At 40.7% G+C, this 60948-nt stretch overlaps 1 long non-coding RNA gene across 1 annotated transcript; it reads right to left on the bottom strand.

Moving 5' to 3' along the window:
* Positions 1 to 759: 759 nt before the first annotated feature.
* On the bottom strand, positions 760 to 36632 carry LOC125451201 (uncharacterized). Its single transcript, XR_007247247.2, has 4 exons — positions 36473 to 36632; positions 36344 to 36390; positions 1660 to 1750; positions 760 to 1109 (listed from the first exon to the last, which is right to left on the bottom strand). It is a non-coding gene; the product is annotated as an uncharacterized LOC125451201 (long non-coding RNA).
* Positions 36633 to 60948: the final 24316 nt, after the last annotated feature.

Here is a 60948-nt window from a genome sequence, read left to right as displayed (position 1 = left end):
TCATTCTGTGTTGCGTTTAAATTCTGTTCTTCAGTGAAACATATTAGAACATTGAATATTTATTTTGCTAGATGTTACAAAGTGTGATTTTACAGAGATGCTTGCGATGATGACTCAACTTTTCTTGGTTGCAGCCTGCTGCCAAGATAAATGAATGGAAGAATGAATTTATATTCATAAAAGAAAATTACAGTCAAAAGTTAAGATCTCTTCAGGATTAGTTGAATAAAAAGGTATCAGATGGGAAATCAGTGAGCACATTTCCTCTTCAGTTTAAACCATTAAACCAAAACCATATTTAGATAATATTATGATCTATTTTCTCATTTTAAGTTGATTTGTAGTCATAAAATATCTTAAGTTTAAAATTTAAAGAGGAGTACAATTTAAATTCAGTATTAATTGATGTTTCATAGAAATTCCTTCACCATATATGTAGTCGTACCAAGAGTCCTCACGCAATCCAAATCAATTTTATATTATGTAGTCACAAGGTGTTCATAATTGACTTTAAATATTGTTGATTGCGATCGAACATAGAGTTTTAGTTAGAACAACTTGTCCCAGATAAGCAGGCATGCAAGTCAATGTACTTAAGTCATGCCATTCCTGACTTTCTTGTCATCCATTTCTGGTTGTACCATAACTAAGGCACAGATCACTCTTCCCATACAGCTTTATTCAAAACAGATAACTGCAGAGGTAAGTGGCATAAAATTAACTCTTTAACATGATATACAATGGAACATTGAACAAAATCATTGCACTGCATCATGGACTGACATTAATCAGTTACATAGTAGAATTGGCTGCTTTTGCAGTCTTTATAGATGGCTATATTTCACACTGCATTGCTATAATCAATGGTTTTTTACTATCGAAAGTATGCAGGATTGTTTCTCCTACATTCCATCCATTTTGACTGGGTTGTCTCAGAGTGCTCTCTTCCCCCTGCAAGAGGGGGAAGATAGATTGAAAAAAACAATTCACTGCTGCCATACACATTAGCACGTCCAGCGACTGTTTGCAGAGCAATACTCTTCAAACCCTGTGGGAACTGAATAACTGCCTGCCCTGTTGTTCAGATAATGATCCATGGCACAAGGGAACTAATGAGCAGGAGAAAAATGAATTGAAAATCAGAGAAGGCATTGTTTTCAAAATCATTCTTTAGCAATACATAATCATTCATTTCAAAATCCTCCTTATATGTTTGGAAGTGAGTACTTGAAATTATGTGGAAAGGTTACTTTTAACTAACTGCTATTTAATTATTGACTATTAACAACGCAAATCTAGTTGTAATAATTAAAAAAGAAGGCATAAAGAAATATACCACGCCTGGGGAAAATACAAGAGGGCATCTTAAAACTATCAAATATTATTTTACCAATGAAAGCAGTTAATTGGATACCCAGTAGAAATGAAATAGTCCCATTCATCAGACTGTCCCCATTAACCAATCTATCAGTCTTCTTCCTGAATTAATTGATAATCAATTATTGCCTGCGGAAACATCACTTCTAAAGGAACATTCTTATAAACCAAGATTTCATTAACAACCAATAATTGTATAACCAATCATAAAATAATTGTAAACCCTTTGCGTTCTCTTTGTAAATCACTTTACTTAATATTAATTAAACCATAAATAGTTACCTTTAAGTTGTGACTTTGAAGAGCATATATTGACATTATTTCTTTGCCCGCCCTGGCTTTTGTTTCACAAGAAAAACTATTCAGCACATTTCTAAAATAATAGTCAAACAAAGTATTAGTTTAGAAATTAAAGTGTTATAAATTTAAAAAGAAACTGAGTATAAGAAATGTTTACAAGTCAGATTGAAAGAATCATCATAAACAGCAAATCTGATAAACCAGCAATACCAAAGCCTACACCTGGCTGCCATTTAGTTTGTGATACTGTAGGAAAGTTGGGAGGAAGGGTGGACAAGGAATCTGGAAGCCAACTGCGTTGCCTTATTTAAGAGTCACATCTTACACTAGCGGCAGGGTAGGGCATGGTCAGGAATATCCAATAAAAGAGCGTCTTCCCTGTCGTTTTGACAGGAGCAGGGCATCCTTATCAAGCACCTTGTGGCTCATAGACCCACCCCCGCTCTCCACAATAACCCCTCTCTTCTCCCATGGCTACCTGACTAGCTCTGACAGGCACATCCTGTTCACCTCACTTCTTAAACAGACTTTGGCGCTGGTGCTCCAAGGCCTGCTGCAGATCCTGCAATGGCCACTTCTCCCAGCGGCAATGCTGGAACTGAAGAGCTCGTAACCATCTTCCTGATCGGCAATCCTGAGAAACAGGAACTTCACTTTTAAGTATGGATTTATACCTAGGCACTTGTATCTACAATGGGGCCATAAGGAGTGACATTGTAAAACTTTTCACTGTACTCCTTTAATTCGATACTTGAATATATATGACAATAAAGAATATTCTAATTCTAATTCTAATAAATGTAACTCCACTGCTGGAAGTTGGATTGGCATTTCCTTCTGGAGCATCCGAAAATGATCAATGGAGACAATCAGTGTGAAAATTTGATTCTGCCAGATTTGCACAATCTGAGTATAAAATGAAATGATTTTAATAACATTTCAAATGTAGATGTGCAATTAAGGTTTCACAAAGGTGATATAGTGTTCCTGAGTGAAACCTGTTTTTTCAGGAAGCACACATCTGCAAGAGGGCTGTGGTATGTAGCCCAAAGTCCCTGCCTTGAACCTCTTGTTTACACAGAAACCTTAGATTACCTCTTGTACAAACGAATGGGATCTTTTACTAAATTTGCCATTTGTCCTAAATTGCAATGATTTAAAGTGACAGAAGGTGGCACTGTTTTCAGTGCTTTTTGTCTGAAGATATTGAGAGTATGAAGAGTCCTGTGTTATGAAGTTACTGCATAACATTGTTGAAGTTAGAAACCATAACTCCACCTACGATGAGCAAGTTGTCATGGTGGGCAATGGAAGACAACATTCACAAGCAACTATTTGGATCTTGAAATAACCTACCTCATACTAATTGTGAGTAACTAAAAAGGTCACATGGCTGAATTAAATATGCGGAGCCATTGAGAGTAATGGCCGAAAATTCCAGACTGAAAGAGGCCAGGTTAATGCAAAAAAAAATGAACACTAGTTTGGAATGGGACAGATTTCAAGGAGAGAGGGAATTGAGGAATGAATTAGCTGAAAGAAGGTGGAAAATAGCAGTTTGCAAATATGACTGTAGAACATCAGTGTGACAGAGGATTGAACTCAGCCATGAAGACAGTTTAAAATTGACAGGCAAATGTGTCGGGACAGAGTATTGGTACTCAAAGTTGACAAGGCACCAGGACTGGATGGGATGCACCCAAGGATTTTTGAAGGAAGTGAGTGTGGGAGTTGTAGGGGCAGAAATCATAATCTTTCAGTTTTCCCTAAACCGGGGGAAATGTTAAAAAACTAGAAAATTGCAAATATTATGGCTATGATTGAGAAAGATTAGAAGGATAAACCCAAGAATTACAGACTAGTCAGTACATCATCAGTGGTGGGGAAGCTTTTGGAGACAGTTATTTGGCATAGAATAGTAATTACATGGAAAAAGATTGGTTGATCAGGAAGAATCATTTCTTCAGTAATCAGAAAGAAGGATTCCTAAATGGAAAATCATGTTGGAGCTTGGTGGAGCTTTTTGGAGAGATAACAGAAAGGCTTGATGATGGTAATGCTATTCATGTGATGTACATGAACCTTCTGATGGCATTTGATACAATGTGAGAGGAGGTGATGGCTTAGTGATATTATCAACAGACTATTAATCCAGAGACCCAAGTAATATTCTCAGGAACAGGGTTCAAATCCTGGCATGACAGATGGTGGAATTTGTATTTAATGAAAAATCTGGAATTCAGGTTCTAATGATGATCAGGAATTGTGGATTACTTGGGGAAAACCCCATATATTTCACTAGTGTGCTTTAGAGAAGGAAACTGCCTTACCTGGTCTAGTCTACATGTGACTCCACACCCAATCAAATGTAGCTGACTCTTAAGTGCCCTCTGGGCAATTAGGGATGGGCAATAAATGTTGGCCTAGCTCATATCCTATGAATGGTTAACAAAAAAAGCCACACAACAGACTTGTGAAGAAAGTCATGGGTCTTGAAAAAAAACGGTCAGTAGCAATAAAACTGGTTGAGTGATGGAAGGCAGAGAGTAATGGTTCATGGAATTTTTTGGAGCTAGAGAAATGTTTCTCATGGAATTCTCCAAGGGCTGTTATTAAGACCATTGTTTTTCCTGATCTTTGTGAATAATCTAGATCTCTGTGTGCAGGGGAGAATTTCAAAGTTTGAAGATCACACAAAGCTTGGAAGAATTGTCAACTTTCAGGACATTGTAGAACTCCAGAAGGGCATAGACAAGTTGTTAGACAGGGTAGAAAGGTTGTAGATGAGTTTCAACAGAGAGACATGTGATTCATTTTGGTAGGAATAACATTGAAATACATTACAAAATAGGGACTTGGAGTATATATTCACAGCCATTGCGAGTGGTAAGACAGATAGACAAAGCAGTCAGTAAAACATACAATATCTTCAGTTTTATGAACAGGGACATAGAGTATAAGAGCAAGGAGGTGAATGCTGAACTTGTATAAGACACTTATCAGACCTTAGTATCATGTATAGTTCTGGCCTATGTATTATAGAAAGGCTGTGGGCACATTGGAGAGAGTGTAGAAGCGATTTACAAGATTTGTTCCAGGGATGAGAAGCTTCAATTATGAGAATAAATTAAAGATTTTGGGACTGTTCTCTTAAGGGAGAAGGAGGCATAGAGGATATGTGATAGAGGTTTTTCGAAATCATGAGCTGACTGGATAAAGTAGATCATAAGAAACGGTTTCCCCTCATTGAAAAGATCAATAACAAGCAGGTATAGATTAAAAATGATCTGTGAAATAGTCAAGGGTGAAGTTTGGAAAAAGCTTTACCACTAAATGACTAGTTAAGATATGGAATGCACTGCAGGAGAGTGCACTTATGGAGGCAGGTTCAGTTGAGGGCATTGGATGATTATTTGGACAAAATTAATGTACAAGGGCACTGGGATAAAGCAGGATATTGGCACTAGCAAATGATATTCATTTGACAAACGGGTACAGGGGTAACGGGCTGAATGGCCTACTCCTGCACCACAACACTTCTGTGATGTTAAATAAAGCTAACATCGACAGAAGCTCACATGATGTCTATAGGTGTGATAAAAATGACAAATAATGAGGAAATTAGAAAAGGCATGGTGAGAGCTATAGAAAATAGGTGCACTATTTAAGTTAAATGGAAAAGACAATTGTTAGCTGTGAGATGGAACCTCGGAGATTAAAGAGAGGCATTGAAAATAAATGAAAATTGACAAGGACATTTCAAAAGTATTTTCTTTAGTGTTGACAAAAAGAACTGGTATATAATGGAGGTAAATCATAGATTGGATACAAGCTAGACGCAGAACATGACGGTAAATGAAAGGTATCAGAGAAATTGACTAAGCTAAAAGAGGGCAACATACCAAGCTGTCGTGGAAGCTATTTGTGGATCCGGGAGAAATAGCAAGAGGCTCACGGAAAGGTGTTTCAAGACTGTATTGAGATGGGAGTGTATGGCAGCGGACTAGAAAGTGGCCAATGCGATATACATTTGAGAAAAATGGACAGGGCTAATCAAATTAATTACAGGCTGTTTAGTTTTGAGTCAGTGGTTGGGAATTTCAACTGAAGATGCAATTATAAATATATCCAGATGAAGACAAAATAATTAGGAGCAATTTGGGATTCCAGAAGGAAATCATAATTGATATTTAAGGAGATGATCGATATGGTGGATTGATTGGGAAGGTAGTGGAGGGAGAGGGGGATGTGCAATTGTTGTTGTGAGTGGTGTATATATTAAAGAAACATATCTTAACCTGCTGTCCAATACTACTATCTAATACAGTGTGTGTGTTAGTCCCATACCTTGTATTCAATCTACAAGCAGCACTCATCAAGTTCAGATGTCCTAACATAGTTTCCCAGTTGACTCCATTTGTATATAATCTTATCTTCAAATAAAATGGCCACATTATTATATCATCAATTTCTGTTGTTTCTTGGATATGTTTATATTGAAAGAAAGAGCAGAAAGACAAGTGTTCATGGAAAGTCAAGAAACATCTGACATTGTGCCACTTTAGACAGAAGGTACATGGAATTAGGGAAAGACTAGAAAACTGGATATAAAAGTGATCAGAAGGGAGAAAACAGAGAGAGCCAGTTAAGGGATATTTGTTGAAGCGATGAAAAGAGGGCAAAGGCATCTACGTGCGGATGGTCTGCTTTCAGATTTGCTCACTGCCCTTGATTTAGAGCAGCATCCCAAGCTTTTTTTAACAGAATTATAATTATATTGAAATGAATGCTGAGCAAAGAGAAGATGGGATGACCAAAAGCTTGCTCCAAGGGCAATGCGAAAGGAGCAGCAGAAGATGGAGTGCTTTCGGGAATCAATGCCAGACTATGGAACCTTGGTGGCTGAAGGAGCAGTCCCATTGGTGGGATGCAACTAAAGGACAATCTTCAAGAGAAATACACATAAACATGAGGATGATTATTTTAATTTGGTGATATCCAGTAACACAGAACCAATATGTGTCAGAGATGACCAGATGGTAGGTTAACAGAGCTTGCTGTGGTATAGGATATGGCAGCAGAATTTTAGATGGCCTGGATAGCAAAACAGTCTATTTTATGCTATCTTTTCCCAGCATAAAAGTTATTTATTTTATGTTGATTTTGATCAGAATTGGGCTGTGACATATCATTATTTATTAGATAAAGCATAATTGCTTTATCACACAAATTCATGCACCAAACATTGTGGCATTCATGGTGGCTCAATGGTTAGAACTGCTGCCTCACAGCACCTGGGTCCCACCCTTGGACAACTGCCTGTGTGGAGGTTGCATATTCTCCCTGTGTCTATGTGGGTTTTCTCCCATAGCCCAAATATGTGCAGGTTAGGTGGATTGGCCATGCTAGAGTAGCCAGGAAGTATATTTTGTGTGGATTAGCCATGGGAAATGCAAGATTACAGGGAATAAGGTTTAGAGGGGGGATGTGTCTGGGTGGGACATGTTTCACAGGATCAGTGCAGATTTGATGGGGCCAAAGGCCTGTTTCTGCATTGAAGGGATTCTATGACTCACAGCAGATATACTTTTAAAGCTCTGTGAACTCTGATCTTCATTTTGCCCACTCTGAAATCAAGTTCCATCGCCAGGTCAGATTTCCAAATGATGTGGTTTTATTCATATTAAAATCTAAAATGCTGACCCACACCATTTCAAATCATGCACTGTTAAAATAACACAAAATGTGTTTCTTTCTATTTATGTAGTTTTGCAGACAGGTAGAATGTAAGTGAAATACAAGTTCAGATATTGTGTACTGATATAAATGCCTGATATAAGGTTATGAATAATTGGATTTTATCTCATATTTCTTCTCCAATTTCTGTGTCAGATTCTAGTCTGTTATTAATTTATCAAACATGAAGCACATAGAAAGAATGTGACAGTTGTAATGCTTAATGTAAATTATTAACTGTAAAGATATATAAAACAGTTTGATTTCTAACCCCAGGCGCATCCTCGTTTGATACATTTTGGAAAATATTTGATTGGAGTGATGTTACTTTTCATTCATAGAAATTACAAATGTGTTATTTCTTCCTACATTAATTTACCCTGCAAAATTTTAAAGCAAATGTAGTTTCATGTTAGTGTGTTATTTTTGTGGCACAACAGTTGCTGATTTTCCTCCCTCATAAATTTAAACTTTATTTAATTTTAAACATTGCAAACATGGGGAGATACAAGCTGGGAAACATTTCAGTTTAAAATTAAGGTGGGCAGAAGTTTTCAGATTGATATTGCTTTAACTCAAAGGACAAACTTGCACTCAGCAAACCATGATTTTGCCAGTTCATCTGTTTTTGATTAAAAATCACTGTTGGTGTACTTCTATGACATTTCTGTTGAATCTGCATACAATGAGAAATACAAAATTTGAATTAATTTTCTCAAAATGCTTGACTGGTACAGTGGTTCTAATGTATCTCAAACTTTGACGTGTAGCAACAGTTTACGTGGGTGGAATTAACAATGGTTAAAATAACATTTTGATATAGCACATTAACACTCAAAAAAAATTAGAAAAATGAATAAAATGTATACTGTTGGTTTGTGATAGCCACTATATCGTGGAGGCAAAGGTTAAATATGAAGGTAATTCACACACACTTTATATTTAAGTTGCTCCCATAACACACTGATTAGTGAAATGGCAGTTAGAAAACATTTGCCTGGAGGGACCTAGCTTGCTTTGAACTTATCCCTCAAAGCTAAGAAGAAAACAGTCAGTTTCAATATGCGCATTATGTTTCATAGGATCCCTGCAGTGTGGAAACAGGCCCTTTGGCCCAACAAATCCACACTGAACCTCTCAGCATCCCACCCAGACCTATTCCCCTGTAACTCACCTAATCTACACATTCCTGAACACTACAGACAATTTAGCATGGCCAATTTACCTAACGGGACACCTTTTGGAATGTGGGAGCAAACTGGAGCACCCAGAGAAAATCCACGCAGACATGGGGAGAAAGTACAAACTCCACACAGGCAGTCACCTGAGGGTGGAATTGAACCAAGGTTGCTGGCATTGTGAGGCAGCAGTGCTAACCACTGAGCCACCGTGCCAGCCTATGTTTCTTTGAATATTTGAAGTGAAAAGCTCTGCTTGTGTTTTCTCTACATTGCAACAAAGCCTGCATTTATATTTTGCCTTTAAAGTGAGAAAACATTGCAACCTGCTTCACAAATAGACGCAAGGAAAACAGCTGCCAAATCTGTAAGGGAGAGATTAGGAAGACTTAGATGAAATTGCTAAAAATGAAGAGAGAGGAGTTTAAGGAATGTGCACCAGTGACTAGTCTTCAAATGCCTGATTTTTTTCTAACAAGTCTCTTGTGAGATATTCTGTTATATTTTCGACACAACATATTTATGCACAGAAGTAAGAGGTGAGTCCAAAATGATAAAAGCTTTGAAAAATATCTGTCTCTGAATTGATCATGAAGATCAGGTGGTTGGACATTGCAGCCATTGGAGTAGAGGTTACTCATAGTATTGACTCTGGTTTTTGAGCAGTCGGTTTCATATTCCCTTCTTTTGCAGATTAGTTGCGATTCTATTGATCTGATTCCTTTCGACTTCATTCAGTTTCACTTAGAGACAGGAACATGTTTTGTAGTCAGCAAATGAAGATGACTTGAGGATTGAAAAGGAAGTGGTATGAACATCTTTACGGACAATTGGTTATCTGGAGCACTTAAAATGTTTTGGAACAAACTTGAAATGTTCTTAGTTTGTTGTGTTTGGTAACTGTGAAAATATACAGTCAGGTTTGGTTTCATGTTAGCTGCATTTTTTTAAACTGTTTTAGAAGAATACCAGAGACCAGGGAATGCTAATGGTGCACTTGGAAGATATACTGAAATTAGCACCTCTGCCATATCTTTATGGCAATATATATTTATTATCCAGAATGAGCTGTCACCAAGTTGCTAGAATTGCTTCACCACAAACCTTCTTTACGTGGATGAACTTCCAGGTTTCCACAGAGTAACATTGCCAGAGCAGGGACAGTCTCAGGAAATTTCTAGCCTTTGGCATTTTTTTTTTCCTTTTTAAACCTTTACATTAAATATCGTTTCACTGCTTAATTTCAATGTAGTTGTATTATTTTTGTATGGGAACTTTTTTTCATGAGGCCCCTTCTGATATTTTATGGCGTAGGAGGAATGGCCTGATAAACAATTTGACAAGGCCTTGACTTTTCAAATATCTACTCATTGCAGCAAAACTGTAGACATGCAGCATCATCTTAGTCCACAACATCATAATATTTTGGGAGGCAACAAAGGTTGTAGACTCTTGTAATGCAGCACTTTGGCACTTTGTTTTTCACGTATCTTTAATAATACAAAAAAATCCTACACCTTGTGTCTTAATCCTTCCTTTCCAGCTGCTGTTATGGATCATGCACTTGCATGCTTATGTGACATGTTCTGATTTTTAAGCTTAAATAGTTTTATATCAATAATAAAATGTTCTGAATGATAAACTTTCAACAGCGGCTGAGGTGTTTTATACGGTTTTTGATAACCACTGTAAAATAACGAAGACAGACAGTTTGAAACAAATCTAAACCTTAATGGCATTTGATATTTATGACAACATAAAATTGTGGAAATGTACATCAGGACAAAAATGTGAATCATTAATAGCACATTCTAATGCTTTTTAAATTGACTTTCTTCACAGACTTAACACAAATCAATGGTTATTCAAAATATTTACGATTATACGCTTGCATGTCAGATTGTCTGAAGATTCAGTGGGGCTACATACAGTAATAAGTTATACAGAAGAAAATATTTCAGCACTGTTCTCCCATGGGTATACATGTAACAAACCATAATTGAGTACTAGTTTGCATGATGGGTGCAGATCTCCAAAAAGGTCAAATTCTGTTCAGACTCGCTTAGTATTTTAATGGGTCTTTTAATATGTCAGACATTTCTCTCAGAATAGTCATATCTGCGGAGAATTAATAAGCTATCCTGGTTAAATAATCTGTGTGGGATGGATTTTTGAGCTAATTTGATCAATTACTTTGTGTTACAGAGGTCCCCAGATGAGACAGAAGCCAGTGTATACTCTTTGGCAGATGACGAATCAGCGCAGTCAACACATGCTGTCAAGGTAATGAACACTCTTCTTCTTGTCATTTTTCTTCTTTATCTTTTAAAACAGAGTAACACTACGGTTGGCCCCAGAGAGAACTTAAGATGCATTTCAGTTGTATATTATGCAAAGGCTGAAGGAACTGTTACACACTAGACTAACTAGACAGTTAATATGTCTTATTATATTTGTGCAATGTTGATCATCACAAAATCTAGGATTTGTATCAATGTACTGCATAGATATTTGTGGTGTTTATATTGCACTAATAGTGCCACTGGAGTGAATTAGGTTTATATATTTCCTTCCATTAAAAAGTGTGTGCGCATATAGAAGTAAATCACATTTAAGCAATACGGCAAAATACACTGTAATTTGCTTTTTATAGCTATGTGAGAAAAACTCAGTTGCTGATATACCAACGACACTTAGACTAATAGAGTAATAGACTATTGCTATCCTGCACAACATGTAACTTACCCCTAGCATAAATAGATGCATATATGCAGGTGTAGCATTTCTCTGCTCATTATTATCCAATACAATATTACAACAATGTACTGCCCTGATGTGCATCCAACTAACATCTGTTAAAACCAGCAGAGAATTGGAATAACAACATGCACATGCATTTCATATGTAATAAAATGCTGCAGTGTATTTAACAAGAGAGCAAGGTGGATTAGTTATGAGATAGGTAAAAAATAAATAAATGGAGAAAGACTGAAAAAAACAGCTAGAGGTGAAATGGGTCCTTGAATGGAATGACCAAATAGTTGGGTGAGTGATGGGGTGAAGTAAGAGGAGCAGAGAACCATTAGTAACATGGAGTTAGAGGAATGGGAGGTGCAACTGGGAAAATTTCAAAAAGTGATCACTCAGATAGGGCCAAGGAATGATTTGAAGATGGATTGAACATTTGGCATTCAATTCATCAGAGGACATGGACCAGAGGAACTGTGAAGGGAAAGGACATAAAATGTAAATCCGTGCACCTTCTAGTTATCATATATTTCAAGTTGCAAACATTAACTGATTTATTCTTAACCTGATGGGACAAAAGCACAATAATAAATAGTTCAGAACCATATAATTCAACCTAAGGCAGAAACAAGTAAGCACAAATAGGATTAAGTTTCATGAGCTTTGAGGGACAGGTTCTCAGGGCTCAGATCCTTAATTAATTTGGGAAACACACAGCAATTGGTAATTTTTTTATGCTGACTCCTTGACTGCCACTTTCTTTTTAAAACTCAAGTTCAAACAAACTCACAATGATCCAAAACAGGAAATGGTTAACTGTTGCTGAATTAAATCAAAATTGGATTTTCTCCTTTTATTGCATATTTAGCATTTTCTCCTTAACACTGCACAACTCAGGAAGGTGGGTGAGGTTAGTGGAGTTATGAAAACATGTTGCATTAGGTCTGTTTGCACATTATCCCCTTGGTTCTGAATCCATGACATTCTGTAACCCAGAATTTAGTGAACAAATAACAGTGAATCTAATGAAGCTCTTCAATATTTAAGTGTAATTTGCAACAATGGGCGAGACGGGGTGGGCAGTTAAATGTGAAAATCTAGAAATTGTCATCCAGGATGCAACGCTGCTCCAAAGCGTACACAAAATAAAATCTCACTGTCTGACTTGTCATTAAAATGTAGTGCATTGTGTCGTGTTCCTGTCGTTGTCTGGTAAATAATGAGCAGAATAATATATGGGCCTGAACGACGTGGTCTATATGCAGAATCACACAGAAATCAAACAACGTTGAAACAATTTGTTTCATCTTTTAATTAGATTCCAGGCATTGGTGTGAGATTCTTGCTCGGGAAAAGTGAGTTCCCTATTAATGGGATTATTCTTTGTTAACAAATTTATTAACTGAGGATATCGCCTCATTACTGTGTAGCTTCCCATCCTACTACCCACCACAAGCCAACCAGGTGTCAAGAATTCTCATCAGAGCAGTGAAAATGACTTCAGCTCAATATTGGCTGCAAAGAGCCTCCAGATTGTTCACCACACCACAGTGTCCAAAGGCACAATCCATATACATCAGTTGTGCACATCCCTCATCCACGATCATTTGCATCTGATCATTCCCAACTCCTCAGGATTCCATGATATCGCTCCAATCCACTTGCTGGACTCTTTGGAAGCACAGACCTGAAATGGAGGATGTACCAGTTCATGAACTGGACCAGGCTAAATCTCAGGCCTGCTGGCTTGCTGTCATAACATTAATTCACTCAATGCCTACTAGATGCTCACAGCAACCTTGGCCTGCTTTGTTGTGTGTTTTAGCGCAGTCACACACTGGACAGCTTGCCTTGCTGGTCAAGAGTCCTCAGTCATTGATCTGACTGTATAGCAGGAATGTACGGGTAATGCAAGACGACAGTTCATTCACAGTCAGAAACACTCTGACTTTAAGGCCTCTGACTTGGCACGGTCACCTCATATGCCTGGAGCTGGGTGGGAAAGTTACAGCCTCATACAGACAGTTGGCTGACTTTCTGGGGAGGTAGGAAGCCTATCGGTTGCACTAGAAGAGCTACCAAGAAGGGATAGTCGATGTTTAGAACCTCAGCAACCATAGAGGTGGAGGCTGGAAACCATTGCCTGAAGAGCACTTGCTGCTGCCTTCATCCTGTCTCCCTCAGCTCTGGCTCAATTTTTTGGTGGTTTGCATAGATGCATTTTAAAAAATCTCCTCTTAACTCACGAATGATAATGACAATTCCCTTAGTACAGGATACCAGTTGGTTTTCAAAGATCCTACAGCCTTTTTCTTTTGTTTTTCAGAGTGGTTCAAAGTAAAGTACACTTTCAAATAGTCTTCTTAGCAATGGTTGGAATTTGGTGATGCATAGCTGCTCCGGCTTATTAAATAATTCTTTTGTTACTTCATAATTTTACTATTGTACATGGAAATACAGTTTTGCTACATGCCATCTTTCATTTCAACAGAGCTGGGAGAGGAAAAACTGAAACCATTTTATCTGAGATAATTGGAACTGCAGATGCTGGAGAATTCCAAGATAATAAAATGTGAGGCTGGATGAACACAGCAGGCCCAGCAGCATCTCAGGAGCACAAAATCTGACGTTTCGGGCCTAGACCCTTCCTTTAGGTCTAGGCCGAAACGTCAGCTTTTGTGCTCCTGAGATGCTGCTTGGCCTGCTGTGTTCATCCAGCCTCACATTTTACCATTTTATCTGACCTGTTTTTAAGCTGTGTCCTATTGCTGTTTGTTATGTTTTACTTTATTCCGTTTATTTCAAGTTTACAGCAGCTTTCGCGGTTCTGAACATCCCTGTGTCATTCTGGCGGTAGCTGGGATTTTTTGCACACTCAATCTCAACAGTATTTCTGACACCAGGTTCTGAACACAACAGATGGAAGAGCAGAGAACATAAATTATATGTTAAAGTAGCGCTAAGATGGCTACCTGCATGGATGTGTCTCATGGTAGAGGTCACATGACTGCAGCGGACCAGGAAAATAAGACCATAAGACATAGGAGTGGAAGTAAGGCCATTCGGCCCATCAAGTCCACTCTGCCATTTAAATCATGGCTGATGGGCATTTCAACACCTCTTCCCTACACTCTCCCCGTAGACCTTGCTTCCTTCTGAGATCAAGAATTTGTCGATCTCTGCCTTGAAGGCATCCAATGTCCCGGCCTCCACTGCACTCTGCGGCAATGAATTCCACAGGCCCACCACTCTCTGGCTGAAGATATGTCGTCTCATTTCAGTTTTAAATTTACCCCCTCTAATTTTAAGGCTGTGCCCACGGGTCCTAGTCTCCCCGCCTAACAGAAACAACTTCCTAGCGTCCACCCCTTCTAAACCATACATTATCTTGTAAGTTTCTATTAGATTTCCCCTCAACCTTCTAAACTCTAATGAGTACAATCCCAGGATCCTTAGCCGTTCATCATACTTTAAACCTACCATTCTAGGGATCATCCGTGTGAATCTACGCTGGACACGCTCCAGGGCTAGTATGTCCTTCCTGAGGTGTGGGGCCCAAAATTGGACACAGTATTCTAAATGGGACCTAACTAGAGCCTTATAAAGCCTCAGAAGCACATCGCTGCTTTTATATTCCAACCCTCTTGAGATAAACGACAACATTACATTTGCTTTCTTAATTACAGACTCTACCTGCAAGTTAACCTTTAGAAAACCCTGGACCAACACTCCCAGACCCCTTTGCACTTCTGATTTGCGAATTTTCTCACCGTTTGGAAAAAAGAATACAGGCATGGACTATTTTCTAAAGTGCAAAACCTTACATTTACTCACATTGAATTTCATCAGCCATTTCCTGGACCAGTCTCCTAAACTGTCTAAATCTTTCTGCAGCTTTCCCACCTCCTCAGTACTACCTGCCTGTCCACCTATCTTCGTATCATCTGCAAACTTCACCAGAATGCCCCCATTCCCTTCACCCAGATCATTAATATATAAAGTGAACAGCTGTGGCCCCAACACTGAACCCTGCGGGACACCACTCGTCAAAATATTTGTACGTGATTGCACTTAAATCCAAATGCACGCTATCCTGGCTTGGAACCATATTACTGTTCCTTCATCATTGCCACATATCAAGATCCTGGAGCACCATCACCATATGGGCAGCAATGGTTCAAGAAGGCAGCTCACCAATGCCCTTGTGAAGTTTATAAATGCTGGCCTTGTCAGACCTGTACACATAACTGAACTAAAAGTTAAAAAAATCATAAAATATTGTTTCTCTTTCATTCTATTTTGGTTTATTCATAATCAAAAGTATGAATATGTTCTATAAGAGGCCTTTAGATGGAGAATTAACTCCCGATAACCAACCAGTTGAAAACAATTCCTATATTCCTAATCATTAATTTAACTTACATTTTACATTTTTTCCAAATTTTAGTCTGATGCTGGTGAAAACAACAATTGTGCAAAGCTGAATTTGCATACTGAAAAGAAGCCAGAACAAAACGCCTTGCTTCAGATCTTCCTGTTCATTTTGAATGATGAATAACGGTCCGGGCTTTTTCTTCAACTTTGCTCAATCAAATAATTCTTGCTTCAGGTCTTCCTGTTCAGTCAAAATTGAATGCGAATGGAGGATTATTTGCTTGAAGTTCCTCATCACAAATGGCTGGTCTAGGCAGGTATAATGCATCATCTCCTACTTCCAATAGGAAGATCTCATAACTTCTATCTTACCGGTGCATAATTATTAGTTTGTGTTAGAGAACGTTAATTTTGAAGGCACTTTGCATTGTTGGTTAAACTGCTTTGTCTCAACCCTTTAAACTCTATAGTTTGAACTCCTGGCTTTGTTTCATATGATTAGCCCACCACTAGCTTCTGGGACAATTAGGAATGGGTAATAAATGCTATATTTGCCAATGGTGTCCACATCATAAGAACTTGTGTTGAAAATAGGAAGAGGCCATTCAGCCCCTTAAAGCGCTTTCCATCATTCAATGAGATCATGGCTGATCTGTAGCCTAACTTCATGTAACTGCATTTACCCCTTATCCCTGAGTACCTGAGTAATTTATCTCAGGTTTAAAGTTAACAACTGATCCACTATCCACTTATTTGTAGAAAAGAGCTTCAATGCTCTTTGTGTGCAGCAGCGTTTTCTAACATCTCTCCTCAATGGTCTTGTCCTAATTCTCAGAGTGTGCCCCCAGGTTCTAAAATCCCCAAGCATTCAAAATAGTTTATCTTTCTATACTTTTTTGTGTTAACATCTTGAAGACTTCAATCAGATCACCCCTTTACTTTTGCATTTGAGAGAAAACAGGCCTAATTTATATAATGTCTCCTCACAACATAACTCCCGAAGTCCAGGTATCATTCTTGTAAACCTGCATTGCACTCCTTATTTCCTAAGGTGATGTGCCCAGATCTGCTCACAGTACCTCATATGGGTTCTAACCAGGGTTATTTACACCTGCAGCAGACCTTGTGTATCCTTATATTTCCAGTCCTCTTGACATAAGAAGTAAGCATTCCAATAGGTTTCTTACTTATTTTCTGCACCTGTATATGTGATATTTTAAAGACGTCTGCCCTGGAATGCCCGAGTGTCTTTGAAAATCCATGGTATTTAACTTCATAATATCTAGAAAGTATCCCGATCTATTTTTATTTGGTCCAAAATGGATAACTCGCACATGTCTTGTACAGTTTCACCCAATCACCTTGTCTTTCAATACTCCTTTGTAGTTTTAAGCTGGCTTCTATGCAGCCTACAATGCTGCCTAACTTTGTGATTTCAGAAAATTTGGATGAATAACATTATCCAAATTGTTAAAAATAAGGTCAATGATTGAAGTCCTAACACAGATCCTTGTGGGGCATCACTGGTCACATCCTCCCAATTTGAGTATCTACCTATTATCTCTACTTTGTCACTTGCCCCTCAATTAATTTCCCAGCCTGTCAATAATTTGCCCTCAATTGCATGAGCCTCTACCTAAGTTGGCAGAGGGGCTTTATCAATGCCTTCTGAAATCCATATAAAACAACATTCACAGACAACCCTCTGTCAGCCACCTTGGTCAGCTCTTCAAAAAAATGTTCAACGAGGATTGTCAGGCATGACCTACATGTCATGAGTCCAAGCTCGCTCTTCCTGATTAACTGAAAAATTTCAAGCGATCCAATTACCCCATCCTTGTTGTACTGTTAACAAAAGAGACATACTGTTGAGGCTTTTTGCCCTGCATTCATCAGGACAGAATTATAAGAATATCAACGTTCAAAGGGAAATAATTTTTCCTGCATGAGAAAAAGGGTGCTGATTGGTTGACTAGTGGATTTTGATTGGATGAGATATTGTGATGGACAGTGGACTCTTTCTCTGCGATTAATAACACTTTGCTTTTACAAGGGGTGTGTACACTATCTGTCTTCTTGCCTTTCCGCTACCTCTATCAAAAGTATAAAAGGCAATCTATTTTATGATTCCTTTCCGTTCTGAAGAAAAGGCATATCCGACTTGAAACTTAACTGTTCCTCTTTCCATGGAAACTGCCAGACCTGCTGAGTTTCTCCAGCATTATATGTGTCTTTGTTTTTACTACTTATAAGATGTTTCTTGTAAGATGGATTCATCATTCTTATTAAAGCTGTTGTGGTCTTCATGCCCAACAGAGAGATTTTCCTTCAAGCAAGTTCAACATCAACAGCTTGAGTGAGAATAAAAATATCACTCTAAGCTGACAAATGTATGAATTGCCATTGGTTGCAGTGTTCTAACATAGCATCAAATCATCTCATTAGAGCCATAGTGTCAGAAGCACAGATAGAGACCCTTTGGTTCAACTTGTCCACACTGACCAGATGTCCTAAACTAAGCTAGTCCCATTTTCCAGTGTTTGGTGCATATTGTCTAAACTCTTCCTCCTCATGTACCCATCCAGATGCCTTTTAAATGTCGTAATTATACCCGCTTCCACCACTTCCTCTGGCAGCTTGTTCCATCCATCCTTGGAGTGAAAAAGTTTTCCCTCAGGTCCCTTTTAAAACTTTCCCCTCTCAACCTTACATCGATGTTTGTTAGTTTGGACTCCCCTACCGAAGGAAAAATACCTTGGCTATTTACCTTACTGATGCCCCTCATGATTTTATAAACCTGTTAGATCACCCCTCAGCTTCTGACACTCTAGGGGAAAAAGCACCAGCCAATTCAGCGTCCCCCTATACCTCACCATCGAATCCCAGTGACATCCTTTTCAATCTTTTCTGAGCCTATTCAAGTTTAACAACATCTTTCCTATAACAGGGAGACTAGAATTGAATGCTGTATTCTAAAAGTAGCATCGCCAATGTCCTGTACAACCATAACATGACTTCCCAACACCTGCACTCAGTGCATTGAATATTAAAGGCAAACGTGTCAAATGCCTTCTTCACCTCCCTATCTACCTGTGATTCTATTTTCAAGGAACTACACACCTGCACCGCTAGGTCTCTTTGTTCAGCAACACTCCGCAGGACCTTACTATTAAGTAAGTAAGTCCTGCCCTGATTTGCCTTTCCAAAATGCAACACCTCACATTTATCTAAGTTAAAATCAATCTGCTGTCACTCAGCCCATTTGCTTATCCGGTCAAAGTTCCATTGTACTCGGAGATAACCATCATTGCAATTCTTGCTCCCTCTCAGTGACACAATCATATTAACTCAGGTTTTTACCGAATACAGTAAACTGTGTACACTAGTGATCCCACACCATCCCTCATGTAAAGTTGGCCTGAAGCCAATCGGTCGGAGGACACAATCACAACTCGATCTCTTTGGGCAGTTTCTTTGGATCAGGGATGACATTCTTCCAATCCAGAGGTGAGGGTCTTGAGGTATATAAACACTCCAGTTTTGAATTTGCGAACTCCTGTCACATTCAGTATTTGAAAAGGCAGATGCTTGGGATTCTAGGGTGTTCATGTGTTGATTCCATTATTTACACTTGACCTCTGTCTGGACTCAGAGATGTTTGAAGTGGTTTGCACCTTTTAAGATGGTTCTTCACCAGTAATGATGTGCCTGTGTTACGGATATGGATTCCCATGAGTCAGTGGGGATGTTGCGTCTTTTTAAGGAGGCTCTAACAACATCCTCAAAGTGTTTCCTCTGCCCCCAGATAATGATATGCCATGATGAAGCTGAGAGTAGAGAGCTCATTTTGGAGATCTATGTCAGGTGTATGAACAATATATCCCATCCAAAGCAGTTGATTGACCATAAACAATATCTCAATATTAACTCACGGATGTTGGCATCACTGGCTGGATTTTATTTATTTATTTCCACTCCCCAGTTGCCCTTGAGAAGGTGGTGAGCTGCCTGCTTGAACTATTGCAGTCCATTAGCATGGGTACACACTCAATGTCATGAGGGAGGGAGTTCCAGGATTTGAGGAATCCAGGGAGTATGACAGACAAAATCATATGGAATTGCTCTTGGCTTCCATCGGATTCCTGTACATCAAATCTCAAAAGCACTCCTTTACAGAACTCATACTAGGAAGAATTTCCTTCACTTTCATATCAGTGGAGCTTAATTTAATTATGGCTTCAATTCTCCATTTTGAAAATCTAATGGCCTCTTTCTAGAGCCTTCATATAACTGATCTTAGACTTACACAGCTTCACTTAATCCCTTTAGGCTTTTAATCAAACGCATCTCGTCTGGAACTTTTAAACTAAACTCATTGTGCTGAGGTATCATATTCCTGAACAGTCTTAAAATGACCGCATTTTCTCAAGAACAACTGTTTGATACATCCAGTTTCAGCCAAAATGCCTGCGAACTACCACTAACTACAACTAAAAAGCATTTTTCTAAATTATGGATGCTTTTTCCTATACATGTACCTGCCCAAATGTCTTTTACGTGTTATAATTGTGCCAGCCACTACCACTTCCTCAGGCAGGTCATTCCATACACGCATCAGTCTCTGTGTGGAAAAAGTTGCCCCTCAGCTCCCTTTTAAATCTTTCCCCTTTCACCTTAAACCTACGCCCTCTTGTTTTTGATTTCCCTAATTTCCAAAACATATACAGAAACTTCTGCTGACAAGCTTTGTGCACATACAATTTATTTCATTCACTTGTAAACTCTCCAAATGTAAGCAAATTACTTGAAGTGTCTCTCTAACATTGTTTCAAAATAAATCACCATGGCTATATGAATTCTTCTCAGTCAATGATTAAACTCCTTCAGGTGAACAAAAAACCTAGCATCAGTTCAAATTACCAAATCCAACAAATAAATTATATTAAAGTATATATAAATCAGTGCTGACCAGCGCAAATGTCTGGGTCCAACATAAAACCCCATAAGGCCCTGTTCTCCTGTGTTGAAATTGTTCACTACTGCAGGATCACCCTGAAATATAAAGATATCCTAACTTTTTTGACCTATTGACCATATTTCGAATTCTTCTCCCTTGATATCTGTGCTCTTACCTCCAAAAAGTGTGACGATTCAATGACCATATCGTACCCTCTTTCATTTTTCCCTTTCCTTTCCATCCAACTTGAAATTCTGAATGGTTCTCCATACAGACGTATAGATCTGAGTCCTTCGCTAATATCCCCCATGACCACCCCAAACCATAGACTCTTTGGCTCTGATATTCGTCTCATTAATGGTAGCAGAAATGTTTTACAAATCCACATTCATAAGGTCATTCTTTCTCTACCAGGGCCATGATGATTATGTCATCTCATTGGGTGCCCACAAAAAGAGTAAGTTGGTCAGATCTGTGGGTTTGCATTTTCATGGTTAGTAGCTGCAGTTGATGGGAACATATGTAATGCACAAAGCCCTGCGTGAAAATCTTAATCACAGGAAAAACTTTGTTTCTATTTATAACATGTTGTGTGAGAAATTAATCACCTTCTAACCCAAAGAATTGTAAAGGCTAGACCATTGAAAGTATGGTCTACCATAGAAAGAGGTTTGAATTTTGAAATATTGAGAGATGAAGACTACGAAGATGATGCATAAAAGAGGGGTTAATGTCTAAAGCAAATTAGCCATGATCATATAAAATTGCCAGTTAGGCTTGGGGGACCGAATAGCTTCCTCCTGCTCCTATAATGTTCTTTCCTCACATGTCAATACTAAACTCTGTGCTAGGTTACTTTCTTTACGATAACATAGCAGCAATGACGTCTCAAATAGCACTTCGAATCTGCAAGATTCTGGCTTCCTTGGGTGTAATATCAGTATTTAGGTGGCTCTTGAGACCTGTTCAAAAATAATAAGGAAAAATGCACTGCAGCTATGGTTAGAAACTCAGTTGGTTAATAACGTCTAAACATGCTACAGAGGAAGTATTCAGAGGAAAAAGAACTATTTTTAGTGGGATCCTAATTTCTACTGGCACTTTCTTTTCCTCTTTTCTCCCCCTCCCTTTCCTTTCTCCACCATTATTCCCATTTCATTAATTTATTCCTTCCTTCTCTTTCTATCTTTCTTTCTTTTGGGTTGGTGCTTGAGTAATTTTTTAAAAATGGCACAGATATTAAGGATTAGCAAGAGTGGCTGGCTTCTTCCTGCAAGGCATCTTCCGTTATGTGAAGCATAGATGAGTTGTGTAGCTGGGTACAAAAGGATATTTTATCTTGAGAAAAAGAGGGTAAACTTAACATCCTGAAAATTGGGTAGACTCTGGATTGTTTGGGTACTTTGTTTTAAATGGGTTATATTTTTTTTAAATCTCATACCCACACTCTCCTCCTTCAACTTTCAGTTTTAATTGTAGTAGAAACCAATGGACTCCCAGCAAGGGAGTGGTTCATTCAGATGTTTTGTTTAGGTTGCATTTCTTATATTTTACCCCTCTGCCAGCTTTAACACTGCAGGCCAGTTTTCCCAAACTTCAGGAAGCCTGGCGGCTAATGACATGCAAAGATTCCTGCATGAAAAAGAGAGAAATGTTTTCCTATGCTGTTATTCTGCACAAAGAGCAGGTCTACTATCCCCACACTAACCTCACAAACTAACCTAACAAGCTAACTTGTTTCCTCCCCATGATTCTGCCCACTACTATCTGACCACCCACCCCTTCTCTGCGTCACTGCAATTTTAAATTCTCCAGAACCATAATCTGAAAAGTTTTGTTTTAAATGGTTTGCGACTTGCTATAGATACAGCCCACACAAATCCCACCTGACTTAACATCCAAATGAGAGAATTAGTCATCAATTGTGAGACATTATTACACGCTGGCAAACAATTTCCTTACTGCTATAGGTACTTCAGTAGCATTTTTTAAAAGAATTTTTTTTTCAAATAAATACACCCACATACACCTTATCTTGAGTATTGAAAATTGCCTTGATAATCCACGGATTGACTCCCAGTGCCTGAAACTTGGTGGAATGTTGAAGATATAATTGCAAACCCAATAGGAAATTTTACATTCCAACTCATTCTGAACTAAGTCTTGCCCTTGCAATTTTTCATAGTAGGTGAATTCTCTCACCTATAATTCCGAATATTTACCTAACCCATCGCACATAATAATTCTTATAATCATGTAGAAACTGCAAAAGCAATCAGATTACAACTATAAACAATGCAAATTTGAATAAAATGAAGTGCAATTTGCTAGAGTGTAATTGTTGGCATAAGGCCATAAGACCAGAAGATATAGGAGCAGCAATTAGGCCATTCAACCCATCGAGTCTGCTCCAGCATTCAATCATAGCTGATAAGTTCCTCAACCCCATTCTCCCTCTTTCTCCCTGTAGCCCCTGGATAATCAAGAATCTGTCTTCACAAATATGGCAAGACATGTTCAGTTAGATCATTAAAAGGCATTACCTCTTTCTTCTTTTCATTTTTCCCTCATTCAAGCAGGTTTCTTTTGTTGTGCTTTCTCACCCCTTTAATAATTCCCTGCCATGTCAAATTCTTCCTCCATTTTGCCCAATTTACTGTTTAACTCCTCAATGAAACCAAAAACATTGACCTGGTGGTATCAGAGTAATAAACTGAGTTAAATTTTCATTCAATAACCTGGTGTCCAAGATTGGGTGCAAGTAAGGCCAAAAATAATCGGAGAAACCAGGAAGGCAGGAGACATGAATATTTTCCTATCATGACAGGCAATATTGATAAAATTTTTAGTTAATTTACCAACAAAATAGACATCCTGGTCAACTGCTAGGAGCGATTTCCAGTGGCAGAAGGATCCACTTGGGTACTTGTAGGCGCAGTTCCCACAAAGCAAGAGAGGGGAGAGAAACTAATGGAAAAGAAAAGCGAGATCACGATTGAGAGAAGAGATAAGCCATGATGTGGAGGACAGAGAGACGGCGTAATAGGATGTGGGGGAAGGAGACGCCCCAAGTGAAATAGAGGAAAAAAATTATTGTCGTGTGAAGGTTGTAATGAGAGAGTGGGGAGAATGGTATGTTGGTGCTCAGTTCAAGTTCCACCAGGAGCATTCAGCTCCTGATCTCATTAGTACTTTAGTTTAAATATACACAAAAGAGCTGAATTCCAGTACCTGAAGTGAGATTGATCAGTTTTGACATCAAGGCGGCATTTGACTGAGGCCGGCATCAACAAATTCAAGTGACGTCAATAGGAATCAGCTGGAAAACTCTGCTGGCTGGATTCAGTCTTTGCACAAAAGGAAAATGCCCCAGGACATTTCTGCAAGAGTGCCTCAGGATAGTTTTTTTGGCCCAATCATCAACAACCTTCCCTCCACAAGGTACGATGCAGGGATATTTGCCGATAATCTCAGGTGGTCAATTCAATTTGACACTAAGATAACACAAATTTAATTAGTTATTGTTCAAACTTGTTGAAGACTCAGACATCTCTTCTACCTGAATTAACCAAATAAACGACAACTAGTGGCTGGAAGTGGCCAAATCTGTGGCTTGTAAAGTCCCTTCTTGAATCACCTAAGCCCGTCTATGATCTACAAGGCACAAAGTCAGGAGTAGGATGAGATCACTTACGTAAATGAGCACGCTTGGCTTTGCCAGCATTTGTTGCCAATCCAATATTACCCTTCAGGAGGTAGTGACAAGCTTCCGTCTTGAGTCACAGCAGTCTAAGTGGTATAAATACACCAAGAGGGAGTTCCAAGATGTTTACTCAGCTAGAACAGTGTGTAGTTCCAAGTCAGAATGGCATGTGGCTTTGAGGCTGACTTGCAGCTGGTGGCATTCATATGTCTGCTCCCTTCATCCCCCTAGGCAACAGAGGTCATGGTTTGGAAAGTGCTGTCAAAGAAGCTTAAGTGAATTGCTGTAATGCATCATGCATATTATACACATTGCTATCTCTCCATATTGATAGCAGAGGTAGAGTAAGTTTAAGATGATGGATACAATGTTAATCAAGCAGGCTGCTTTATCCTGGGTGATGTTGAATTTCTTGAGTGTTGAGTTCAACATCCACACTTCCAAATGGTATTAAGCAGGTGAGTGATGCCATTTAATGAAATGCATTAATTACTTTGCCATGGACATCCAAAATTAACAGGATAGAAGTCAGTAGTTTGTAACATTTGCAAACTCATCCCAAAGCCAGACCTCAATGACTGCATTCAAATTGCCATGTCTGATCATTATTGTGAACCCTTATCCTTGAAAATTGATGGTGATTAATTGCAGCAGATCTGCGTCCGTTTTCCTGGCAGATGTTACACTACTTTTATACTGAAGCAATCTTCCATCCTCCCACACTTCATCTCTGTGCAGCACATAACAGACTGGCTGTTTCATGAAAGCATAGAATTGTTATAGTACAGAAGGAACTACTTGGGCCCTGTGCTCATGTCAGCTTACTGAAAAGGTCTCATAGTTTGTCCAAGTTGCCTGGCAATTTTCCATAACCCTTCAAATATTTTCTTTCTTCGGATGTTTTTCTCATTTCCTTTAAAAACTATGAATATCTACCTCCAACACACTGTCAAACAGTGTTTTTCAGATCCTAACTGTCCCCGTGTAAAATAATTTCTCTCATAATGCCATTGGTCTTTTTGCCAATCACACTAAGTCAAAATTCTATAGGTTCCTGACAGTTTCACCAATTGAAACAGCTTCTCCCTATCTACTCTGTCATAATTTCAATCATAATTTTAATCGAATCTCCTTTCAGTGTTTGGAAAGGAGAATGACCCAAGCTTTTCCAATCTATCTATTAATATGAAAACCCTCACTACTAGAACCTCTCACATAAATCTGTGCAGCATCACCTCCTAAGACTTCACATTTAACCTGAAACGAGGTGCACAGAAATGGACTGAATATTTCAGTTTAGGCTGAATTTTTTTTAAAAAAAATAGTTCATCCTAACTCTAACTTTTGCACTCCATGTCCCCTCTTACAGACCCCAGAATTCCATATGCATTTAGTCACATTCTCAACTTGCCCTCAACTACCTTCAAAGACTTATATCTCTGTTTCTGCACCCGCTTAAGAATTGCCTGTCTATGACCCCTTGAGTTCCATCACTATCTTCTTCACAGTTAACATTACTTCCACATTTTGCATCATCTGCAAATTTTGAAATTGTGCCCGTACCCCCAGGTCTCGGACTTATGTACAAATCAAGTAAAGCAGCAATCCCAATAGTGATCTCTGAAGGAATTTCACTGAATGTCTTCTTTCAAAACCAAGAAATAACTGTTTACCAATACTCAGTGTTTCTTGTCACTTACTCAACTTCATATCCATGTTATCAGTGTCCTTTATTTTATATTTTCCTCATCAGCCTGCTCAGAGATATTATTACACACCACTAGAGCAGGTGGGTCTTGAAGCTAGGTTCCCTAGCTCAGAGATGGGGATACGGCCACTGTGCCTCAAGAACTCTTTAGCTTACTGCACCCGGTATTCCCGGGAAGTCTCCCAATCAACTATTAGCTCGGCCTGAGTCTGCTTCGCTTCTGAGATTACACATGACATCTCTCTCTGTTATTTCATGAACAACAATTTAACTTGTTAAACATGTGATAATGGGAACTGCAGATGCTGGAGAGTCCAAGATAATAAAGTGTGAAGCACAGCAGCCCAAGCAGCATCTCAGGAGCACAAAAGCTGACATTTCGGGCCGAGACCCTTCATCAGAGAGGGGGATGGGGTGAGGGTTCTGGAATAAATAGGGAGAGAGAGGGGGAGGTGGACCGAAGATGGAGAGAAAACAAGACAGGTGGAGAGGAGAGTATAGGTGGGGAGGTAGGGAGGGGATAGGTCAGTCCAGGGAAGACGGACCGGTCAAGGAGGTGGGATGAGGTTAGTAGGTAGGAAATGGAGGTGCGGCTTGGGGTGGGAGGAAGGGATGGGTGAGAGGAAGAACAGATTCGGGAGGCAGAGATGGGCTGGGCTGGTTTTGGGATGGAGTGAGGGGAGGGGAAGAGCTGGGCTGGTTGTGTGGTGCAGTGGGGGGAGTGGACAAACTGGGCTGGTTTTGGGAGGCGGTGGGGGAAGGGGAGATTTTGAAGCTGGTGAAGTCCACATTGATACCATTGGGCCGCAGGGTTCCCAAGCGGAATAGGAGTTGCTGTTCCTGCAACCTTCGGGTGGCATCATTGTGGCACTGCAGGAGGCCCATGACGGACATGTCATCTAAAGAATGGGAGGGGGAGTTGAAATGGTTCACGACTGGGAGGTGCATTTGTTTATTGCGAACCGAGCGGAGGTGTTCTGCAAAGCGGTCCCCAAGCCTCCGCTTGGTTTCCCCAAAGTAGGAGGAGGCCGCACCGGGTACAATGGATACAGTATACCACATTGGCAGATGTGCAGGTGAACCTCTGCTTAATAGGGAAAGTCATCTTTGGGCCTGGGATAGGGGTGAGGGAGGAGGTGTGGGGGCAAGTGTAGCATTTCCTGCGGTTGCAGGGGAAGGTGCCGGGTGTGGTGGGGTTGGAGGGCAGTGTGGAGTGAACAAGGGAGTCACAGAGATAGTGGTCTCTCCGGAAAGCAGACAGGGGTGGGGATGGAAAAATGTCTTGGGTAATGGGGTCGGATTGTAGATGGCGGAAGTGTCGGAGGATGATGCGTTGTATCCGGAGGTTGGTGGGGTCGTGTGTGAGAACGAGGGCTATCCTCTTGGGGTGGTTGTGGCGGGGGCGGGGTGTGAGGGATGTGTAGGGGGAAATGCGGGAGACGCGGTCAAGGACATTCTCGACCACTGTGGGGGAAAGTTGCGGTCCTTGAAGAACTTGGACATCTGGGATGTGCGGGAGTGGAATGCCTCATCGTGGGAGCAGATGCGGCGGAGGCGGAGGAATTGGGAATAGGGGATGGAATTTTTGCAGGAGGGTGGGTGGGAGGAGGTGTATTCTAGGTAGCTGTGGGAGTCGGTGGGCTTGAAATGGACATCAGTTACAAGCTGGTTGCCTGAGATGAAGACCGAGAGATCCAGGAAGGTGAGGGATGTGCTGGAGATGGCCCAGGTGAACTGAAGGTTGGGGTGGAAAGTGTTGATGAAGTGGATGAACTGTTCGAGCTCCTCTGGGGAGCAAGAGGCGGCGCCGATACAGTCATCAATGTACCGGAGGAAGAGGTGGGGTTTGGGGCCTGTGTAGGTGCGGAAGAGGGACTGTTTCACGTAACCTACAAAGAGGCAGGCCTAGCTGGGGCCCATGCGGGTGCGCATGGCCACCCCCTTTGTCTGTAGGAAGTGGGAGGAATCGAAAGAGAAGTTGTTGAGGGTGAGGACGAGTTCGGCTATGCGGATGAGGGTGTCGGTGGAGGGGGACTGGTCGGGCCTGCGGGACAGGAAAAAGCGGAGGGCCTTGAGGCCATCTGCATGCAGAATGCAGGTGTATAGGGACTGGACGCCCATGGTGAAAATGAGGTGGTGGGGGTCCAGGGAATTGGAAGTTCTGTAGGTTCTTTGTAACCTCTTTGTAGGTTACGTGGAACAGTCCCTCTTCCACACCTACACAGGCCCCAAACCCCACCTCTTCCTCCGTTACACTGATGACTGTATCGGCGCCGCCTCTTGCTCCCCAGAGGAGTTCGAACAGCTCATCCACTTCACCAACCTTCCACCCCAACCTTCAGTTCACCTGGGCCATCTCCAGCACATCCCTCACCTTCCTGGACCCCTCAATCTCCATCTCAGGCAACCAGCTTGTAACTGATGTCCATTTCAAGCCCACCGACTCCCACAGCTACCTAGAATACACCTCCTCCCACCCATCCTCCTGCAAAAATTTCATCCCCTATTCCCAATTCCTCCGCCTCCGCCACATCTGCTCCCACGATGAGGCATTCCACTCCCGCACATCGCAGATGTCCAAGTTCTTCAGGGACCACAACTTTCCCCCCACAGTGGTCGAGAATGCCCTTGACCGCGTCTCCCGCATTTCCCGCTACACATCCCTCATACCCCGACCCTGCCACCACCGCCCCAAGAGGATCCCCCTCGTTCTCACACACCACCCCACCAACCTCCAGAAACAACACATCATCCTCCGACACTTCCATCATCTACAATCCGACCCCACCACCCAAGACATTTTTCCATCCCCACCCTTGTCTGCTTTCTGGAGAGACCACTCTTTCCATGACTCCCTTGTTCGCTCCACACTGCCCTCCAACCCCACCACACCCGGCACCTTCCCCTGCAACCGCAGGAAATGCTACACTTGCCCCCACACCTCCTCCCTCACCCCTATCCCAGGCCCCAAGATGACTTTCCATATTAAGCAGAGGTTCACCTGCACATCTGCCAATGTGGTATACTGTATCCGCTGTACCCGGTGTGGCTCCCTCTACATTGGGGTAACCAAACGGAGGCTCGGGGACCACTTTTCAGAACACCTCCACTCGGTTCACAATAAACAACTGCATCTCCCAGTCGCGAACCATTTCCACTCCCCCTCCCATTCTTTTGATGACATGTCCATCATGGGCCTCCTGCATTGCCACAATGATGCCACCCGAAGGTTGCAGGAACAGCAACTCATATTCCGCTTGGGAACCCTGCAGCCCAAAGATATCAATGTGGACTTCACCAGCTTCAAAATCTCCCCTTCCCCCACCGCCTCCCAAAACCAGCCCAGTTTGTCCACTCCCCCCACTGCACCACACAACCAGCCCAGCTCTTCCCATCCCTCCACTCCATCCCAAAACCAGCCCAGCCTGTCTCTGCCTCCCTAACCTGTTCTTCCTCTCACCTATCCCTTCCTCCTATCTCAAGCTGCACCTCCATTTCCTACCTACTAACCTCATCCCACCTCCTTGACCTGTCCGTCTTCCCTGGACTGACCTATCCCCTCCCTACCTATACTCTCCTCTCCACCTATCTTCTTTTCTCCCCATCTTCGGCCCGCCTCCCCCTCTCTCCCTATTGATTCCAGAACCCTCTCCCCATCCCCCTCTCTGATGAAGGGTCTATGCCCGAAACATCAGCTTTTGTGCTCCTGAGATGCTGCTTGGCCTGTTGTGTTCATTCAGCTTCACACTTTATTAACTTGTTAAACATGATTTGTTTTTGCGAGTTTTCCTTGATCAAATCTGCTCATGCCCAAATGAGTGCTAATTTTGTCCCTGATTTTCACTCTGAAGGTTTTCCATCATCGATGTTAAACTAACTGAGTCTTAGTTGCTGGGTTTATTCTTGTACCTTTTCGAACGAAACTGTAATATGCGCAGGTCTTCACTCCTCAGGCCACACCCTGTATCTCAAGTGGACTGGATGATTAAGGCCAGTGTCTCCAGAATTTTCACATTTACTTTCCTCAGCATATTTGGACACAATCAATCCATTCCTGGTGATTTCTTAACTCCAAGTACAGCCAGACTTCTAATAATACCTCTATTAATTTTTAACCTAACCTGCATCTCTACTGCTATCTCTTTTATCATTCCCTTTAGCCTCTAACAACTTCTTTAAAAGTACTAATTTGTTGTCTCAGCTTGCCTGCTGCTTCTAATCACGGACCTTCGTTTCAGTCCCTAATCAGACCCACCACTTTTCTCACCACCCCTTACGTATGCTTACAGAAAACAGTTGAATTTGCTTTTACATTAACTACAATTCTCTTTCGTTTATTGTTTTTACTGGCCTCTGAAATTTCTACATTCAGCCCGGTTCTCACTCAAGTCTTCAATCCAGTTGTTCCTTTATATTATTGCCTGACAAATTTTTAAGATTCTAATTTGCTACGGAACAGACTTACTTCTTACTCCACTGAAGTTGTCACTCCTTTACATTTGTAGTTTTACTATAGATTGCTACTTGGCTTTTTCCATAACAAGATAACATTTTATGATGCTGAAAGTTCCCCAACTAACAATCGATGCTCTCGACCCACCTTATTCCTCACACTGCCTCATTCCTCATTAGGCTGCAGATATATTAAATCAAGATAATATTCCTTAATAGGGAATAATTCAGAAACCTTCCCCCTTTCTGTTCTTAACATTGACTGTGATAATAACATTGTAAAGTCAGTTGAAATCCTTTGTTTCTCAATAATCTATAATATTTCTGTTATTATGGTGAATCTGAGGGGAGGTTGGTGTCCTTGGTCTGCATCAGTATCAACAGAGACAGCTGAAAGTTTAAAATTGGAAGCTTCTGTTATAATAAATGGCCTTGTAACTATTTGCAAATCCTTAACGCAGAACCATCTCATGTCAGAATGTCATCATACTTTTTACATTGAGCCAATACATTACTGATATTATCATCTTTTAATTGTTCGCATCCCTGCCCCTACCCCCTGACCCCACCACTGCCTTCCAAAAATCTCTCTCTTACACCTATTATCATTGTGAGTCAGAAATGAATAGTTTCACCATTCTCCTTAATCTTGTTCTCACGCTTTCAGAGGAGTTAGAGAGATTTCAGTTCTCTAAATTATTGCCTGGATTCCAGTGGATCATTGTGCAAGTCACAGAATAGTAGATCATTATGCAGGTTTTCTTTCTGACCTCTTAGATAATTTGCCCATGCATTGAAGGATTTTTTTGGCTTTCTGTTCACATAGTGCACTCCAACAATAGTGTTACCTAACCCTAACCCTCATCCATTTTTAGTCTGTGCTAGATAACCTTCCAGCTGCAGTGTACTTTCCACTATTTCGCCTTCACAGTTCTGATCCACGATCCATGTGAACCTCAATGTGTGAAGTTCTGTTAGTAATGGACTCTATAGCATTGATTACAATGTTTGGTTTCACTTGCACAATACTCCTGCTTCACTGTCTCTGTATATGTTGCCATGGTGCATGGCTTGAGCAGGAAGGAGCAGGCAGTTGAGTCTGCAGTTGCTTTCCTATTAGCAATTTACATGGAGCCAGTTCATTATGGAATCCTATGAAATGATAGCTCAAAAGTGCAAACTGGAAATTTCGTCAAACAAAAAAAAAGTTTTAATCATCCTTAATCCTCATCATAAACCTACAGGTATTTAGATAAACTGGTGATGTGAAGTTTTTGAAATATTAATTGCCAAGACTGTAAGCCATTGTCTGAAATGAATATATCTGGAATACCATGTAGGTATAATTAATAAGTTAACATTTAAAGCACCCAAGTTTGGCCTGTATGTCATTTAACCTCAATCCACCTGACTCAAAGAGATTCAGACCAAGGTATTTCCATGGTCTATGTGGAAATGAGATAACTTCAGTTCATCTTTTTGTTCCTAACAGTGGATTATGGAGGGAATGCCTTTTGAAATAATTTCTTCTTGTGCTTTTGAAAGCCCTGGTCACCACTCTGAATTTATCATCTGGATTATGAGAGCCTGCGGACAATCGGAATGTCTAATCTGTCATTGCGATTAACAAACTATGCATGACACTGAAATGTCTTCACTGCTCACAAAATATTGCCTGAAAGTGGAATTACTTAAAACATATTCTGACCATCCTTTGATGTATTTTTCATGAGTTTTAGCACATTTCTCATTTTTTTTTGAGATTCCCAAATTTCATCTAATATTGGTTGTCTTAGGTAAATATTTTGTAACTTAAGTAAAGGATATTAGTTACTCAACAAACATTTTGTCCTCTTGTGCAGGCCTCTCAAAGCAATGCATGACAATACATCCACTGTTTGATATTTATTTTGGATATACTCAGATGTAGTATTTAATCTCATTAAGTTTAAATGAAATCTCTACACCTACTATGGTACCGTGGCTATTTTTTTTGTCATTTTTTTTTCTCCTTAACTCTTTCATGGGATGTGGCCATTGCTGACTAGGCCACCGTTTGTTGAACATCCTTAATCACTCTAGAACTAAATGACTAGCTAGAGAGCCATTTAGATTGTTAGATTTCAGATAGCAGTTAAGAGATAACCACTCTACCATGCGTTTGGAATTATATGAGAGCCAGACCCAGGGAGAAATGACAGAGTTCCTCCCCTAAAAGGACATTAACAAGCCACTCGAGTTTTAACAACAGTCCATATAGTTTCATGGTTACCATCAATTCTTGATTACACATTGCATTTAAATCCTACCATCTGTTGTGTAGGATTTGAATGTGTCCCCAGAATATTAGCCTAAGCCTGCTGGATGACTATTCATGACAGTATTGTGGTGCTATTGCCTTCCCAAACAGTTTGTGGTCGATTTCAATGGCAAAGTTTGGACAGAATAAATCATCTGATAATTTCTTAAAATCTCATTTGGCAGCTAGTATCTCATGTTCAATTATGGCATGTCTTTGCTTCATTTCACTCAAAGACCTGGATACATGGAGTACTATTTTGCGTTTTCTACCTCTCTGGAATACAGCTTCTCATCTATTAATGATGCTACAACTACTGTGAGTAGTTCTGAATTATAATGCACTAATACGTCTGGTGAAATTGGAATGTAAATCCCTAAGGAATGTAGTTGTTTATTTTTGATCTTGGAAATGAATCATTACAACATTAGACATGTAAGTCGATTAAGTATTAACAAATTAAGTAATAACATTCCTACTTTGGTCATCATTGCCACCAATTGTTGAAGTTCTGTGATGATCAGGCACTGGAAATCTTTGATTGCTTTGGTTTTCTGAGGACCTGCCTTGACCCTACGATATGAACACTGTACCCGTGAAATGTAAGTTTTGGGTGAAAGAACTCATTTCTTATTGAGGATGGGTCCTGCCTCTTGCAAGCATTGAAACTATTACTCTGTCACTAAGCTCTGATGTGGTAGATCCATGAATTAGAATGCCACCCATATGGCATAAACCCTCCTAATACTTTTAAAATATATGCCATTGCTTTCTGAAATATTTCTGGTACTGACTTAATATCAAAGTATTGTTGACTTGAACCAGTTTCTTCCAAAACAGTGTGCTGAATATCGTTAATAGTTTGGATTTTTCAGTGCAGACGTTGTCACCGAAAGCTGTTGTTTGCATCACGTTTAGTGAGGGTAGTGCTATTTATCAATTTTGCTGGACTCTCATCCACAGGCACTGTTGGGTTGATCAGAGATAATGGGAACTGCAGCTGCTGGAGAATCCAAGATAATAAAGTGTGGAGCTGGATGAACACAGCAGGCCAAGCAACATCTTAGGAGCACAAAGGCTGACCTTTCAGGCCTAGGCCCTTGATCCTTTTTTATCGTTTTGTTTAGTTACATGAAGTCAACACGGATCCATGTGTAATATAAAGTCCCCTATTATAATTACTTACACATTCTTTCACCTAGTGACCTACATAGCTGAGCCAATCATAGTGCTATGTACTGAGTCTTAACGATACATCCTGACGAAATTAAGAACATAAGAACTAGAAGCAAGGGTAGGTAACACCGTTTCGTGAGCCTCCACCGCCATTTAATAGATCACGTAATAGATCACTGATCTCATCTTGGCCTCAGCTCCATTTTCCTCCACACTTTTCATTATCTTTCAACCTGTTACTGATTAAAAAATCTGTCTATCTCCTCCTTGAATTTACTCAATATCCCAGCATCCACTGCACTGCGGACTAGTTAATTCCACAAATTAATGACCCTTTGAGCGAAATAATATCTCTTAATGCTTTAAATCTGCTACCTCTTATCTTAAAACTATGAGCTCTCATTCTAGATCACCCCACATGAGGAAACATCCTTTCTACATCTATTTTGTCAATCCTCTTTAACATCTTATATATCTCAATTAGTTTTTGTCTCATTCTTCTAAACTGTGGAGGAGACTCTTGGCCTAAACTGCTCAATCTCTATTCATGAGACAAACTCCTCATCTCTGGAGTCAATCTAGTAAACCTCCTTGGAATTGTCTCCAAAGTAACAACATCACGCCTCAAGTAGGGGATCAAAATTGTACACAATGCATCAGGTACAGCCTCACTAATATCTTATACAGTTGAAGCAACTCATCCTACTTTGTACCCTAATCCCTTAGCAATAAATGCTAAACTTCCATTTTATGAAATACTGGTTGGAAGCCAAGACACACTCAGGACATTCCTGCATTACTTGACAGAACTTCCTTCGTTCTTTGGTGGCCAAACTTTCTACCTGTAAACATTAAGATGGGACTAATTCTCAGCCTCATTGCAGTGATGCTAGATGCTGTAAAAGCTCTAAAACATAGAACTCGAGCAATTCCAAATGCTTACATATGCACGTGATAGTCCAAGAGATGAGAAGCATCCTGGAGCTCCCACTTCATTGTGCCATGTCCCTATTACATTGCCAAAGTAAATTTAACTGAAGTAAAATAAAGGATCATATATGAAGCCAAATCACAGCGTATTTATCAATCAGCGCCTAAGCTTGTTCAGAGTTTTAGTTTTTGCTTACTGCTTGTCCTTATACGCCTGCTCAATCCATTCTGATGATCCGCCAATCTCCTTTGATTCTGTAATCTTTATCTCTGAGCTTTTAGAACAATAAACCACTAGGGTGCAGTCCTGTGGCATCACTTCCTTAGTTCCTTTTAAGTCTTTGCTGTTGCTTTCTTTGCCGCTCTGTTTTTGAGTCACCGGATATTATCTCACTGCCAATTGTTTGGCTACAACACATCTTTGCAAAACCTTGGATACTTCTTCTGAGAGGAATCGCCTCATTCAACAAATATAAATCAGATCATGTCACAAGTAGACTTCACATGACATAGTCTGTTTATCATTCCTTCAGTATTTCTGCGCCAAAATTCTGGACCTCCCTTCTTATCAGCATTTAAATGGATTGTAGTCTGAATGTACTCACATGGGCTGAAATGGTTCAAGAAGGTCAGTCATCACCACCTTCTCAAGGTCAATGTAACTCAGATCCAAAGGCAAGAAAAAAACAAGTGGACCAAGAGCTCCCTAGAGCCATTGTTGTTCCACAGTGGCTCACTAAAGAGAACTTCAAATGAACAACTTCCTACCCACATTGCAAATAACCCTCAAAATCAGACCTAGTCATTCCAATCTCAAATAAATCATATCTGTTACACAACCAATACTGATATTCATGACAACTGGCATTGGAGGATCACTCGCAACTACATGAATACTGTCTGTATGTAAATATTTCAAGAAGCTGATAATTTTATATAAATGCTCTACATCATCAGTATACAATAATTATTTGTTTCTGATCTGCAAGGTAGAGTCAATGTATAAATCTCAAAAAAGTCTTGTGGAGATTCCTAACTCAGCAGCTTTGCTTTATCACTTTTATTCTTGTCCTGAAAAGCATTTTTTGAGCTCTTACTGTCAGCGTCACGACAAAGGAGGTGAATTGAATTTTGTTTATCATTCTCCTGATCATAATATGGGTTGTTTGTTCAATGTGTTTCCATATCCCTTTACCCTTTTAAAATTTGGAGGTAATGTGTGTTTCCCCAAAACGCATTCGTGAAGTCCAATTTAAGAATGAACCACAGCGAATTATTTAGTCTTAAAACAAAGTCGGCCTTATTATTGCCTTCAAAAACTGGAGAAGTGGTTCACACATGAATGCAAGAAAATAAAGAACAAAGTAGCGGATGGAAATTACAAATTACTTAAAACCAGACATACCATTCAAAATCAGAAATTGCATGAGAAACTTAGGAGTCTGGCAGAATCTGTGGAGAGAAAGCAAAATTAACGTTTTTGAGTCCAATGGCCCTTCTTCAGAACTGTGTTCTAATCTCAAAATTAGTTTACCTGAGTCATGAAGGCCAGTAAGTCAATGCCGAGTTAAGGTTCTTTTAGTTGGCTCTGCACAGAAGTCTCTCTCAAAGCACCTTAGATGGAATTGAATTGTTGATGAGCGTGTAAAGGTTGCAAACAGGAAATTCGTTCACTTTGCAGGCTCGACACAGATTTCTTCACTGGTATCAGACTGTCAAGAGAAATTGAGACCAGAGGGAGCAATTTATCTAAGCCTGCAGCTGCTTACAGTTCAGATGTTAATTGCAGGCTGATGAAAGAAAGTTAAAACTGAGTAAATAAAAAGGTGACTCAAAGGAACCAGTAGCTTCAGTCAGCTGACTGGGAGTTAGGCTTTAGTCACTCAACTAAACAAGGAATGTTTTAATGTCCTGGCCAATCTATTAAGCCTTGGGGTGGATAACTGTGGAATTATTAGAACGCAGCCAAGCCTAAATGGCCTTTGACGATTTCCTTTGTTCTGAGCTCGTTGAGGTAGATAACTTGTCTACTAGCCCTTTGTTTTGATTTGGCTGGAATATTCATACAATGCAAGGAGGGTCATGGACCAGGAGATGTCGAGCTCACTTTTGTCCTGGTAACTGACAGGAATTTCTAGAAGCAACCAGCTTGGTGTTCTGTGTTCAGTGGCAGCCATTTTAAAATTCCAGCAAAAAAAATCAATTTTAAGAAAGTTTAAGCAAGACAATATTGTGTTTAAACATAGGACTTTTCTCCTCATGTCCTGTGAATATTACACAAATTTCTCAAACGTTTATCCATTTTAATACTTTCTCTCACTGCTCAACATTTACCATCTTGTAATTGCTACAGAATAATTGTAGCACCATACAAGTGTAAGGATTCCATCAGTGTGTACCATCCACAAAATGCACTGGAGTAACTCACCAAGGCTCCTTCAATGAGACCTTCCAATACCACATCATCTACCACCTGGAAGGACAAATGCAACACATCACTACCACCACTTTGACAGCAAGTAGGGATGAACAATAATAAATAAGTCTTTCCAAAAATAGCAGCATATAATTTTAAAAAAGACTATTTGCAAAATGTACCCTGCCTCTAGAATTACACTGAGTGAAATAATGGCTTTGAACATGCATCTGAAACATTTGAAGACAGTAGATACATTTTTAATAGTGATTTTTTTTCATTCTGTTTGTGGGATAGTAACTAACAACATGCTTACAGATAAGACCATAAGATTTAGGAGTGGAAGTAAGGCCATTCAGCCCATCAAGTCCACTCTGCCATTTAAATCATGGCTGATGGGCATTTCAACTCCACTTCCCTGCACTCTCCCTGTAGCCCTTGATTCCTTCTGAGATCAAGAATTTGTCGATCTCTGCCTTGAAGGCATCCAACGTCCCAGCCTCCACTGCACTCCGTGGCAATGAATTCCACAAGCCCACCACTCTCTGGCTGAAGATATGTCATCTCATTTCAGTTTTAAATTTACCCCCTCTAATTTTAAGGCTGTGCCCACGGGTCCTAGTCTCCCCGCCTAACGGAAACAACTTCCTAGCATCCACCCCTTCTAAACCATACATTATCTTGTAAGTTTCTATTAGATCTCCCCTCAACCTTCTATACTCTAATGAGTACAATCCCAGGATCCTTAGCCATTGATCATACGTTAAACCTACCATTCCAGGGATCATCCATGTGAATCTCCACTGGACATGCTCCAGGGCTAGAATGTCCTTCCTGAGGTGTGGGGCCCAAAATTGGACACAGTATTCTAAATGGGGCCTAACTAGAGCTTCATAAAGCCTCAGAAGCACATCGCTGCTTTTATATTCCAACCCTCTTGAGATAAACAACAACATTACATTCGCTTTCTTAATTACGGACTCTACCTGCAAGTTAACCTTTAGAGAATCCTGAACCAAGACACCCTTTGTACTTCTGCTTTGCGAATTTTCTCACCATTTAGAAAATAGTCCATACCTGTATTCTTTTTTCCAAAGTGCAAAACCTCGCATTTACTCACATTGAATTTCATCAGCCATTTCCTGGACCACTCTCCTAAACTGTCTAAATCTTTCGGCAGCTTCCCCACCACCTCAGTACTACCTGCCTGTCCACCTATCTTTGTATCATCAGCAAACTTCGCCAGACTGTCCCCAGTCCCTTCATCTAGATCATTAATATATAAGGATGGCAGTCAATATGATAAAACAATGAGACCTCTCAAGATCAGACATGTCAGTCACTTTCAGACAAAACCTCAGACCTTTACACATTTTACCTACTGACAGAGGAATATGTCAAAGTGTGCATGAAAGTTACCAAATTTTAAAAATTCCATTGTTAATAAACTTATAGGAAAAACTAAGTAAGTGTTATGGAATGCATGGAATTGTGCAAATATAAATGCATGACATGAGGATGGGTCAGAGTCTGATATTAATTGCTACCTAAGGAACCATGCAGCTTGAAGAGTTACTGCTTTCAGAAAAAGAAAGGCAGTTGAGGACTCTAGAAAAGTAAAATTCCAAAACATTATTGATCAGGAATATAGCTAATATTTCTGATTCTGATGTGTCAATATAATGCTGTATACTTTTACATTCTATGTCACAACAAATCGTAAAATTTTAGGGTAAATCTGACTGCATGTATCCAAACTTCTTAACTTTGTTTTCTTTATTTTCCTACTTCATAACAAGGTTCTGTACCCAGGTACCTTTGCATCTAAGATTGCCCCATAAGTGGTGACTTGTATACACGTCATGTATACTCACGTGAGAGTAATTCAAAAAAGAAAACAAAGTGACAAAAACTACATGATAAAAATTATGATTAAAAACATTATGTTGCAAAATATGGCCATTATTTTGAGTGATCCTCAAACTTCTGCCTCAACAAGCCTGAGCTTTTGCTCTTGTAATTTCTATTATCTTGTATACTCCCTGATTGAAATTCAGACTTGTAACTGATTCCCAAGTACGTGTATTCTATTCTTAATAGGCAGGTAGAAGTACAAGATTCATCTATTTGTATTACATTAATTAATCCCTGAGGTATGACAATTCATTATAAATATGAAGCTTTTTCTATCTATATCAAAACCTTTCTTCAGATAAAGCTCTTGGTTAATATGTCAATGAAAGAACTTTGTGTAGGAGAGATTCTACTACTGCTGTGCTTACAGAAAACATCAAACAAAACAATTTATAATACATCCTGTTAATCATTGCAGAAATGATCTCTATTGCACAGGCATTTCGTGAGATTAGAGTGGTAAGATACAGCCCAGATGTGGATGTCTTATCCCAGGTTCACCTCATGGCCAGTAGCAGTCAGTGTATCCTAAATGAGCTCTTGATAGGTAGGAGTATAATATGGCAGAAAGCCATGGTAGCAGTGCCTAGAGAAAGAATCTGCCAAATATGCCTCCCTCACTGCTGCTTACTGTAATCACATATCATTTATTGTCAATGAAAGCTGGTATGATACAAGCTCAAGGGTTTGACTTTGCAATTTATTATACTTTTCTGTGTCATTGCAATCTATTAGATCAAAAAGCTAGGCTTAATTGATTGTTAAAACTAATATTCCTTTCATTGAAAATGATTGGTTTTATTTGGATGTTCAGTCACCAAGGACAAACTCAAGTCTTTTTTAATGCAGCACTAGGACTTCAAAAAAAACCAGAATAATTACATATTGCCATTAATATAGTATATACTGGCATCAATTACTTGCAAACTTTTAGTAAATCCTGCAATTTTCTCTTGTACCCATGTATAAAATAATTAATCAAGTTCTGTTGGTAACTCTATTGTGCAAATTAGGCTTACCTTAATAAAAAGAGGGTGGAAAGGTCGGACTGCCCCTAAAAACTAGCACAGGAATGCAATGTACAATTCACGCATTGCCATTGCTTCTGATACAAACTTTCTGCTGCCCGCTCATTTAAATGGTTTTAGCTTGAATTACTGCAAAATGCAGTGTTACGTGGTTGAATGCCACTTTTATTTCAAGCCCTTTTGTGATACATTGTCTAATGTCCAATGTCTCAGCTTCCAGTGTTTGGATGGAGTGGAAACTCAGATTGCAGTCTTAATCCAGCAATCTCTCCTCCAGCAGAGATAATGGGAACTGCAGGTGCTGGAGAATCCAAGGTAACAAAGTGCAAAGCTGGATGAACACAGCAGGCCAAGCAGCATCTCAGGAGCACAAAAGCTGACGTTTCGGGCCTAGACCCGGTCTCTGATGAAGGGTCTAGGCCTGAAACGTCAGCTTTTGTGCTCCTGAGATGCTGCTTGGCCTGCTGTGCTCATCCAGCCTCACACTTTGTTATCTCTCCTCCAGCACATTGCTAGGATGGCTGAGGGACTCCCACTGGGAACGTCTATGAAAATCTGAAGTACCGTTGTGTATTGTCCCAAGTTCAGACTTGTCCACTCTACACACTTATGGCACATGGTATCTATTCCCACTATTAAACCCAATTTCAGATGGAGTCTGGCAATCATCAAAACAGAAGTGTGTAGATGTGGTGCATAAGTTATTTTGGTATGAGAATAGCAAAAAAGGCACTGAAAGTACTGGCACTAGGTAACCTTGTCATGAACAAAATCAGAAGTTGCTGGTAAAGCTCAGCAGGTCCTGCAGCAACTATGAAGAGAAACAAAAATCAGAATTAACGTTTCGAGTCCAGTGACCCTTCCTGAGAACTGATGGTAGCTGAATAGCTTCTTGTCATCATTATCTTTAAAAGAAAAACCATGCATATAATTTTGAAAGCTCATGAATGCAAGATAATATGTCACTATAAACAGTTTCCTCGAATTTATATTCATGCAGATTCATTGTTGATGATCTAGCATGGAAACTCCCTCAATAGCTACTCCATCAAGGACTGCCTCATCAACTTCTCATACTCTGGTGACTTACCTTCTTTTCCTGTGACTATTCTCCACAGGGTTCTGGAAATTGCTCTTGGACACTTCAACAGGCAAAATTCTAGCTTATCACAAACAGCAAGGTTCACCAAGCCAGAACTGCACTGGGCTTGTTTCCGGAGCTTGAACCTAACTCAGATACTTAAAGCAAGTACTGTTTGTGGGTTTCCTTCAACTTTGCTCAAACCTGCACTGAACTATTAATGGCACAGGTTTTCTTATGAGGCCCCATAGCTCCCAGGAATTTTGTTGAACCAATTCTCAGGCAAATGGCTGTACCTACTGATTCCTAGAACTTCAACCTGTGTTCTAATCACAGATATCCAACTGATCTTGACTTTTCACTGAGCCCCAACTCTGATTAGTTCTACAACAGGCTCCTAAAGCTTCTTTCCAAGTTCAGACTGTCCAAAAATCAGTGGACCCAAGTCAGCAGCATGGCTTAACAGTTCTCTTCTGCCTGGTGCCGACCTCTGCGTCGATCTGTCTTCTTCTCCAAATAACTGTGATTCCATAATCCTTTTTACCGAAAATCAGATGCATGCCAATTTTGGGGACTTGGTGAAAACAGTAGAGATATATGAGACATAATATTAACTGTTTTTCATGCCACAGTCTCTGCCAGACCTGCTGAGTTTCTTCAGCACTTCCTGTTTTTATCTCAGATTTCCATCATTTGCAGTATTTTAATTTTATTTGAGTAGTTAATTCACCGTCACTTCTCTTCTAAAGATGTCCACCATGGTGAAGTTTTTGCTTTTCTCCCTGACAAGATTTCTATTTGAATCTTTCAACTTGTTTACCTTCATTGCTTTCTAATTGCGCCTGGTGTTTGATAAAGTGCTGACATTCACTTTCACAGCTATATCTCCTTCCTTGGTGACTGTCTCTGGCTTCTTCTGCTTCCCCTCTACGGATATCAAATGAAGATCCATCCTTCGTGTGTTGAATGCATCCAAGACTACACATAACTCTGAGTCATAGGATGTTCCTCACACAGCTGCTCTTATCACATCCTGAGTTTCACACTCAGTGCCATATACAGCTACATGCACACACTCAGCCCTTCTCGCTATCAGTACCATCTCAAAGTTGTCCTGGCAACCAGTTCCACTTCATTCTTTGTCTTATTCAACAATTTAACGTGAAGCTATTTCATTTTCCTTTCACACTTTAAGGAAAACAAGCTCCAAAAAAAAAATCAGAAGAAAAGTCATAGTGGACTGGAAACCTTGGATGTTTCTCTATCCAGAGATTGCTTCCAAATGTTGAGTTTCTCCAGAACATTTTGTTCTTATTCTAAACCTGTCTGAGTGTGTTTCTGAAGAAAGGTCCCGACCCCAAAACATCAGCTTTCCTGTTCCTCTGATGTTGCCTGGCCTGCTGTGTTCTTCCAGTTCCACACCTTGATATCTCAGACTCCAATATCGGCAGTTCCTACTATCTCTGAGTGAGTGTGTTTTAGTCTCTCTAGCTGCTTTTGAGGTCTGACTCTTTTCTGCCGTGCTTACATCTCTTCTTCCCCGTTCTCCAGGCTACTTCAGTGTTTAAAACTATAACTGTCAGTTTTTAAGATCAAGCTTCAGCAGTTTGTTCATCTTGTCTTCTAAAAAGTTTCTGCCCATGGCAAACAGTTCTGATTCACCAGCAATTCCTTTTCCTATTCAAACCAGTTTTGCAATACAGAGAGGTTCTGATATTTGAAGGTCGTCCAGTTTAAATTGAAGATCTTTGATGAATTTTAGTTTTGCAAGTTTATCATCGAGATATTTCAAATCCTCATTGTAGTGTTTTGTTGCTTATGATTAATGCACGAGTGTTCTCACCAGTTCATGCTTCTCATGAGCAAGCTCATCTTTCATGGAGTCAAGTTATTCACTGCATTGATAGTATTCTTCTAATTGTTCAATATCAGCAATAAACTCTCATGTTTAGCCACTGTAGTTGGGTTGTTTGGCAAGATCAGACACAAGACCAAAAAACCATAAAAATGAGACATAGGAACAAAAGTAGGCCATTCAGCCTATTGAGTCTGCCCCACCAGTCAAGAAAATCATGGCTAATCTTATAATTTTCAACTCCAGTTCCCTGCCTTTTTCCCATATCCCTCAATTCCTTTACTGATTACAAACTAGCTCTTTTCAGCCTTGAAAATACTTAAATGACATAACTACGACATCCCTTTGGAGTGAAGAATTCCACAGATTCATTACTGTCAGAAGAAAATTCCTCCTCATCTGTCTTAAATGGATGGCCCCTTATCCTGAGATTATTCCCCCTGGTCTTAGACTTTCCAATGAAGGGAAACAATCTTCTCACATCTACCTTGTCAAATCCCTTAAGAATCTTGAATGTTTTAATAAAGTTGACTCTCATTCATCTAAACTCCAATGAGTACAGGCCTGACTTACTCAACCTCTCCTCATACCTTCATACCTGGTATTCCAATGAACCTAAATAAAAACCAAAAGAACTGTGGATGCTGTAAATCATGAACAAAAACAAAGTTACTGCAAAAGCTCAGCAGGTCTGGCAGCATCTGTGGAGGAGAAAACAGAGTTAACGTTCCGGGTCCGGTAACCCAGAGGGTCTGCTGAGAAATGCGTCACCAGACTTAAAACATTAACTATGTTTTCTCCTCCACAGATGCTGCCAGACCTGCTGAGCTTTTCCACCAACTTTGTTTTTGTTCCAATGAACCTTATCTGGATGGTCTCCAACACCAGTATATCTCTCCTTAGGCAAGGGGCCCAAAATTGCTCACGGTATTCCAGCAGTGGTTTGATTAGCGTCTTGAACACTTTTAACAAAACCTATCTACTTTTATTTACCATTCCCTTTGAAATAAAAGGTCAAAATTCACTTTTCTTCACTCTCTTCTGATTCATGATGAGGTCACCCAAATCCTTCTGTTTTGCAACTTATCTCCATTTAAACAATATATACCCCATCTATTCTTGCTGTCAGAGTGCAAGACCCCACATTTCTCAATTTATATTCCATCTGCCAAGATTTTGCCCACTCATTTAATCTGCCTGTATCCCTCTGCAGACTTTGCATAATTCTCATCAATTGCCTTCCTGCCTTATTTTTATCAGCTGTGAACTTGGCAACAATACTTCCATTCCCATCATCCAAGTCATTATATATAATTGTGAATGATTGTGACCCCAGCACTGATCCCTGTGGCACTCCATTAGTAACAGGTTGCCATCCTGAAAATGGCCCACTTATTCCAACTGTCTGGTTTTTGTTGGCTAGCTAATCCCTTATCCATGCTGCTAGATATTTCAAATCAAGTTGTTCAGGGATGTTATAACTCACCTCTGGAACAGGTGGGACTTCAACACATGACTGATGGTCCAAAGGTTGGTGGATTACCACTGCAGCACGTTAGCCCCTCTATCCATGTTAATATACCATCTCCAACACCATGGACTCTTATCTTATTAAGTAGTCTTAATATGTGGCATCTTATCAGCTGCTTTCTGAAAAGTTTAGCATTTTATATCCATTGCTTCCCCCTTCCCTTTTATCAATCCTGCTCTTTAATTCTTCAAAAAATCCTAGTAGATTTGTCAGGCATGATTACTTCTCAATGAAGCAATGCTAGCTCTGCTCGATCATCTGTTATTATACCCTTTATAATAAACCACAACGTATTCCCAATATCAGACATAATCACGAAACTGCAGTGACACAGTCAGTCATTGTCATGCCATTGTATACAGTGGCTAAGTAGTTGTCTAATATAAAACTATTCCTTCAATAGTTAGCCAAGGAACAATTCCACAGAAACATCCCTGTTTACTACAGCACTTCATAACTCTGTAGAGTGGAACAGTTTCACAAATCCTACAAATACCCACTATTGTTGCTTTTTCTTTTCATCAAACCATCTGGAACATAAGTTATGCCATCAGCCATCACCAATGGCTGATTTTCCCCACATTATCTCAAAATAATAATTTATTCACTGGTTTTGTTGGAGGAATTAGAGAATACCTCTCCTTTGAGGAGAAAACCTCTCAAGCCTTGGGCAACCTGACTCACTTCAGCAATATTTAAGGAGCAATCCTTGCATTTCTCATTGGAGCCATATTCCCAGTTCTTTAAGTTCTGAGGAAACACATTTCACTTGGACTGTTGCTGTTAGTTTAGAGTTCTGCTTCCAATAATTAGCATATCTGGTTGCATTGAAAACATGTAGACTTATAGATAACATCCCTTCTCTCAATGCCTTCAGTTCGGGCCTGAGGTGGTGAATCAGTTTGTAATCTCAGTTTTTCCTGTTCATTCCTCCTTCCTTTGAACCTTCCGTCTTTTTGGGTTTCTGGAATAGGTAGAAATAAAGTTTCCTTTGAATTAAACGTTTCTGAGCAAGCTTATAATCAACAACCTCAGCTGCTTTACAGTGGAACACAAATGAAACATACATTGTGGGAAAACTGAGGCTGTCTACCAATGCAAGAATTTTGTCGCTGAGAAAGTTGACATATATGCCAGTCAACTTATAAACTATAATCACAAGTCTGCAAAACACTCAAGTTAAGTTTTAATTTGAGAGAAACGCGTTTAAGTAAAATGAATTTGGAGTGATTGACAAAATGTATTGCATTTTCTTGTTTATTTTACTTCTTACTGCTGTCTGCTTGACCCAAAATCCTCAATGCCTTGTTAGGTACTGACGGGAGTGAATGTACTGAATCATCCTTTGATCAGTTATCCTGTGAGAGAACAACCATCAACTTCAATAACTGTACAATAAGGCCAGCATGACCTCCTTTTAAGAAATAGGAAAAAATACTATTTCAAATTTCACAGTGGACTGTGCAGAAAATCTATCTCAAACTGAATTTTAGAAGTTACAGCTGCTGTGAGTGTTTGCTGAGACTGTCTCCCAGAGTAATAGTTCAGGACATAGTTTATAGCTAAGCAATATTTGGTGACAATCTCTGCTGCTACTATTACAGAACGTGTTCAGCTGTCAGGTGCAAAGATTTAGTTCATTCGTCTTTTACACAGCTTTATATTGTAAAATTTTAAGCCTATTTCAAAAATATCAGGACTTACGTCTAATCATACATTATTCACTTCTAAAATTGGGCCACCCAGAAGCATGATGACCAGCTGTTTTCTCTCACTTTCTAAATAGCATTTTCATTAACAGGGTCACTGACATCCAGAAAATATACCTTTACATATGATTCGTATCATGACAGTGATTAACACGTAATGTTGGCTCATAGTAGAAAATTTGAAATAATACCAGTTTAAAAATCTATCCTATTTTCTTATCCCTTTTTCATCTGAAGATGCATGATAAAACATCAATGAAAAGCTATGAAGAGGTTGATATGATGCAAATTTAAAGGAAAACTGATTATGTACTGCATAATCAAAGCAATGTTTTAAGTTCTGTGTTGTTAAAAAATGATGTGCATAATGTGATGAAATTAGTTATTTATTTGGAGTTAATTTCTGATCATTCAATACCAATGTCAGTCAAGAAGACTAACAACTTAGGGACAGTAAAAGGGTAGAGAAGTTGTCGATGAGTAGAGCTGGCTGCTGACTACAGACTACATGTAGAACTTAATAATGCCTTTGAAGCATGCTACTAAAGGGTTGTATTTAAATAACAGAGGACATAACATATCATACAAGCCCCTTTGAAGAGTGTTAATAGACATTGAAAACTCAAGACAGTAGAAATTAAGAACATTGTTTCCTGTTCCTATATTAAATGATCTAAATAATCACATTGATTTAAATTAAACAAAGATAACAGTTTGTTGTTTTTACTTAGAAAGAAACAGGCATTCATTCCTGGATTCCCTTGATTGACAGCCCATGAATACGACCTTAGGAAAAACCTAGCCATCTATTTTTCCATTTTCACAGGCTTCCTTGCTTGTAAATATAACGATTTGTTTTGACAGATTAACCCATTAGGCTGATTTCTGCATGTTTCAAAAAACCCTTACCTCGGCAACAGTGTTCACACAATTTGATTGGCTGTTTTAAGTGGTTATTAAGGGACTGTTAAATGATTAGGACCCACTAAGCAACATCTGGCCCACAAACAAGGGAGGGTAGTTGATATATTAAGTTTAGAATGGCTCAACTTGTCAAATCAGATTCAATAGTTCAGGGGAAAAATGTCTCATGGAGGTAATTAGTGGGGAAGTATTTTTTTGATAAAAGGAGACATATAAAATACAAGAGATATCATTATTTACAATAAGAATATATAGGGTTACATTTTTGTGATGGGCAGAGGCTATTTCCCCATCAGCGTTGGCCATACCTACCTTTTTTAAATTAATTCATGGGATGTGGGCATCATTGGCTAGGCCAACATTTACACCAATCCCTAATTTCCCAGAGGACTGTTTAGAGGCAGCCACATTGCCATGGGTCTGGAGTCACATGTAGTCCAGACCAAGCAAAAATGGTGGTTTCCTTCCCTAAGGGTATTAGTGAACCAGATGGGTTTTTTGGACAATGAATTCAGGATCATCTGAATTCCAGGTGTTTATTGAATTCAAATTCCATCATCTGCAATGACAGGATTCACACAGTCATCTCCTGGAGATGTGGATACATGAAGTGCAGGTTTCCAATCCCTGGGATGGACTAGTAAGAAGGGCTACACCTTACTACATCTTCACCCTAGCTCTCTACTCAATTTTTCTGCTGCCTGACCCACATCCTTCAAACTGCAATCAACCCCTATACCCTCTTCAATCCCCTTCTACACCGCACAGCCCTTCCAGGCACCGAGATATCCTTCACCCTGCTGACAATAGCCAGAGTTAGAAATTCCTCTTCTTTCCAATTTCCAATTGCATTTGGCCCCAAAATTGCAAAGTTCAGCTACTAGACTAGTTTACTTCAGACTGTAATCCATCCAAGGCTAATACATCCTTCCAAGGGTGTGGCACACAGAACATTTATTTAATTCAAGCAAGTGATGTGGGTACCAGCATTTATTACACATTAATAATTGCCCTCAAGTAGGTGGTGGTGAGCTGCCTTCTTGAACTGCTACAGTCCATTTGGCTGAGGTAGATTCACAGTACCAGTGCCTGTGAGAGAGTTCCAGGACTTTGAAGGAACAGCAATATATTTCCAAGTCAAGATGCTGAGTGGCTTAGAGGGGAACTTGTAAGTGATGATGCAAGAATCTTCCGCAGTGCACCTTGTAGATGGTACACATTGCTGCTACTAAGCATCAGTGGTGGAAGGAGTGAACGTTTATGGATGTGATGCCAATCAAGTGGGAGGCTTTATCCCGGAAGGTTTCGAGCCTCTTAGTGTTGTTGGAGCTGCTTTCGTTCAGGCAAGTAGGGAGTATTCTATCACACTCCTGGCTTGTGCCTTTTAGATATGGACATATTTTGGGGAATTAGTTGATGAATTATTTTTGGCATTTTTAGCTTCTGAACAGCTCACATTATTTATATGGGTAGTTATGTTCAGTTGCTGGTTTATGGTAACCTTATAATGTTGATAGTGGCGGTTTGAAAATAGTAATGCATTGAATGTCAAGGGATGACATGAACTCATAGCTGACTGTCCCCTCAAATGCACTGGAAGAGCATGACAGCCAGATTGACTATTGTCCTCAATGCTATTTCTTCAGATGACTGAGGTATGGTGACGCTACCTGCGTATATCCCAGGATAATATAACAGAACTCTCTGCTAGTGATGGTGGAAGGACTGGATGTTTGTGGATTAGATTCCGTACAGTGCAGAAACAGGTCCTTCGGCCCAACAAGTCCACACCGCCCCTTTAAGCATCCCACCCAGACCCATCCCCCTATAAACCACACACCCCTGAACACCACGAGCAATTTAGCATGGCCAATCCACCTAGCCTGCACATCTTTGGACTGTGGGAGGAAACCAGAGCAAACCCACGCAGACAAAGGGAGAATGTGCTAACTCCACACAGGCAGTTGCCCGAGGCTGGAATCAAACCCAGGTCCCTGGCGCTGTGAGGCTGCAGTGCTAACCACTGAGCCGCCTGTGGTGCCACTCAAGCATGGTGCTTTGTCCTGGATACCACAACTTTCTTGAACTGAACATGCACTCTAGTTCTGAAGAAGAATCATATTGGACTTGGAAATGTTAATTCCATAGATGAAAAATCTGCTGAGTTTCTCCAGCACTTTCCATTTGTATTATAGTACACCACGTGCGGTTTATCTAGGCCAATGTACTCTGAAAGAATAACTTCAACGCATGTGTATTCTAGGGCGGGCTCTTATTTTGGTTGTTAATTTGGAATTGAACCAACTTTTTCGGAAAGATTTCACTGAGAGGCCCATTAGGTTTTATGGTCATATTTACCAAACTCACTAAGTTAAATCCTTACCAGTCTCTTTGGTGTCCCTCCCACGCCACTCCACTCCCCCACCCACACTGAAGTCATAGGACAGGGAGACAGCCAATATTGACCAACTCCAGGAGTCTACACCTCACAAGTGGACAGGGTAGTGCTAGGAAGCACCAAGTTAGAGGTTAAACCGTCAGCAGACACAACCTCATACAGTTTCCACTCAAGATGCTGAGGGGGTGGTCAGGACCTCCACTTCCACTCTGTCTGACCCCTCCAAACCTCAGAAATTCAGGCTGAGGAGTTTCATCTTGCCTCTGCCAAAAAGACCCTGGACATGCGTGTCCCCTCAAGACAAGAGCCCCATGAAACCTGCAGAGTCAACAGCTGAGTAGGGTCCCTCCACTCCAGCTATAAAACCAGGGTCTACACTAAGATGTAGCAGGAGGGAGAGACGAAGAAAACAAGTTAAGGCCACTTTAGTAACATGAGCGGCAATGGCTTGTAGATGACTCTCAGCTTATGTATAAATGTTTGTCCTTTAACTTTGTTTTCTGGGCCTCTTTAAGAGACTGCATGCAATGTTACATATTCTGGCATCAATTGATGGCCACAGATGAGGCTGAGCAGATAGGGGTCTTCACTGAGAGTTGACTGCATCATCTGGGAACGGGGGAAATCAATCCATTCAAACTACATCTGGCCATACTGAAACCTTTGGTCCTCCTCATCCAATTCCCCTGATGTTTACGTCCCTCTGGTCACAATCAAACAATCCCTACAGTGTGGAAACAGGCCATTCAGCCCAATAAATCAACAGTGACCCTCCAAAGGTCATTCCACCCAGATCCATCTTCCTACCTTTTCCCTGTAACCCTACATTTCCTATGGCTAACACACCTAACCTATACATCCCTGAACACTATGGGACAATTTAGCATGGCCAAAACTGCACAATTTTGGACTGTGGAAGGAAACTGGAGCACCCAGCAGAAACCCACGCAGACGTGGGCAGAACGCGCAAACTCACACAGACAGTTGCCCAAGGGTGGAATTGAACCTTGGTCCCTGGGATTGCGAGGCAGCAGTGCTAACCACTGAGCCACAGTGCTGCCCAAGGCTATAGCTGTCAATGAGATGATCAGTGTCTGTACCGGGGAGGTGGAACAGACAGACCAGATCAAGGTTGTAGGGTGGCTAGAGAGTAGGCAGCCTCTGTCCTCTGCACACATCTGTGAGTAATGTTCGTTCCCGTTAAAGGCCCCCTGTTCAATGGTTCCTCAGTCCCCTTCCTCAAAAGAGGAGACATTTGCCCCACCCATAGTATGATCATGGCCTTTTTCTTACCCATTGCATACTTTTGATTTGCATTCTTTTGGAAGGTGACAGTGACTACTCATCTATCAGTGGCTTCCAACATCAACCTGACATACCAGTGATTACCCAAACATCCCTATCTTGGTAGCCCATCCCACTCACCCCATTGGATTCACATAACCTCCAAACCCCTCCCCCCCAACCAGTGTGAATGCACCTACACCTTGCCTACCTTTCCCCAACCAGTTCTTGGCATGCAGAATGGTAATACCCAGTGTAGTCACACACTGTTCCCCAACTCCATGATCAGGAAATTCTCCCTTCTGCCTCGGTCCCCTTCCCAGCCATGCTTTACTGTCTGGCCCATGCAGGTCCTACAATCTCTGTTCAAAATTGTTTTGTACCCTTTCCTAGAGTCTGAGAGCCCTAGTAATCCACTGAGGCTCAATCCCTCAGCAATGGCCTTTTCCCGTAATTTTTAATGGGCTGACCATAGCCACTGACATGACAGGACAGTTGCAGACAAGATGACACTCTTGACTGGTGTCTACACATCACCCCAACCACCATCCCCACTCAGAATGAATAGTGCTGTAAATGCAGGAAATCAGCAATCTCCTTGCTTGTAATAAATCGCTGAAGATGTTGGCTAAGATGAAACAGCAACAAATACCCAATGCATTTACTTCATTACTTCCTGGATTTTTTAAGTAATATGTTAATACATTGTTATTATGGCCTAGGACTCTGAAATTCTAGTTGCTAAGTTTCCCTTTGTCCCTATTGAACCGACTGTGTGCCACTCCCTAGCCAATAAATCCCATCCACCTGTCTGTAGCCAAGGCACTGCTTTGGTATTAGAGGCTGCCCTTGATTTATTCAGTGGGGCTCCCTGACTGACAGATGCCCCCATGGACTTCAGTGACGACCACACAGGTATGATTTTGAAACATGACTGCCTGTTTGCTGCACAGTGAGATTGTTGTGTACGCTGCCGACACCTAAAGCAGGTATGACATTGACATAGCACAGTGTCTCCCAACATGATGTGTTCTCTCTAGACTGATGACTGCAGGCCTGAGACGCAGCCTAGTCCAGTTGGTGAGCTGGATATCTGTGTATAAAAAGTGTACCCATTGCACTCTTTCAATGCTGGTTGCCATTGCACCCTGCAACGTATGTCTCTGCTGTCAGAGTGCACGGCCAGTATACTGGAGAGGTACCAGGATGGTCAAGACATATTGCCGATGTTGATGCACTGGTTGTAGGCAACATGGAAACCTTTCAGGGCCAGCACTGAGCTGAATCCATCAGGCACATGCTCCGGTTCCAGGTTGAGTCCTCCTGATATTTAGCGAGGTTGGCAAGATAGAAGGCTGGATATTAATGAAGTGAGTTTTGCCATCAAAATCATATGGAACAAGCAACAATGACGGAGGTGATAACTGACTACCACTGCCCAGGGTGAGTCTTGCCACTCTGCTTGTGAAAAAACACCAGAGATGATGCTTGTACCTCCCTAAATGATGAAAATCGGCCTCACCAGGTTTTTCATCCAATTCTGCCACAAATCCCACCATGATCCTTGATGCTCAGACCCTATAAAACACTGCCCCTTCATCTTTGGATATCAAGCCCAGCACTCAATTACAGCCTTTTTGTTTTTTTTTTTAAATGCACCTCTTCAAAATTCTAATGATCTATGACTTGGATACCGCTATTTCATTAACCTCCAGCGTTACTCTATTTTTAATAGGTGGAAAATTTCTGTTCTCAGTCTCTTACCGGCGAGCTTTGCAAGTAAAACTTTAATATTCAATTGAATGCATTCTGAAAGTCAGTATAAATAACTTCTTTAGATACTTCAAAATCTATTACTTCAAACACCTCCTCAGAAAATTAATTCAGTACTTTCAAGCAGGACCTACCATTTACATATCTGTGCCGATTCACTCTAACCAGCTAAAAATGTTTAATGTATTTGAACACCCTACTCCTATTTTTAAAAGTTCAGTCATTTACCCCCAACAGATAGTAGGCCAAATGATCTATATTTCCATAGTTTCTCTCTCTCTCTTACCCTACTTACATATTGGGCTGAGAAGATAATGTTTGCAATCTAGAAAAACTATCCCCGAACAAAGAAGAATTCGCAACACATGATATATTATGCAGCTAATGCCTGGATGAGTAATGTTTCAAATAATATTCTTTATCCGGGAGTAATATCGTTCAGTTTCCAAATCATGTTCTGCTTATTTCCTCTTATACATGTACCAGCAACTTGATGTCATGACCCAACAAGATGAAGAACAGAAACAGTTCTGAATGAACAATCAGATTTCCTGTTTACAATGAGTAAGTGCTTCAAAGTGAGAAGTTTACTTTTATCTGATTTTCATCTTCACACTATTCCGTTGAAACCAAAGACTAAATCATTTCTAAATATCCATCTTGTGTTGTCAGAGTGTTTTCTGGTGGGATAGAGACATGTTTAAGTAATTACTATGCTCTTTTTCTTTATTCTTATGAGATATAGGCATGCTGGTAAAGCCAGAATGTGTTCCCCATTTCTAATTGCCCTTAAAATTAGTTGGCTTGTTGGGCTAGTTCACAGGACAGTTAAGAATAAACCACATTGCTCTAGGTCTGAAGTTGTGTGCCCCCTCCCCCCAACCCTGAGTAAGGTTGGCAAAGTTCCTTTCCTAAAGGACATTTGTGGACAAGCTGAGGTTTTACAACAATTGATTTGGATTACCATCACAGGGACTAGCTTTCATTTCTAGATTCATTAGCTAAAATTAAATTCCACCAGTTGCCAAACTTGGTTTTGAACCCTTGCCTCCAAAGCATTGATTTAAACCTTTGAATTATGAAGCCAGTGACATGACCATTACTGCTACTGTCACCTGAATTATCAAGTCCTGTGCAAGACTGTGAATGTTAACTGAGTTGGCTGGTTAAGTTGGTTACAACGCAGAGTGGCACCAACAACACAGTTCCAATTCCCTCACCAGCTGAGATTAACATGAAGGTTCTACCTCCTCTATTTCACTCCTCACCTGAGGTGTGGTGACCTTTAGGCGAAACTCACAGTCAGTTGTCTCAGTCTAATAAGAGGAGCCTTATGGTCCTCTGGGATAATAATGACTTCACCATGCCATAGCCACTTGAAAAAGAAAATTGACATGAGTGGCCTTGTTTGGGTACGATTTATGCCACCCATTTGACACTTCTATGACTATCAGCCTTAGAGGTCAATAAAGAGACCACTGAAGATGGGGAACATCAGTCCAGAACTAGTTCTAAGAAGGTATGCTGCCTTCTTTTCCTCGGTTCTATTAAACTTTTCTTGCTGGTTATTCCATTTAATATCCTGCCAATAACTGAAAATAATTATTTTCAGGACCTGCGTTTCTCTCTAGATATTAGAAAATTGGAAGCAATTCATTGATCTGCCCAAAGAACACTGTGACTGATCAGAAGGAGGAACAGAAATCTGGGCCATATCCAATGGGTATTCAAACATAGGGAGTTAATACCTACTGGTTTGATGAGTCACACTGATAACTTACTCCTCTTTTCCATGGGGTTTAGTTGCGTGCAGTGGCAGTAAATAGGCAAATCCATTGGGAAACATGGAATTAAATCAGCAAAGAGTGTTTTGCCAGTGCCCCAGTAATTGGCAAAATTCCTATGTAAGTTGGAAAGGCTAACCAATTATGACTGACCAATTGGGAAACATGACACAAAGGGCCTGCCCACTTACTGGCCCTCTGCTACTCCTGTTTCTCTGCAAGTGTCAGACACCTTCCTGAACATTGTCCTTCCACTGCCCACATATCTAACTGTATTTCTGATTGTGATCTTGGGCCTTTCACTGGCTACTGCCTCTGAATATAAAGTGCAAAGTATAAATCCTTCACCTCAACATGCACCATCAGACCGTCCCCTTCCAAACTATGCCCCACAGCTTGTAGAGTTCCATATTCCTTCAGATCATCCGTGGAAAATAGTTACAAAATGGTTTGAGATAGGAGGTCAACCCAGTTCGCTTCAACACCACCAGCTTCCATTGGTCAAGAAGCTGATGTGATCCTAGCTCACCACTTGATAATCACATTCAATAGTAAGCAGATGTCTCATAATTCCCATCTTAATTAGCTTCCAACAATATTCAATCAGCCCATCAATTTACTCCCATTCCACTGGCCAGTTCTAACATCATTAAGATCCTAAATTGCCCATTTCTGCACAATTCTATGGCTTCTTCCATTACAAAGCTTGCTTCTGCAGATTATATTAAATTCCAACCATAGCTCTTGCTCTCATTATCCACTTTCAGAAATGCACTGCAATTTCTTCTCACAGCAAATTCTACTGGGATTTAAAATGTATTTCAAAATTGGTGTGACTTTGATGCATTTATTTTGTAACACAAATTCCAATCCTCAGGCTAGAGCGACACCATATTTACTCTAAAGTATTGCAGAATTTTGAGCCCAATGTTTTTAATTTGACTACTATTTTGTAATTATTTTGCATATTTTATACATAGGATTTGGACATAAGCAATCAGGCAAATACATCTCAACACACAAGAGGGAACACTTTGCTTGATGAAGACCACTTTGGTGACTTCACTCTCCTTTTTACAGAAGCAGATATAAACCATAATTCTAGAGTTTTAAAATCAAAGATGCCAGCAGTAATAACATTTCCAAAGAAAACTACAAAATATGAGTTGCACATTTCAACCTTTAGGCAAAGAATGAGTGAAAATTCTGAACTTGTCGAGCAATTGAAATATTGGTGTACTTTTTAGAACTGTTGCCCTGATATCCAAAATACAGAGTTTACTTCCTCAATGTAATATGATTTTAAAAGAAGCCAGCTAATGCTATGTTAAAATAGCAGGTAGGAATATATACAAATATATTCATGTGTGACCACGAAGTCATCAAGAATATTGGACACATATGTAATATTAAGTACAATTAGCAAATTCAGAGATCTGATAACATAAGGGAAGCTACATATGAAGACAAGGAAAAGCTTCTTCAGCCAGAGACTGGTGAGTCTATGGAATTCACTGCCACAGAAGGCTGTGGAGGCCAGGTCATTGATTACATTTAAGACTAAGATAGATCGGTTCTTGATTCTCAAGGGGATCAAGATTTACAGGGAGAAAGCAGCAGAATGGCATTGAGGAACTTAGCAGCCATGATTGAATGGCAGAGCGGACTCAATAGGCTAAATGGCCTAATTTCTGCTCCTATGTCTTATCATCTTGCTGCAGCTTAAAATTCTGGCTGCTTTTATATTCTTTCAGTCTGCATCCAACTGGAAACTGAAAGGACTGTGGATCTGGAAATCAGATACAAAAAGCAGAAATTGCTGGTAAAGCTCAGCAGGTCTGGTAACATCTGTGGGAAATCAGTGATTCAAAACAACTATTGCTACAAACTAACCAATTCCCACAGTTACCTTGACTATACATCCTCTTCCTGTATAGACTCAATTCCATTTTCCCAGTTCCTCTGTCTCCAACACATCTGTTCCGATGATGCCAAATTCAACCAGAGTTGTTCACATTCTTCAACAATCAAGAATTCTCCAGCACCAAGGTCAACGGGGCATTCAGCTGGGTCTGACCCATGTCCCGCATTTCTGCCTCGCCCACTTTCCTCTCTCCCACAACAGCAATAGGGTCTTCCTTGTCCTTGCCCACCATCCCACTAATATGCTCATTCAGGAGATCACTAGCTGAGATTGATCCCGCTCCCGCTCCCTCAGGTCACCATGTTTCATTTCCAAGTGCAAGGGACTGGCTTTCAGGGAAAACAAAACCCTCTTTTCATTGATTGACCTTTGATTCACAGTAAGTGTCTATGAAGGAAGAATTACTCCCTTCAGGCCATAGGGTTTGCTATGCAATCAACAAGACCCATTAAACAACTGATTTTTAATTAAACAACTAATTTCTGGTGGGCTGAAGGATGATTGATATCAAGTGTCTCATTGATGAAGCTAATCACATCCTGCTGCCAGTGAGTGTGATTCCCGAATTGGCTCCTTCCTATCCTCAACAATTTTCCCATACCAGAGACTGGACATAGGAAGTCCTGAAGATCAAGAGGTACTGGGAGAAGGCAGGAGAATGGGGTTGAGAAACATATCAGTCAAGATCAAATGGTGGAGCAGTGACAATGGGCTGAATAGCCTAATTATGCTCTGAGCCCCATTGAACCCAACCCCTTCCCTGCCATCATGCCCACTCTACTGGACCCAATTCAGGTCTGCCCTATGTGCCCGAAGACTGTACCAAGTTTCTTCTGAATCATTTGTATTAACTGTTACCTATTTATACAGGAGCAAGCATTCTAACCCTATTTAGGGAAACCTAAGCAATTCTTGAAGAACGTACAAGAATGGAGATATGAAACCATAGTCTCCACCCTTTTGTATATGCTTCCAGCCAGATAGAGGAAGTTGGAGGAAAGTGCACGCCTTCTTCTCACCATTCTGTGGTGAATTCTAGCAGTTCTCAAAACTGAAAAAAAATTGCCAAACACAATCTTCTCTCCGTGTCATGTGAAGCCAAAACAAAAATGATCTTTGGTTCTTTGGCATGGAGTGTAGAAACTGATTCCATTCAAGGAGTAGCCCCTTGAGCCTGCTGTGCTATTCAATAAAATCATGGTTGATTTGTGGCCTAACTCCATATGTCTGCCTTGGGCCCATGTCCCTGGATTCTGTTACATAATAAAAAAATTATCTATCTCTGATTTAAATTTAACAACTGAATTAGCATCAACCACCATTTGAGGAAGACAGGTTTAAACCCCAACTGCTCTTTGCGTATAGAAGTGCTTTATAACATCTCTCCTGAGTCGCCTGCCCACAGTTCTTAGATTACGTCCCTCGGTTCTACAATCTGCAACTCATGAAAATAGTTTCTTTATCTATCCTGTCTTTCCCTTATAATGTAATGAAGACCTCAATTAAATTGCACCTTAACCTGTTAGATTCTAATTAAATAAAAGCCTAACTTGTCTAATCTTTCGTCAGAACTTAACTTCTGAAGTCCAGATAATAGCCTTGTAAACATACATTGAACTCGTTCCAGGGTCGAAACATCCTTCCTAAGATGTGGTGCCCAGATCTGCTCACTGTATTCAAAGTGGGGTCTAACTAGGGTTTTGTATAACTGCAGCATAACATCTGCCACACTATACTCCAGCCTTTTAGATATGAAGGCCAGTATTCCATTAGAGATAGTAGAAGCTGCCCATGCTGGAGAATCTGAGATAACAGGGTTTAGAGCTGGATGAACATGGCAGGCCAGGCAGCTTCAGAGGAGCAGGAAAGCTGATGTTTCTGGTTTGGACTCTTCTTCAGAAATGGGGGAGGGGAAGGGGATTCTGAAATAGAGAGCTGGGGTGGAGGGTAGGTCAATGCAAGGTGGATAGAGAGATCCATTGATGGCTTTCCGGAGGAAGGAGGGTAGCTTCATCAAAGTAGGCATCCTTAGAAGAGCCTTCTTGACTATTTTCTAAACCTGCATTTGTAACATTTTGAAGAGCTATGCACCTGAACCACCAAATCTAGTAATTTTATGCTGTCGTCAACATTGTCTACAATGCTGCCCAATGTTGTGTCATCATCAAATTTGGATATTTGACTTTTTATGCCATTATCCAAGTCATTAATGAATATTATAAATAATTGAGACCCAACACAGATCCCTGTGGGGCACCAGAGTCACATCTGCTAACTTATGTACTTACTCATTACTCCAACTCTCTTTCCAGCTACTCGACCAATTTCTGTTGAAATCAGTAATTTGCTTTCAGTAATGGGCTTCTATCTTAGCAATGCTACACATGTCTTCAATGTATGATCTATAATGAAAATCTTGAAACTACGTTTTTGTTTATCCAATATAAAAGAAGTCAAGGGTATTTGTGAATGTAGCTCAACAGAGTGGTCTGTTTCTATCTTGTATATTCTAATCAATTCTATGTAATTTTCAAATTTAGTTTGAAATTGGGGTTTTTGAGTAAAAAAAGCTTAAGGGTTGAGAAACTTGAGCAAGCTACACCCATGTCTCAGCATTCGATCTCGAAGTGCCAGCCATGCTAAATCAGGAACCCTGTAAACATCTTCAATGTGTACTGAAAGCATTCAGAAATAAATTAGCATATTAAAACAGGATGTTATGCCACATGATAAACATCATCTAGTAGGTCATATGACTAACTGGGTAACAAAAGATAGCAGAGGAGGAAGAGCATGTTGAGGAAGAGACGAACCCAATGCCCTTGCTACAATTGTGTCTCTGGATGTGAGTTTGCTCGCTGAGCTGGAAGGTTAGTTTTCAGATGTTTCATCACCTTTTTTTTATTTGAAAAAATATACTTTATTCATAGAATGTACAAAAAATAAAACATTTATACACCTACCCAGTCATGCAAGCCACTCCGGGTTACCCGGGGGTACGTACACCAACTAAAGGGAAAAAAAAACAAAACAGAAAAAAAAACAAAGCAAAGAAACCGCCCCGGCAGTCGTCACCCCGCACAGTCTCAGTTGGTCCCCTGACCAGTTGGGGAAGGCGCCAGCTGGGCCCAGTTACCAGATAGGATTCTTTTCCCTTTTCTGGACGAGGGGGCTCATACGGTGGTCTTTCCCCACCGCGCCTTGGCGGCGGCTGCCCCAAGCTTTAGCACGTCCCTCAGCACGTAGCCCTGGACCTTGGAGTGCGCCAGTCTGCAACACTCGGTCGGGGTCAGTTCTTTCAGCTGGCAGACCAGCAAGTTGCGGGCAGACCAAAGAGCGTCCTTCACCGCATTGATGGTCCTCCAGGCGCAGTTGATGTTGGTCTCGGTGTGCGTCCCCGGAAACAGCCCGTAGAGCACGGAGTCCCGCGTCACGGAGCTGCTCGGGACGAACCTCGACAAATACCACTGCATCCCCCTCCAGACCTCCTGCGCATAGGCACACTCCAGAAGGAGGTGATCAACAGTCTCGTCCCCCCCGCAGCCACCTCGAGGGCAGCGTGCGGTGGTGCAGAGATTCCGGGCATGCATAAAGGATCTCACTGGCAGAGCCCCTCTCACCGCCAGCCAAGCAATGTCCTTGTACTTGTTTGAAAGTTCTGGCGATGAGGCATTCTGCCAAACGACTTTGGCAGTCTGCGTGGGGAACCACACGACGGGATCCACCCTCTCCTTTTCCCGAAGGGTCCTGAGGATACTACGTGCTGACCACTGCCTGACGACCTTGTGGTCAAAGGTATTTCCTTTCAAAAATTTCTCCACGAAGGACAGGTGGTACGGAACGGTCCAACTACTCGGAGCGTTCCGTGGCAACGAGGCCAGGCCCATCCTTCGCAACACCGGGGACAGGTAGAACCTCAGTAAGTAGTGACACTTGGTGTTTGCGTACTGAGGATCTACGCACAGCTTGATGCAGCCACACACAAAGGTAGCCGTCAGGGCGAGGGTGGCGTTCGGTACGCCCTTTCCCCCATTTCCCAGGTCTTTGTACATGGTATCTCTGCGGACCCGGTCCATCCTCGACCCCCAAATGAAGTGGAAGATGGCCCGGGTGACCGCAGCGGCGCAGGTCCAGGTAATAGGCCAGGCCTGCGCCACATACAACAGTACCGAAAGCCCCTCGCACCTGACAACCAGGTTCTTACCCGCGATGGAGAGGGACCGGAGCGTCCACCTGCCCAGCTTCTGCTTAAATTTGGAGATACGCTCCTCCCAAGTCTTAGTGCATGCCCCAGCTCCACCAAACCAAACACCCAGCACCTTCAGGTAGTCTGTCCTGACGGTGAAGGGGATGAAGGAGCGGTCGTCCCAGTTCCCGAAGAACATGACC

This window comes from Stegostoma tigrinum, chromosome 3 (assembly GCF_030684315.1).
Source record: "Stegostoma tigrinum isolate sSteTig4 chromosome 3, sSteTig4.hap1, whole genome shotgun sequence".
NCBI classification, from domain to species: domain Eukaryota; kingdom Metazoa; phylum Chordata; class Chondrichthyes; order Orectolobiformes; family Stegostomatidae; genus Stegostoma; species Stegostoma tigrinum.
This window is presented reverse-complemented; position numbering and strand designations above follow the sequence as displayed.